At 31.9% G+C, this 70973-nt stretch overlaps 7 protein-coding genes, 1 long non-coding RNA gene and 1 pseudogene across 11 annotated transcripts; 5 read left to right on the top strand and 4 right to left on the bottom strand.

The window, feature by feature from the left end:
* Window positions 1-5239: 5239 nt before the first annotated feature.
* On the bottom strand, window positions 5240-7653 carry LOC100817574 (plasmodesmata-located protein 7). Its single transcript, XM_003544319.5, has 3 exons — window positions 6780-7653; window positions 5755-5868; window positions 5240-5620 (listed from the first exon to the last, which is right to left on the bottom strand). Exons 1-3 carry the CDS (start codon window positions 7492-7494, stop codon window positions 5613-5615), a joined length of 837 nt encoding a protein of 278 aa, XP_003544367.1. The 5' UTR covers window positions 7495-7653; the 3' UTR covers window positions 5240-5612.
* Window positions 7654-18611: 10958 nt separating this feature from the next.
* On the bottom strand, window positions 18612-20833 carry LOC100798559 (nudix hydrolase 18, mitochondrial). Its single transcript, XM_003544933.4, has 5 exons — window positions 20632-20833; window positions 20362-20473; window positions 20164-20247; window positions 19130-19258; window positions 18612-19013 (listed from the first exon to the last, which is right to left on the bottom strand). The coding sequence occupies exons 1-5, from the start codon at window positions 20727-20729 to the stop codon at window positions 18864-18866; spliced, it is 573 nt and encodes a 190-aa protein (XP_003544981.1). The 5' UTR covers window positions 20730-20833; the 3' UTR covers window positions 18612-18863.
* Window positions 20834-30239: 9406 nt separating this feature from the next.
* LOC121173403 (uncharacterized) lies at window positions 30240-31897 on the bottom strand. Its single transcript, XR_005888200.1, has 2 exons — window positions 31500-31897; window positions 30240-30512 (listed from the first exon to the last, which is right to left on the bottom strand). It is a non-coding gene; the product is annotated as an uncharacterized lncRNA (long non-coding RNA).
* Window positions 31898-32573: 676 nt separating this feature from the next.
* GS1-GAMMA (gamma glutamine synthetase) lies at window positions 32574-36722 on the top strand. The gene is made up of 12 exons (NM_001353640.1): window positions 32574-32893; window positions 33338-33377; window positions 33872-33975; window positions 34132-34180; window positions 34294-34400; window positions 34508-34595; window positions 34885-35013; window positions 35367-35441; window positions 35566-35619; window positions 35748-35785; window positions 35881-36040; window positions 36390-36722. The coding sequence occupies exons 1-12, from the start codon at window positions 32820-32822 to the stop codon at window positions 36540-36542; spliced, it is 1071 nt and encodes a 356-aa protein (NP_001340569.1). The 5' UTR covers window positions 32574-32819; the 3' UTR covers window positions 36543-36722.
* A 3322-nt stretch (window positions 36723-40044) lies between these two features.
* Window positions 40045-43770, top strand: LOC100817040 (glutamine synthetase N-1-like; annotated as a pseudogene).
* A 1169-nt stretch (window positions 43771-44939) lies between these two features.
* LOC121172667 (uncharacterized) lies at window positions 44940-45473 on the top strand. Its single transcript, XM_041009073.1, has one exon. It carries the CDS (start codon window positions 44940-44942, stop codon window positions 45471-45473), a length of 534 nt encoding a protein of 177 aa, XP_040865007.1.
* Window positions 45474-49005: 3532 nt separating this feature from the next.
* Window positions 49006-53811, top strand: LOC100816509 (zinc finger CCCH domain-containing protein 65). Its single transcript, XM_006596437.3, has 8 exons — window positions 49006-49135; window positions 49289-49447; window positions 49907-50634; window positions 51123-51176; window positions 51382-51510; window positions 52311-52361; window positions 52463-52603; window positions 52756-53811. The coding sequence occupies exons 2-8, from the start codon at window positions 49315-49317 to the stop codon at window positions 53623-53625; spliced, it is 2106 nt and encodes a 701-aa protein (XP_006596500.1). The 5' UTR covers window positions 49006-49135; window positions 49289-49314; the 3' UTR covers window positions 53626-53811.
* Window positions 53812-55657: 1846 nt separating this feature from the next.
* Window positions 55658-59500, bottom strand: LOC100815983 (fibrous sheath CABYR-binding protein). Of its 4 annotated transcripts, none has more exons than XM_006596434.4 (6): window positions 59262-59500; window positions 58459-58552; window positions 58037-58256; window positions 57346-57467; window positions 57055-57210; window positions 55658-56978 (listed from the first exon to the last, which is right to left on the bottom strand). In XM_006596434.4, exons 1-6 carry the CDS (start codon window positions 59348-59350, stop codon window positions 55827-55829), a joined length of 1833 nt encoding a protein of 610 aa, XP_006596497.1. In that variant the 5' UTR covers window positions 59351-59500; the 3' UTR covers window positions 55658-55826. The 4 variants fall into 4 exon arrangements, with proteins under 4 accessions (XP_006596497.1, XP_006596498.1, XP_014622652.1 ...); XM_006596435.4 differs by having other exon boundaries at window positions 57079-57210; XM_014767166.3 differs by having other exon boundaries at window positions 58058-58256.
* Window positions 59501-59629: 129 nt separating this feature from the next.
* Window positions 59630-66215, top strand: LOC100815445 (tRNA threonylcarbamoyladenosine dehydratase). The gene is made up of 11 exons (XM_006596436.4): window positions 59630-59757; window positions 60135-60181; window positions 60688-60781; window positions 61337-61484; window positions 62059-62271; window positions 62657-62791; window positions 63568-63702; window positions 63970-64185; window positions 64854-64978; window positions 65181-65238; window positions 65898-66215. Exons 1-11 carry the CDS (start codon window positions 59663-59665, stop codon window positions 66006-66008), a joined length of 1377 nt encoding a protein of 458 aa, XP_006596499.1. The 5' UTR covers window positions 59630-59662; the 3' UTR covers window positions 66009-66215.
* Window positions 66216-70973: the final 4758 nt, after the last annotated feature.

The following is a 70973-nucleotide window of genomic DNA, read 5'->3' as shown; positions in this document are numbered from 1 at the left end:
TAAAAAAAACTCTTATAGAAAAACTAAAAATAAGGGTAATTTCAAATTAATGGGAAATTGATGAGTGCACCTAGCAACAACCTCCTTAACCTGATCTGAAATGTTTCTTGAGAGAGAGTATAGGGATCTCAGCGGATCTAATCAGTCTCACTGCCGGACCCAAAAAACTAACCAGTATTTCACCATAAAATTAATAAGCAACATTAGTAAACAATGTGTTGTTGACTACAAGTCAAAAAACAGTCTAATTTATATGCTGGAAAAAAATGAAAAATTACATACATGGGCAAACAGTAATCCAAATTCCTTAGTTGGATTTTCTATACGGAGAGAATTTCCTTTTCACCTGCATTTGCCAAACCAGAGATATTTTAGTGTAGTCCTTTTAGACTCATGACTTATTGCATAACAATATTGTGGAAATTATAGAGTTTAGGTAAAGGAAGAAAAACAATGAGAGAATAAAAACTAAAAATTATAGGGTATTAATTTGCTTATAGTCCATTATCATAGGTGTTATCTTCACCGTAACACCTCTGCTTATAAGCCACCAACATAAAATTTACTTGATGAAGCCAATATTATAAAAAGTAACAAGGTTATTGTAGCATTGCCAAAACTAATTACATCTCTTAACTTGTTAAGTGAGGCAACTTTCATACCATATCCTAATAGATGATAATAGACTAAAGTTATATTTTAACACATCTTACAAAATGAAATTTGGTGAGTAATCTTTTGTTTACATTTTCAATTTCAACTTTCAAATTAGAATATTATATTTTTTTTATGCCTATACTATATTCGCTCGAATGATTTGTAGAGGAATCCTACCTTCTCTGATCCATTCGTGCAATTTCTTTTCTGTCGATGCGTCCTGCAATTTGTACTTGAACTCCTTTTGTACCCGCCTGTTCAGTTAATTCAATAGCTTTTTTCATTGCTTTACGAAACGAAACTCTATTACGAAACTCTATTATTTAATTGTCCGGCTATAAATTCTGCAATAATATTAGGATGTTTATAAGCATTTGCAACTTTTATCGATTCACACAATTCAGTTTTTATTCTTTGCATATTCGTTTGTAATTCTTCGATTTTTCTCACTGTGACTTATATTATTTTGTTTCTTCTATGTCAGGTTATTGACAACTGAGAAGAGTAGCTGCGTTCTTCCACGGCAAAAAAAAATGATTCTTATGGAATTGTTAGATTATGTTGTTTGTTTTGAACTCTCTAATTTACAAAATAGTATGTGAATGATTGAGTAATACCAATAAAGTGACATCAATCTAGATATAAAATTTTAGGTCTTAATATGGATTGAAGAATTTTTTTTTTCTTTCAACTATGAAATTAATATTAATATTTGAATTGAATTTTGTATGAAATGATTATCTTTAAATTAAGTAATTGTTTACCTTCAATACATTTTTTACATTATTGTGAGATTATATAATTGATTTTTTTAACAAGGAATTACATATCATTCATTTTTAATTTTGTAGTATTATTTATTCTATATTTTTTTGTGTGTTAATACCAGAATATTGTGTAAGATTTAAAATTGTTTAGTATTAAATTATTTTTATTATTTAATTATTAAATATTAAAAAAATTAATTATTAAATATTGGCTAACATTAAATTTATTTTGAATATTTAATTGTGTAAAAAATGACTAATATTTAATTATAACAATGTTAGAGGATGAGAAAAGAAAGTATCTTGAGTCAAATGAGCGCTGCCAATCATATGAACCTCAATACAAAACATACCAATAAAATATTTTCATAATTCAAAATAAATATAATAGTTTCATAGAATTCAATGACCAAATTTAATTCTTTACAAAATTTATTATAAGTATAAAAAAGTAATTTAAGTGACACATAAAATGGTTAAAATGCTTTTTTTTATTGATTCAACGAGTTTTATAATTTTAAAATATTTAAAATATAAAATAAATGTTTTTTTTTAAATTTATTTCTACGACAAGTAAATATTTTCATCAATTAAAATAGTTTTTAAAAAATATTTAAGTTGATTTTTAAAATTTTATAAGTTATCCATGCTGTAAAAATTATTATTATTTTATTTAAAATAAGTGACAAAGTAAAAATATAAATGAAGATGTTTATCTAATTAATGGTGAAAATTTTATATTTTCATTAATTTTAAAATTAGTTCTAATTTAATATTATGTATTTCATTAAAATATCATATAAGGCATAAGATCTTTGTTATCTTAACTTTAATCATAGATGTCGAGTTTGAATTTTAAACATGTAGTTTGTTAAATATTTAAAGATAATTTTTTATTGTTTATAGTGTGATCATATCCAATTCAAGGAGGACTATCTCTACGTGGCTGATATATGCAGGTTGGACAAACAAATATTAAAATTCACAATGGAAAATAATGAATATAATTAAATTAAATTTTATAAACTAAAAATGTTCAAATGAATATTTTTATATTATAACTTTATTTTCTTTATATTTAAGTTGATTGTTCAAAATTTATTTTTTAATATTTATATTTCACAAATTACTTATACAATGGTGAATATAGTTGTAGGTCTAATATTTTAAATATTATGTTTATAAAATTAAAATCTTTTTTAAATATGAATTAACAATGTAATTTCCTAAAACTAAATTGAAATCAATATATTATTATTTTATTTATCATCACCGTTTATCAGTGTTTATAAAACTGATTGACAGTATTTAGACTTCTTAAAACTAAAGAAATACTACAAAAAAACTTTAATAAAAAGCCTACTTGAGAAAATCAAATAGAAAAAAAATGTACTATTTGTAAAAAAAAATAAAAAAAAATAGTCACGTGTTTGCAGCTGAGAGTTGCTTATTTCTCGCATTCTTCCTCACCGTTCTTCAGTTCTTCTACTTACCTATAGGAGTTAGCAAGTTTCTTTTTTCGTTTTTATTTGTGTGATACATCAATGGGATGGGATTGAATCATTGACGTACCCCTTTTCTCTTCTTGGTGCAGGGAAAGGGTTGAATTTGGTTATATATATGTAACATGGTGATTGCACAATTTAGTGTTTGCTTTATTAACATTCATGTATATCATAAATTCTTTCACCAATTGAGCCCCATGGCCACTTCCGAAAGTAAATTTGCAAAATTAAGGAAATGACACCAATTGAGCTCCTCACGATTTTCGGCCATTCTTTTTGGGTGTATATAAAATCTTGTATTTTTAATTAAATAAGTTTTAATATAATTTCTTGAATAAAATAAAATATGGTGGTAAGGTTCCCGTGGTGTAACACATGATAGAGCAAGAAGGTACGTAGCAAAGCATGAGAGCCTGGAATCCAATGTTGGAATTAAGAATATGAAAGGCAGCATAATAGGCGCAAGAAGCACTTAACAGGAGCAAGAAGATTACGGAGGATTTGTTTGATAAGGATAATCTTGAATCGGCAAATTTACACAAGGGGGTTGCTTTTGAAAACTATTTACGGAGGAGGGTTTCTTTTAAAACAAATTACGGAGGACATCACTTCTGGACGTGGGTGCCGTCATTGACACTGGCGGAAAGCTTGAACCACCAGTGGCAATGGCGGAATAGGGGGTGCCACTATTAACATTTGCGGGACAGACTGAGGAAAGAGGGGTACCGCCAACAACAATGCGGGACACCTTCCGTAAATTTGCAGATTTCTGAACTCAGCCTCTGATTCCCAGGTTTTATAAGTCGCCCTTTCTTTCACATATATACATGAGCACTAGCATTATATATACTATATCTCTTCCCTCTCATCTTTCATTTATATACAGTGCAGTCTTGATTCAGAAAGCTATCATTTTCATTTCAAATGCACGTATTGGTCTTTAATAGGTATATATAACTATTGACATGATGTTAGAATTGAAATGATAAAAATTAAATTATTCCATTTGGGTTAGTCTATAAATATATAACTTTCATAATTAAGAACAACAATAATAATTAATTTTCAATAAAATATTATTATATATATTCAAAATATAATTTAATTAAATAAATTTGCAAAATTAAATTTTAATTATATAAGTGAAAAGGATATGCACATTATTACTCCAAATAATTCACGGTCTGAATTAATACTCCACTAATCGAAATCGAAATTTTACTTAAAAACCTGGAGCTTGGAGGCCACAAATTGATATGGAATGGAGGTTTTTTTTTATCTCTAAAAAATGTTAGCTAATATTTGTTAGGGATCATGAATATGAATACACACTGAACAAATATTTTTTTTAGCATGATTTATTTTATATCTAAAAGTTAATTAAGATTTGAATTTTGAATTTGATTGTGGAAAGGAGGTTGTCAATATGAATACGATAATATGCTAGCAGCTAAATATATATTTTTTATTCTGATTCATAGCAGCCAAAAAGTCAGAGTATTTATGAAACCTCCTCTTATAATAATACAATTATAGTAGAGGGTTAGTTGAATCTGTCCCGCAGAAGGGAGTGGTGGGACTGCCCACCTCTCTCCTAGTCAGTCCATCCCGCCATCCCGCCATTACTGTTGGCGATACTGATTCTATTGACTATGCATAATGTAAAAATGCATAAAGACCTTATTACTCAACACTAATTTCAATCTCACCAATTCTAGTATGGGATCTTCTCTTTGTAAAAAACAATCAATAATACGTGTAAAAATGAAGTTTATGAAATGAATCTGACTCTGTTCACATGATGATAATGGAAAAATACATAGAGACCTTATTGTCCAACACTAATTTCAATCTCACCAATCATCGTGTGGGGTCCTCTCTTTATAAAAAAACAATCAATAATACGTGTAAAAATGAAGTTTTATGAAATGAATATGACTCTGTTCATATGATAATAACGGAAAAATAAATAAAGATCTTATTGTCCAACACTAATTTCAATCTCATCCATCACCATCACCGTATGGCACCTATATATGCATGTGAAACTATTATTTGCTTGAAATGAATGAAGGTTTTGAACTATGGAACGAGATCCAGCACATTGAGTTGCTCGAGATGATTAACTTTTTGTTGTTTTTCAATTTCGATAAAATTTTACACATCCAATCTTAATAACACGTCAAATCATCCATCCAATGTTTTAATGTACCATTACTCTTGAACAAATTTTAGGTAAACGTCCAAAAAGTTAGTGGGCCCATATAACTGATATAAGGTTGATAACACAAATAAAAAATATGATACAACTTTAAAGAAACAAAAGAATAATATATTCATTTTTTCTTTACAAGAATGAGACATTTGACAACACAAGCTTAGTGAAGTGGGGTGGAAAGTAACTAGAATCTCTTAGCTCACTCCCCCTCTATCTTTCTTGTCTTCAAAATTTCAAATACAAATGTTCATTGTGCATTTTTTTTTTTTCCATATGGTATCCTCCTCAAGGTTCAAAGTTCTCTTTCGAATTGAATTTTAAATTTGAAACAGAAAAGGAAAATAAAAAAAGAAAAAGAAAAGCAAAAGAGGTACAAAAGCAAACCAATAAAGGTGATAGTAGGGCAACACGTGAAAACTGATCGACAAGTGCTGGTGCCACTTTGAGTCACAAACTTAATTTAATTTATTTACCTGCATGGGAAAGATACAATCAAAAAGAAAGAATCATGTTAAAATATTGCTGAATCATTTTCTTTTCTTTTCCCAATACAATAAATCAAATTAAAATAAGTGGAAATTAAACAAAGAGGAATGTATATACTTACCCTGTCGCCCACAAATCTTGCTCAAGAAAGCAAGGAAAATAATAATTATAGCTACTCCCGCTAATGATCCAATAACTATAGAAAATATCTTTACACCTCCATGACTCGATTTGTCTGCAACACACGAACCACAATTACAGTAAATTAAAACAAGTTATTGTACACGTCTTTCTATTTTGTAACAAAAAATATTTTTGATTGCAAGCTTTTTCTAGTGACCCACACTCAAAGCAAAAGCAACGAACCATAGTCTTGGTTTATACCTGAAGTCGATTTTAAGTAAATAAACAAAACTCACGATTTACTTGAACAAAAGAAAACACTTTTTTTTTTTAGTTTACCCACTCGTTTATTTCCTATACTTTCACAAATTTCATATTTTAACACTTGTACCTAAAAATATAAGTTTTAATCTTTCTATATACACTATTTAATCCATTTTAGTTTCCATCATCTGAAATTCTAATGACTAAAATAAATCAAAATATTATATACAACAACTAAAAATAGTTTAAAAAATGTATATGTGAGAATTAAAGCAAATAATTTATACTTTTTAGATATAGAAACTAAAACATAAAGATTGCAGATTTTCATGGGACGAAATAAAATAAGTAATTTAACAAGAAAAATTAATATATTCTTTTATTCATTTTGAATATTCTTTTGATTTTGAACAATATTCTTTCTCATTTCATCGGCTAAAATTTAGGAAAAATAATAAATTTAATAGACTTTACATCTTATCTGATAATTTCTCTCGATTTTATATTCTCGATGCATTTTAACTAATAAGAGTATATATATATATATATATATATATATATATATATATATATATGAAGGAATGCATTAAATAATTCCTTGCTAGCAGTCCTCTTAAACCTTTGATTCTTACAACTTCACAAAGAAAATTACAATTTTCATTTTTTTTACATCAATTTCAATCTACAAGCGAATTTAAAACTTGAAACCCATGAGAGGTAGTAAGAGAAGAGGAAGCATGCGACGATGCTGGGCCTTACCGTGGGCCTTGGACTCATCGTGGGCCCCACCCACTGAGTACCTCGCGTAGCACTTCCCGAGAAACATGTCCCCGTAATCCGCCGTGCCGCAATCGCTCTTCAGCCGCGAGATCGCCTCCGCCACGCAGTCCTGGCACTCGCCGTAGCTGAGATCGCCGGTGCACTGCGCCACGCCGTGAACCCCGCCAGACCCGCCGACGCGAAAGTTCCCCCCGGCGGCGGCGAGTCCGGCCAGCACGGCGTCGCGACTCCCCATGGCATCGGGGTTGTACCCTACCGACGGCCCGCACTTCTTCAGCACCACCGCCTTGTCCTGCGCGCCGAGGAACGTCGCGTTGTCGTACTTCACGAAGCAGCCGTCGAGCTGCACCGAGCCACCGCACGTGCCGCGGCAGATGTCGCCGGCGCGGGTGACGGCGCGCGCCACGCACGCGGCGCAGTCCGGCATGGCGAGGTCGCCGCGACACTGGTAGAGCCCGTACACCGCGTCCTGCTGAGTGGACCCCACCACAGTGAAGTTGTTATAAGCCGAGTACGTCGCTGAGTTCACCAGCGAGGTGAGTAGCGAGTTGATATTCCACTCGTAGGGCGAGTTGGGAGTGTACCGTTGCTGCGTGCACCCGCTGTAGAGGAACGTGCTCGTGCTCGAACACTCCGAAAACCCAACCATGAACAAAGTCACGCACAAAAAAACACACATGCTCCTTTTCGCCATTTTTATTTTTCGGAGATGTTGACGTACGTAGGGTTTTGAATGTTTAGGGCACGTACATATGCATGTGAAACTATTATTTGCTTGAAATGAATGAAGGTTTTGAACAATGGAACGAGATCCAGCACATTGAGTTGCTTTAAATAAGCAAAATCTACTAAGGAAAAAAAAGGCTCTCTTCTATTATTTTAGGGTCGGTGTGAACTCTTTTTTTTTTTTCTTTAGCTTAGTTGATTATCATGCTCGGTTGCTTTTCTTTTTGGCTGATATAATTCAAACAAAGTAGCAACTTTAGTTTCTGTCTTTTTTTAAAAAAATGAATTTAAAATTCTGGAAATGTTAAAAGTGATCTGAATTTATAAACCACTGAGAAATTTATTACTATATTGTAATTTTAAATGGTGGAGAAGAAGATAACTTAATCGAAGGAAGATTGTTAGATCTTTCCAAAGCGGCAAAAAAAATGCACGGTAAGGAATAATAATCTGATTAAAGTTGGAGAGAGCGACAGTCGACTAAGCAACTCTTTAATCTGTAATATACACTTGACATAGTGCAAAGTATAAGAATTTAGTTAGGGAGCAGAGCACTTATAGATTTCTCCTTAATTGAATTCAGTTGTTTGAAACCTCTTCGAATTTGAAATCACACGTTAACATCAATTCATATAGGTTCAAATGAATTTAGCATTGATTTGATTCAATTAATGATTTTCCTATAAATTTTGCAGATATATATATATATATATATATATATATATATATATATATATATATATATATATATATATATATATATATATTACTTTTTTGTGGCAGCTCCTGTGCAATCATTTTATGAACAGATCAGTTCTTTGCATTTTATTTCGGGAATGGACTGGTTACTTTAAAGTGATCACTTTCCACGTAATAAAACAAGCCCATTTGTTTTTGAGATGGCATGACTCGTTCGAAGTTAAAACTATATATCTTCATCTTCAAAGGATGTTTGAATTTATTTTTGTGGTTTCTGTAGCGCTAGCTGTAATATATATACTTGCTTCTAGTTATCATCTTCGTAAAACACACACACACACATATATATATATATATAGTCTTGCATGATGCATGTGTGGAAAGGTACATTGGCAAAAGCCCACGGACTTAATTGTGTAATATTTGAGTTATATATGTAATATGTTAATTATCTAACTTGGTGAAAAGTATACCAATGATTTTTGAATATATTATTATTCTATGCCTCTATGGATTAATTGCTAAGTAAAGCTCACGCTGATAAAAGGAAAGGAGACACACACAACACCATCTCACCTTTTTCGATTGAAGACACTAAAGGACAGCTGTGACATCGCACTACCGCCCTCAATCTCTCATCCTAACTACTTTAACAAAGCCTAGAATTAATATATAGTTTATCATTTACATGTATTATATATGTTGCATCGATCGGTTAATAATATATCGTCTTTGATTAATAGGCGTACAAGGATTTTTAGTAGCTAGCAGAGGGGTCACCCCCAAAGAGAATTGAATTCAACATCATCAAAGCTGATATTGTGGCATGTAAGTAGTTATACAAGTTTCCTCTGACACCATAGGATAGTGGCGAAAAATTCACAGTTTCTGATTAAATCACAAGAGAATTCTACGGATTTTCTAAATTTTTCATCACGTGTAATTTGCACCGTGTAAATTACACATTACAAGTGGTTTCCCCATGATATCAACTATTTATTCTTGCTATCTAGGAGCTAGCAGAAATATAAACTAATTGGTGCCCTACTTTAATTATACTATATCAAAGACAAATATATTATATAACGATGATGATCAGCTATTAATTAATCTGGTGTGATTTCAATGACAAACAAATTAATAAAAACCAGAATAATTTGAAGTTAATGCATGCAAGCTGTGGCTCATGCTTTAACGAAAGAACAAAACCTATATTGATATTAACTTTATTTTCTTAATTTTATTTTTTTATTGTCTAAACGTAGTATATATATGACTTTTTAGCCACCAGCAGGAGTGAGGAGCAAGGCGGGTGCATGCTACCCCCAATTCTAGCACACCGAAAGAGATGGGTTTCTAAATTAATGCATGTTAGTTTTATGGCTGTTGTTTCTTGCACCCTTTTCGGTGTGTTTTATTACCTGGATGCAGAAAGCAAACTTGGGTATGCCGGAATGTTTTTTTACCTTGGTGTAGTAAGCAACTTGCATTACCACACACATTTCATCTTTAGTAATATTTTTTATCTTTAAACATTTAGTATCAATATTATTAAATTTGTTTTTATAACATTTAAAAAAATTGTTTAATATAAATAAATATTACTACATATTAACGGCATAAGTTATAAACAATATCACAAAAATATATTAATAACATTTCTTTATATTTAAAAACATTTTTTTGAATGTCATCAAAAAATTTTAACAACATTTTTTATTAAATGTTAGAAAAAATGTTTTTAACAGCCTAATTTTATCTTGGTTTCTAATTCTAATATCTACGGGTTATATGTATAGTCATGTCCAGCATATGTTTAAAATTTCAATTCGCCAACTTTATCACTTGTTTGCCCAGCCCACAGTTATTGGTCTCATAAACTATATTCCAAAACCATATCGTTTTTGTTCAAGCAAAACCTTATTGGTTTATTGTGTATGTTCAAAGGAAGTTACTTATGTTGAAAAAAGAGAAAAAAATACTTTATAGTTGAAACCCCAAAAAAACAAGCAATACAATGACTTCCTTTTTATTGTACGTATTTTTCCCATGCAGGTAAATAAATTAAGTTTGAAACTCAAAGTGGCGCATTAGCACTTATCAATTCTCACCTGTTGCCCTCCTGATCTTCTGTATTGGTTTACTTTTGTGCCTCTTTTGCTTCCTTTCTTCTTTTCCTTTATTTTATTTTTTCCCTTGTTTCAAATTTAAAATTCAATTCGAAAGAAAGTTTTGAAGAACCTTGAGGAGGATACCAAAAAATAGTGTGCATTGATTGACACTAGTGTTTTTAAGTACCTTATTTTCACATTTTTTTTGCTATCATGAACAAATTACACAATTATATATGTGGGAACATCCTTCCTTAAAGGTTACTGAATTATGAGGGAGGGAGATAGGAGGTTCGGGTGGAACGGATCTGGAAGGGTGTCAAGCTTTTACTTCTCTAGGTTCGCAGATGATGCATATGAACAAGAACTATGGAAAATCTTCAAGCGATGGGGAAAGTGTGCAATCTATATATAGATAGAAAAAGAGACAAGAACGGTTATAGATATGGCTTTGCTAGGTTTGTGGGGATTCAAAACGATTTGGACTTTTCTAGGAAGCTGGATGCTATTAATGCTGGAAGCATGAAACTACATGTTAACATTCCACGATTTGCAATAGTTGGAGGGCTTGGAGCTGAGAAAAAAGAGAGAGAATATGCAGAAAAGGAGAAAGGAAACAAATTGAGAAAGAAAAATCTAAAGGAGGAGAGGTGGATCCTAGGAGATCATATGCAGAGGTGGTGAAGGAGAAACAACCAGCTAGTAACCACATGAACAATCTGACAAGGGGGTATGGAACGGAGGCAACTATACACATTGAAAAGAAGGAGTGGTTACATAATAGCTTGGTGGGGAACCTTGAAAGACCTAACTATGTTTGAAAAACTAAAGGATGCAAGACTGTCAAAGGAAGGAGGAAAAATTCGTTTGAACTATCTGGGTGACAACATGCTGCTTATTAAGGGACTAAAACATGAAAAGGCACAACAAATGATTGATACGGAGGAATAAGGTATAAGGTTTTATATCGTTGTTCCATTCCATTCAGCCATGGCAACCAAAGCTAACATCCAACAACAAGTTGGCCTGGGTAACTTGCTTAAGAGTTCCACTGGAGTTTTGGGGGGAGCAATGTTTTTCATCCATAGCCAGGTTGTTCGGGTCCCTGGTCTCTCTTGATGCAGAAACGGTAGGGATGAACAGATTAGACAGAGCTAGGATGTTGGTTAGGACACCAAAATCAAAGATATTAGCATACAAATATAATGCTAAGATTAATGATGAAATGTTTAAGGTTCGTTTTGATTAAGATATCTCGCATCCTACGTCTCAATGTATGTGTTGGGCCTGGAAACATAATGGATACACTTCTGAAAGGGAAAGTGTGTTTGGAGTTGACAATGCATGCTTCCTCTGATTATAGAAGGAAGAGGTTGGAGGTAGCTCAAATGGTTGCGTAGAGTCCTTTGTGTAAGACACAATAGGTAAAGGAGATGCCATTGGGCCACGTGCTAGGGTATATGTGATACGTACGGACATGGGACATGAGTATTTGAATGTTGTGAGCGGGAAGGGGGCTGAAACACAATATAATGAATCTGACAATAAGGGTGGCAACGTGGAAAATGTGGCAAGGGAAAAATATGAAAGGAACGTAACTAATGGGCTCATCATAAAGGCACAACAAATGGAGGAGAGTCTAAGGGGACAACTGAAGATGGGCTCTATTGCTAGTGAGGGCCAACATGATGGTGCATAAATGTTAGAAGGTTCAGTAAATGACCAAGGAGCAAGTGATGGTATGACGCAACTCCAGCAGCTCACTAATTCGCTTGAGACAGATGTGCCAATGGAGTAGCTCGAAGCAAGGTAGGAGACTTCACATGTGAAGCTAGCTCAAGCAAAATGATGGGACCAACAAAGTATAAGCAATCCTCTATGGGGGAAATTCTGAAAAAACAAAGGGGGAAAAATAAGGTGTGTCATCAAACTATTAGCAACTCTATTTCTGATTCAAATGTGAAGCATTGTAATTAATAAGAATTTTTGGGTTAAAAATGAAAAAGTGGAGGCAAAAAAAAATATGGGTACAAGGGGCGGATATGGGGGAGACTTTTGATAGGAATGAGAGTGTGATGGTAGAAGAAGTGGAAAATATGGAGTAAAGGGATACAAAGGAGATTGAAAAAATAGAGAAGATTCACCACGACGGGGAGCAAGAAGGTGGATTATGAAGATCTTAACTTACAATATTAGGGGGGTGGGGAGTAGTATCAAGTGGAAGGCTATCCGAAAGTTGGTGGTTAAGGAGGAAGTACAACTATTATGCATACAAGAAACAAAAAAGCAAGATGTGCCTAAAGAACTATGCTATTCTTTGTGGGGGAGTCATGATGTCCAATGGTCTTTTATTCCATCAGAAGGAGCATCAGGAGGTATTCTATGCTTATAGAATATTCATTGCTTTGAGTTGAAATCTTGCTTTAAAGGGGTTGGGATTGAGGGTGTTTGGAGAGAGAAGAGATGTGAAGCCATAGTGGTAAATGTATATGCTCCTTGTGATAGAGGTAGACGAATTAAGGGGTGAGAGGAGCTAAACGAGAAGAGAGAAAATATTGCAATAAGAGGTGGTGTTTGGTGGGAGATTTCAACTGTGTAAGAAGGTCAAGAGAAAGGGTGGGCGTAGGTGATATAGATTATGGAAGAAGTGAGAAGGATGAGCTTAATGCATTTATTGAGCATATGGAGTTGGAGGATGTACCACTAAGGGCGAAAAGTATAGTAGATAGTGTTGGTTCCAAAAGAATGGCTAGATGTCTGACAAGGTAGCTCTCAATACATTCTTTAAAGGAGTGTATGCAATCATTGCCCAATTTTTCTTAAGGATATCAACATTGATTGGGGACCCAAGCATTTTAGGGTCTTTCTTCGCAAATAGATATCTAACATATAGTTTCTTGCTGGCAAATAAGGTTATTGATGAAGTAAGGAGAGACAAGAAAAAAAGGTCTATTCTTTAAAGTAGATTATGAGAAGACATTTGACCCAGTTAATCAGGAGTTCTTATTTTACATGCTAAGAAGATTAGGCTTTTATGAAAAATGGGTTGGATGGATCAAGGCATGCTTGCATTCAAGCTCCATTTTAGTTTTATGAATGAAAGCCCTACTACGGAGTTCAAACTCCAAAAAGGGTTGAGACAATGGGATCCCTTAGCCGTTTTCTCATTAATATTGTAGCAGAGAGTTTAGGTGAGATGATGAGGCAAACAATTGAAAAAAGACTCTTTACCTCTTTCTTGGTGGGCAAGAAGAAGGTTGAGGTCAACTTACTATACTATGCGGATGATATTGTCTTTTTTGGGGATGCCACTTTGGCTAATGTGATAACCATTAAAAGCGTGTTGAGGTGTTTTGAATTAATTTTGGGCCTCTAGGTTAATTTTCATAAAAGTTTCTTTAGATCAGCTTTGGGGGTGGAGAGGAGGACTTTCGAGAGCTATGCCAACAAGTTGAATTGTAGACTTATTAAATTACCTTTTACTTATCTTGGGATCCCTATTGGTGTCAATCCCAGGAAGTCGGAGACTTGAAAGCCATCGTGGATAAAATCTCAAAAAGATTGCATTCTTGGAAGCACAAAACTTTATCCTTGGCCTCAAGGGCATGTTTGATTAACTCGGTGATCTCTTCACTTCATCTTTTCTTTATGTCTTTTTTTTTAAATGCCTAGATGAGTGATAGAAATTATAGAGAGTTTGCAAATAAATGTTCTTTGTGGCAAAGGGGATAACAAAAGGAGAATATCTTGAATTAATTGGAGGAAAGTGTGTAGTAAGAAAAATAAAGAAGGTCTTGGCAATAAAAGTTTATCTTATTTCAATGAGGCACTCCTAGGAAAATAGAGATGGAATTTGTTTATCCAACAAGACACCTTGTAGGCTAAGGTGCTTGAGTCAACGGGGGGGGGGGTCTTTTAGATGTCGATGCATCGAAAAAGGCCTCTATATGGTGGAGGGATCTTTATATAGTTTGTGGAGGGCAAGAGGATCAAGGTGGTTCGACTCTATGGTGAGGTGGAAGCTTGGTAATGGTGGGAGAGCACGATTTTGGCTAGGGGAACAAAAACTTGCTTTTATGTACCCTAGACTCTATATGCTCACTACACAACAAAGAGAGATTATAAGAGATATGGGGACTTGGAGTGGACAGATTTGGAATTGAAATTTGGGTTGGCGAAGACAGTGCTTTATGTGGGAGGAAGAACTGAGGATGGAATTAATGAGTCTTCTAAACCAAGTGTCACTCAAAAGAAATGATGAAGATTCATGGAGTTGGCTAGCTAGGTGGTATATATTCTATTAACTCTGCTTACTTGGCTATCTATGAGAGGGAAAGATATCTGTGAACCGTGTCCTATTTTCTCAAGCATTTGGGACTCGCAAGTTCCCCAAAAAAATTCATCTCTTTATTTGGAGGGCCATGCATGACCGTTTACTATCAAGGAAAAATCTTGCATTCGTGGGGTGGCTCTAAAAACCACTCTTTTTGTCCTTTATGTGAAAATCATGAGGAGAAAACAAATGTCCTTTTGTGTTGTCTTTCCAGCTATGAAGTGTGGAGTTGCTGCTTAAGTTGGTTCAATGAATGTTGTGTTCTTCTAGACTCTTTCTCTATGCATTATTTACAACAGAGGGGTGCTTGTTCAGGAAAGACTGCAACTGATGTGATGATGGTAGTTATATATGGAGACATCGTAACAATTTTGTCTTCAGACAAGAAGAGTTTGATTGCCAACAAGTGGTGCAGGAGGTAAAATTTTACACTTGGCTAGGGGGATACACAGCTTCCTGCCTGAAAGCAGTTCTGAAAGGATAACACTGCATGGAAGCTTCTAATATGCTTGTTGTTGTTTGGGGTAGGGGTGTTGGCTTTGGTTATTCAATATTTTGCTCTCATGTAGGCATAACAATGCATAACCAGGGGTTCTATTTGTAATATTCTAACTTTGGTACCATTGGTACCTTTAATATATGAGTTTGCTTCGCCCCACCCCAAAAAAGCCTTATTTTTATGCTTTTTTGAATTTAGTCCTTATTCAATTGTTTTTAAGTTTTGAGTCCCTTATTATTTTTCCCTTAACAACTTTAGTCCTCCGCGTTTATATACTGTTGTTAAGTGATTATGTGTGAAAAGAATATATAAAAAAAAACACTTTTTAATTACTCATGAAATTATTTATCTTCTTAATTCTTACACATTTTTTATGTTTAATGACGGAACTAAGATTCACACATGAATTTATAACCTGATACAAATTATCACCATTTTTTAGTCCCTACATTTAAGAAATATTTGTTTTAGTCTTTGTATACACACTTTATAATCTGTTTTAGTTTCGACAATCTAAATTTATAAGACCTAAAACAAATAAAAAAATATGCATAGAAACTAATAAGTGTTAAAAAATACGTACATAGAAATTAAAACACAATTTCAAAAAATATGAATGTAAAGATTGTACATTTAAGTAATTAAATTTTTCTTAAAACTTTGATTCTTACGATTTAGTAAAGAATTTTTTTTTTTTTTACATTCAATCCAATATGTGAACATCCCTTCTCTTGCGAGTTAAAAACTTGAAACCCATGAATGGTAGTAAAACTATAATCCAAAACCATACTTTTTTTTTTTGTTTAAACGAAATCTTTTGGTTGAGATATATAAGAGTGCAAATAAGACATTGTTAGACTTTATCTTATATAAGACTAATTGATTTTATTCTAAGGAAATCAACTAATAATGTTTTTTTCGACCACCAGCACAATTGATTTTTTTATTTTCTATTTATTTGAATATAGTTTATGTGTTTTATTTAATATAACATAACGTATATACTCTAAATTAATAATGTTTTATATCCTTAAATATTGATTAATGTTTACCTAAAATAATTTACTGTCTATTGAAAATATAATTTAACCTTAAAATTATTTTAGTCTATAAAATTTTAAATACTATTTGTTAGTTTTTTTAATAAAAATTTATTCATTTTAGTTTTTTTTATCATTTTATATTAAAAATATCTAAAACAAATTTATTTTATATAAAAGAGACTAACTAGATTTTTTTAAAAAAATATAAGAAATAAAATGGTCAATTTCAACCTTGAGCCCCAATAAAATTACCCTTGACTCCTATCCGTAAAGGGCAATTATCCAACTATCCTTTCCCACCTCTCCTATCTTCATTTGTGTCTCCCTCTTTTCTTTTCTTCATTCACTCCCCCTCTCCTCTTTTCTCTTTCCTCCTCTTTCCTCTCTACACTCATACGCTGCCAAATATTTTTGTTTTGTTTTTGTAGTTAAAACCAATTTTGTTGTGTAATTTTGTACAACGGAATCACGATCCTATTTTTTAAGATTTTGTTGCTTAATGAAATTTTGATTCTGTTGTGTAAAATATCTTGTTACACAATGGAATCTTGAGTTCGTTGTGTAACGAAACCTGTTGCACAATAAAATCACAATTTTGTTGTGTAATATTTTGGACAAACATTGAATGTTATCCCATTATCTATATGGATGTGAACCTCAATATGTAGTTGATATTCCTATAAAATTGTATGCAATACATGTTATTTTTGTAGACATTTTAAAATTCAACAAAAAAATGTACAATGAGATTATGATTTTTTAACCAATCAACAATACTGAAAAAATGAAATTGGTTTTTTCTTCTTAGTATATGATCTGAACGAGTCGCACATACACCCTGGTACACGTTCCTTGGCGCTGAGGGCATCCCCGAAGAGCTGGGGATTTTGTGACGTTTCGGATTGGCTGTCTTGTGTTTCTAATAAGTTGTTTCATAGTTGGCATAGTAAGTTGTAATATATATATAATGAGCTGGTTTAGATCTATCCTAACCGTGAATTACTTAGATTCTATATTACTTATATTCTATTAATAGATATACAATGTATAACAGAATTATACTTTTGTTGTATATTTTTTAAGAAAAATCACTAAATGAAAGTATGATTCTGTTACACATTACACAACGAAATCACACTTTAGTTGCACTATCATCGTTTAACCCTCTTGTACAATGGAATCATGATTCTATTATGCATTTTTTCCTCACATTAAGATGCACTTCGAAATCGTGATAGTGCTGCATAACACATGATGCAAAAATTGAGAACAATTGAATCACAATTCTATTGTGCAAACGAAATCATAATGCTTTTTGGGAATAGATAATTTTAAAATTTTGAGAGATTATAGTAGCCAATAACAAAATCCATTGGAGTCAATAACAACTCCAATATTACCTCCTTAGCTCTACTTTGGGCAGTGTGTCTCTTGCGTTCAAAGCCCAATATAGTGCGTGGACCAGTTTTCAGATTTGAGAGGCTGCTCTCGACTGTTGCTTTCTGCACCATTTTCAGAAAGTTTTTTTTTATCATTAGGATTGATCCTTCCAAAAGCCAAAATCTGTAATCTTTTTGGAATGTACTTTTATATTTCAGAAGCCAAAAAACAGGTGCACAAAACAATAGCCATTTTCAGGTTTGGGAACTTTCTGTGAAGCCCACACTATATTGGGTCCATCTTTAATAAAATTTCTCTCGTCGAAGACCAAAATAAATAAATAAAGTTTCTTTTGTTGACCAAAATTTTGAAATAAAATTCCTCTTCAACTTTTCAATTCTCGAATTCGCCCAAGGAATTCAAGTGTTGATGAAAAGGACTCAGTCAGCCAATTCCACACGTATTCCTCTATTCATCAGAGTATTTTGTTCATACCTCAATGTGCTTGAAGTACCAAAAAATACTACTTTCAATCTTAGTTTCAAGTTGATTGTACAAAAGAATATGCATAAAAAATCCAAGCAAAAAAATATAAAAAAGGAAGAAGTTTATCTTCACTTTGCTCTTGGTTAAAAGGTGTAATTGATAATTAATTAGAACAAAAAAAAGTCACATTTATAGGAGGCATCAATGCAGAACAAACTATTTTTCAAATGGTAAACGTTAGAACCCATTGGATCAGCGTGTAGATTTCTAGGATTCAAGTGCTTCAGTTTTATTCATGCTAGACAAAATGTCCTTTTTCCGTGAAAGGGCATTGAACATCAATTTTTTAGACAGGTTAACCATATTTTTTTGGTGGGCAGAGGCAGACACGTCAAGCATATGATACAGTAACTAGTTGCAACATTTCACAGTCTCTACTTAAAAAAAAACCTTATATCTACTTGACATATATAGGCACATACAGCCATTGATAGTGCAATAATTTAGTATGGATTCATATTATTCATACTTCTATTTTCTACAATATTTTTAATGTTTTATTGAACTGTTGCATAAAAACAAATCCAAATGTTTTATTGAACAATGGATTTTCAGAAGCCTCACTCTATACAGATATGAAGTACTATATCTTAATGGGGGCAATTGACAACTTCTATGTAATTTACCATCACTAATAATATTCTAATTCCATCACTTGTTTGGATCGTACTATTCCTGAGTTCATTCGGACCAAGAAAAGCTAATTAAAAGGGGGTAGAGCCCTGTTTACAAGTCAGAATTGCCATCTCCTATGCAATGTATAGAACCTACTATTTCTATTTGTGTCACACGACCAAGTTTCCGATTTACTAGTCTCTCTAGAGCTTCCTTCATCCACCAGTGTTGGCAAACTTCCCTTGCTTCAGAAACGCTCATCTACACCCACAAAAAATGAAAATTTCAAACACTATCTTATTGATCATTTGGAAGAAGGAACAAAAAGAAATATTCAAACACTATGCTCAATTATTCCATGGTTTTTAGTTACCTACCCATATTCTTTGACGAACATTCTGTTCTGGCCAGAACTCCAATTGCTCTTGAACAAGTAGAGGGAACATGTAGCCTTCATAAAATGTATCATGGGTCTTGCTCTTGAAACTCCACTTACCCAATTTACCCTGCACACACCAAATTTGATAGATAGAATCAGCATTTCATTTCAACTTAAACATGTTTTAGTGGCCAATGGTTTATAATTTGAATAAACAATATAAAAACTACTAATCATAATTTCTAATTGCTTGTTGAATTTCATACAAATTATTATGTCTGGTTCGATTTTTATAAGAAATAAATTTTACTAAAACTAATTTCTTATAAAATGGACAAGATGATATCTTTAAAATCATAGGTTAAATTACTCCTTTATTTCCTATAGTTTTAGGATTCTTACCTAGTTTCTAGTTTACATTTTAATTCTCTTCATTTAGTTTAAAAATGTTCATTTTAATTCTTATATTAATTTTCTTTTAGTCCCTATAGTTAGAAAGAGATATTTTTAGTCATATAATTTATATTTTAACTATCTTTTAGTAGTTACTACAAAAAATATATAAAAATAATTAACTACAAATTAGTTATAAATTATCAATTATTTTTTATTACGAATTATTTTACGATAAATTAGTTATGAATTACTTATTAATATTTTTATAGTTAATTGTAATGGATAATATTACTCATATTTTGATGGTAAGAACTAAAAGAAAATTAAAATATAAAATATAGGGACTAAAAAGATCAATTTTAAACGATAGAGACTAAAAGAGAATTAAAATATAAGGACTAAAAAAACCACTTTCAAAACTATAGGGATTAAAAGAAAATTAAAAGATAAATTATATGAATTAAAAAAATCACTTTCAAATTATAAGGACAAAAAAGATAAGAATAAACTATAGAAACCGAGTGATTTAACCAAAATCATATTAAAAATATTTTTTATTTAAAGAAAATTTCTTATTAGTTAATAATATAAAAAAAATCACATAAAAAGTTCTTATTATTAACGAAGTAGGCTCACCTCAACAGTGCCTCGTACCCCTGCTTCCTCCATGGTTTCTCGCAAAGCTGCCTCCTTTTTGGATTCGTCCAATTCCCACCCTCCCTATTGTTTGGTCAAAACGATAACACAAAAGGGTGAATAAAAATGTAAATAAACCAAAATAATATAACATTTGGGTGTTGAATTTCATTGACTAATGTTTTGGTGTGCGGCTACCTTAGGAAATAGCATCCCTTTTCCTTTCTGAGAACTAATAACCAAAACTTCTAATTCTTCTTGTGCCTCCAAGGAAGTTTGATCACCAATTTTATATCTGTATGGTATGCATCTACACATGTGTCCACCAAATTGAAAGAAATAAAATGTTCAGTCACAATTGAAATCAAACTCAATAGAGAAACAAATTTTAAGGAACCAAACATGGTTTTAAAAATTGAGAAAAATAAAAGAAAATGATAGGAATAGGATTAGGAGTAAGAGACAAACCCCACAACTTGGCGACGACCCTTTCTATAGCGTTGCAACTCCCTGCCTGTACGAGAAACCAATGCAACAACGTTATCTTGAGAAACCAAAGCCACCATGTTTTGTGAAATTCGAAAGAGGGAGAGAGAAGAAGAAAACGTTAGAAATTGAGAGAGGAAGACAACATGCCGTCAAAGCAAGTTGTGTTGTGTTTTTATTAGTGGATAGGATAACAAAGAGAGGGTCCTATTTATAATGGAATGGTAACTTTAGAGGCTAGAGAATGCCAAAGACAATACCATTGGCTTTTTCGACAAAGTGGAAATTACTTTTATTTTATTTGAAATAATAAAGGATGTGCCAAATTGAAAAAATAAACGTACGTTTATCTTTAAATTAAATTAAAGAATTGTACCGAAAGTTATATTAAAGTTATTCACACTTTTTTTTAAAATTCAAATAAATTTATTTTATTTTAAACTTTATACATTTAAGTTAAATTTAAATTCCTAGTAACTTATTATTATCTATAACAACAATAATAGAGGAGAGATCCTTATGTGGTGTACACATTTTTTTAAGGATTTTTTAATCATTTAACTGCAATTGAAAATTATTCTACTATTTTATTTCATTCTCTCACATTAATTACATTAATAAAAAAAATTAAGCCAATTATATATACAATAAAATCTCACAAAAAATATACAATAAATTTATTTCAAAAATAAAAAATGTAGACGCGTAGTCGCAATTTCCGCTATTCATATATTAAGACAAAATGAATATACCTTTTTTGATTTATTATTTTAACCTTAATGTTTTTAAATCTTTTGGTTAAATAATTATTTTCGTCCCTGAATGTATAAAGTCCTACAAATTTATTCTTGAAAGATGAAAATTTTAATTTTAATTTTTGAAAGTAAAAAAAATACAATAAATTTATTGTTAACTTTCGTTCATTACCAATAAATTTTTGAAAGTAAAGAAAATACAATAAATTTTAATTTATCGTTAACTTTCTTAAATTTCATTTCATTTAAGATAAAATTTAATTTAATCTTTATTTAAAAACAAAAAATAGTCTAATATTTTCTCAAAAAAAAATTATATAAATTTTATTAAAAATGATAATAAAAAATTAAAAATAGTAAAACTTAAAAGTATAAAATGGATAAAATTAGTATTAATTATTCTCTCTTTTATCTTTTATAACTATTTACCTTCATCTTAATAAAAAAAGTATCTTATCGGTTCAGATTTATTTTTTTATATGGAGACAAAAAAAAAATTTATTCAAGTAAAATAATTACTTTGTGGGAACAATTACCCCTATTACACTATACGTAGATCCACCACTGATTATGGTACCCCTTGCACCAATATATTGTCTTGGCTGATTTGAAAGAAAAAAAAACTGTCATAGTCAGCCTATTCTTATTTGCTTAATCATATATGTCGGTGTTTTGCAGATGGAGAGAATGCCATTGTCCAAATATTTCATGATTCATTTATAAATTATATTATCATAACTAAGTTGAAGTCACTGGTCTACTTTGCTCGTGAAATTGAACATTATAGTAATTAGCAAGATAGCAACAACAGTCCCTTTTTCTAGCTATAATACCAATACAGAAATAAATCAACGGCAGTGCTATATTGTACGAAGACCATTTGCACAAACATGATACGAAGTGTATGTATCAAAATATTATTGGCTAAATATGAAATTAAAAAATAAAAATAAAATATCTGAACAGGAATCAAGGGCGTTTACATTGTTAAAAGAGATTTCGTACTCATACGAATTCGTAAACAATAGCATTTTCCATAAATCAAATAATTCTGACATTTATGTCAAGGTACAAAATTTCGTTCATGCCATTATTTGAAGGTAACACAAATTTCTAACTTCCACGCAAAGGATACTTTCATAAGTAGTCATCATATTGCATCCCTTCTTCATCCCTATATAATCGCTTAGTGGTTGGTTTCTTGTCTGCAACCTTTAGTTACGGTTTTTGGTTAAGTGCTGATGTGATTGTCTCAGTGAACTCAACTTAGTATCATCTATTTTGTTTTAGTGATTTTTGAAACGAGAAAACGAATTGAAAGGGCATGGCAGGGGACATGACAATGACTTCAAGGCTAATTGCATTTAAAAAGACTGGTAGGTCAGTGCCATCTCCACAATCAAACAATTTCACGACATAATGTTTATTAAAAGACTAGACTTAAAAGAAATGAGTCCGTGAGGACCATAAATTGTTTGAAAATGGAATTTGGGCCCTATAATTTGTATGATGTGTCCTCCAAGAAATTGGTGAGGCCTAAGCTAATTTCCTCATTTTGGCGTTTGAATATTTGTTGTGCTCTCAATGACATCCACTACTAATGAACTTTAGAGACAAAGTCTTTCGAGGATTAGTTGGCCAACTTCTACAACCTTGGACTATATGAGGTTGTTCTCCTATTCCCTTTTTTGAATGCTCAGGGACTGTTTTTCTGTGCTTGTGTTTAGGACTTGTAGGAGGGGTTGCACTAGCTATCTGGATTTAGTAACCAAAAGAAATTATTAAGTGGGATCAAGGCTATCATGGTTCTCACTAATTTTTACATGATTAATGATACATAATTAATAGTTATTTCTCATGAATTTAAAACTTGAATACATGTAAAATAGATATTGGTCGAGACCATATATATGTATTGATGCAAAACTATCAATTTCTTAGTCCTGCGCAGATATTCTTGCCTCTCATGCTTCTTGTCTTTCTAATTTCTGCTGGTGGAATCACTCACCCTTTTTGTTGCAGCGGAAATGAATAGGAATAAAATATGTTTACCTAACTATAGATTCACATAGCTTCCTTGATCAGCTTGAGTTTTGATTCTTTAAAAAATCAATTTCTTAGTCATTAGCCCATTATTCTATTATAACAATTGACAAATAGAAATTACTCGTCATTATTTTTTCTGTCTCTCAATAAAAATATGACATGTGGTTGAAAAAACTTCTGTTTTCAAAAGTAACATTCTCTATCTTAATTATATTTTTTTACTGACGTATTATTTTCCTATTACGTGACAAGAATGGAAACACATAAAAAAGATAGGTGATTAATGTGCAACATTGAGATGATGACATTATTTTATGGGACCGCAGAAGTAGATATATCATAGAGCATGGGTGCTTCAATTCGGTCCTTTCACCAACGAGCTTGCATAAAATTAGAATTTTAGGTGCTAGGAGTAAAATGTTTCAAACATGGGGTCTATAAGCTGAACTAGTTCCATACTCTAGTTGGTTTTGGAAGCATATACATGTCATCAGCAAAATATTGTTACAATGACCTATATCTGTAAACTTAGACTCCATCCTATTGATACATACACATAAAGGTAGCAACACACTTTCTATATATGTTCATCCATAACAAGAAAGGGCGTTAGAATTCAACCTAATGTAGAAGCTAAGCAGTTATCATAGCTAATCAAACCTTTTTATTCTGCTCCACTTTATAGCAATTCATATGTAAGCTTAAACTTTCCTTTTTTCGTTCGTTTGACTCTTGGAAAGATTATCCACATAAAACCATAACGGTCATTTATTATTGTTAGAACTAGAATAGTAGAATCTATCTGCAGATTATGCCCAAAAGTATAGAGGATTGAGTCAGTGGACTTTCTGTTTGAGTGACACTAATTCTCTAATACACTCACTCAAGTCCAACTGGCTTAACTTAGTTGGTTTTTTTTTTTTTTGGCACAAATTTAATGCCATTCAAGCTAGCTTTGCCCTCTTACCACATACCAAGAAACCTTCATGTTGCCAGAACTGACTCTTACAGTCCTTTGGTATGGTCCTCATAACACCTTGTCCAAATGTGATGAGAGAACACACATTCAAACAATAAGTGTTGTGCAGTTTCCACCAACTCATTGCAAAGAAGACAAATGAGATTGGCTTCCTCGGGAACAATCTTCCTTTTGAGCAAATTATCCATGGATTGAATTCTATTGTGAGCAACCTTCCAAATGAAGCCTTTAACTCTTGAAGGTATGGGAAGTTTCCTGTTTAAAGAAGCTAGCATCATCCGAATTCCCCTCCACATTTAAGTCCTCATATACTTCTCTCACCACATACAGCCCTCCCTTATTCAAAGACCACCACACCCACCCATCCATCCTTACCTTCTTTTTTATTTTGGAATGAAATTTGGTTTCGGAAATCCATTACACTTAGGAAAGGTATTAGTACCTTCTGACTTTAAAATTATTTACTTTACCCCTCAAAATGAAATCAAGATAATACATCATAATTATTTTATCAAGATATTTTTGTTTTCTTATCTATGATTATTATCAAAAGAAAGGATGATAAATAGAATTAGAGAGTTCAGAAAGTACTTCCCCTCCAGTAAATTACTCACTATCTTTCTTCACCTAAAATCTAAACCAAGCATCCTACTTATTTAAATACCAAGCTTATTCATTATACCACCAAAACTTGATAAAATAAAATAAAAAGGAAAACAAATGTTTCTTTTTTTTTTTTACTTGACCTCATCCTAGTCTAGAGCCAACAGATCCTTGTGAAAGCTGGACTGTAACATGTTGTTTTAGCTTCAGTTCTTCTGTTAACCGATCTAGGAAAGCTGGACTGTAACATATTTTTACTTCCGTTGTGTACTTTAGGGGTGAAAAAAAATTACATAACAAAATTATAATTCTGTTGTGTAATTCTTTCCCCTCTCCCCAAATAACAAAATGGAATTAAGATTTCCTTATATAATTTTTTTCACTCCCAAGACATACACAAGGAAATTATTTTGTTGAGCAATTTTTTTCACTCCCAAAAATACATAACTGAACTTATGATTCTATTGTATTTTCATCAAAAGGACATTTTTGAAATAATGCTAAAAGACATCTACATGAATAGTGCCATTAGCAGTTTTGGTAATGCCAATAGCGACTCCCAACAATAAGCTGAAATGTCTTGTAAAATTTGTTAGTCTAAATATTATGGGGATTCTATTTGTACTCTCCCTTTTGCATGCCCACTATTTTTTTTGTGTACAAAAATACCTTTTTTTAGCTCGATCACAATGAGTAAATGAAAAAAGATTTACCTCTTCTCCAAGGCTCTGACAATTAGGTACATTTTTTTTAAACTAACTCATAAGATAATGACTATTCGATGCTTGATAGTATGAATCAAGCATATTCATTTGGTGATCAAAGAATGTGTGATCGTGAAGAAGCACGGTATGCTCGTGAATAGTTGAGGAACTACTTTAGGGTATATGGAAGTATGTGTTTTGGGGGTAAGGAGTTGAATACGAGACCTTCTTATGGGTAATGCAGAGAGTTGTATTTTCAAGCACTCATGAGGTATTTGTATAGGAGTGGTGACGTGAGAGTTTTGAGTTATTTCAATCCCTGCTTGATTCGAGAATGGCTATTGAGAGAAATAACGTTAGAACATCACGTGGAACGCATCGAGAATCACACAAATAGGCACTAAATTGAGTTATACATACAAACTATTTTTCATTGTATTCTATTTTAGCTGTATTATTTTATATTTGACATATTATGTACTATATCTAACTATGTTGACTTATTTTAATTTGTCTAATATTTATTCGTTAATTTTTATTTATCAAGTTATTCAACTTATTAAGTTATTTAAAATAAATAAATATGGATGAAATTAACTAACTTAAAAGTATTTTATTTATTAAATTATTCAACTCATAAAATTTTTTAAATTTAATAAAAAAAAACACGTAATAGCCAAATTTTTATTTTTATTTATTCTTAAAACATTTTACTCTTTTCTGTTCTTTCTTTTCCTTGCATTTTTTTCTTCTTTTGCTAAAAATCCGTGATCTGCCCCTAGTAGAAACTAATTTCTGTAATGACGTTATTAGTTGTGGGTCAGACTTTTTAAAATTTATATGTTTTGGAAATTACTTTTGAAAAGAGTAATTTTTTTTTTTGTCATAAAAACGAAAAAGAAAGAGCAGGAAGTTGGAAAAGCAAAATGAAAGTGTGAATAGCAACTCTCTTGGGACACAAAGCATTCATATTGGTGGCCCTAAAACATCACGGATCATGGCAGCTGACAGGCCTTGTAACATAGTGATATATATCTCGTTATATATTCCCTTTATCAAAGGTAAAAAGATATTTGCCCTGCATTGCATGCCCCCATAAATTAAAAGGAAAGTATCATATCAGGTGGAAAAAGTTGACCGTACACATTTCTCCGTAAATATCAATCTAGGAGAATTTATAATGTGAGGTTAAGATGAACTTAACTCCAAAACAAGAAAAAAAAAATTAAAATCAATCCAGGATCTGGACATGGACAGTAGGAACATTTTGAACAAGAATAAGTTCCATATTTTTACAACACTAGTACATTAGGAATGTGTTTGGATGGGTGAATTTAAAATTATGAGAAATTTTAAATTCTAAGAATTTTAAATATTTCAATTAAAATTCTTTTATTTTCAAAATTTTGTGTTTGGATAAAAAATTTAAAATTATGAGGGTGAAAAAAAATGAATGAAAAAAAAAAAAGAAAAGATATGATTGGTGTGCTAGTTATACGTGTTCCTCTACACTCATACCCGATCGATGTTTTACGAGCGTGTTCTTTGAAAAAGATTGTAAGAAAAGAATTTCAATTTCTCACCTTTTAGAAGAAAATTGAAATTCCAAATTTTTAGTTGTTTAAAATTCTGTTTTAAAATTTCAAAATTTTAAATTCTTCTCAAAAAAACATTCAAACAATGAATTTTAAATTATAGAAATTCAAATTCTCAGATAAATTATTTTTCTCAGTTAAAATTCCCTGTCCAAACACACTAGGGGAAAACAGATAGTGCTTGTAAACGGTTCAATGAAGAAGAAAGATTCTGTGAATTATGAAATAGTAACCATCAAGTTACATCCATTGTAATAACTGTAGATAAAGACTAGGAACTAAAGCCTGCCATTATTGGCATGCACTAGCTCGATGCCACACACTATGGGCCTCTAATGGAAGAGCTAGAGATGCTACTAGGAAACATGTGTTATGTGTTCAATTTTTGCTCTCTTCATTGCCTCTAATTTTGGCATTGGCAAGGCTGAAAAGTGCAAAGTTGTTTGTTGCTTTCAATAAATTCTTCGAGATAAGTGCAAGAGATATATATGTTGAACATTGCTATTCGACTCATCCTAGCACCATGTATGTACCTAAATCATGAAATCAAGCTTGGTTTCTTTTTCGTCCACCAAAAAAGTTGGTTTGGATGTTTATTATAAGTAGTTAAAAAAATTAATGAGTAGACAAGTGAAATTGAACAATGCCCATGCTCTAGTTCCATGCTGCTTCTATGTACATGTTCTTGGATTTATACTGTGTGTGTTGACTTAAAAACCAAGAGCTAGCTGATGGAAACAAACACTTAAAAAATTATACATTTACAAGTATGAGAATCAACCAAATCCCACAATTGGCTACGCTTTTCTTCTGTACAAAATGAGAAACTAATTAGTATGAAGGGTCATTTTGGAGAGAAAAATGTAAGAAGCCATATATATATATATAGACATTTGCTTACTATTTGGATACTCCGGAACTATTTTCATTTTAGATTAAATTACATTTTTTAGTGCATGTACTTTTGATTGAAATCGGTATTAATCTCTGTATCTTAATATTGTTAAAATGGTTTTTGAACTTTTGAAAAAATGATTTTCATTCCTCATGGCAAATAAAATTATTATTTTTTGTAATGTTTAAGGACTAAAATATTAAAATTAAAGTTTGAGAAGTAAAACCAAGGTTCATAAAAAATATAAAAACTAAAAATATATTTTATCCGTGATTTTATAATGAAAATGGTCAAGATATATAGTCTACTTCACTTATGGTTTGAAGAAGAAAGTGGTCAGAAAGAAAGGAAAAAGAATGAAAATGAGATGATTCTGTTGTTTGGAAGAAAAGAATTTTTTTTTTTTTTTTACAAAATAACAGAATCATCTCATTTTGAAGGCAGAAAATGACATCATTGAATCCGAGTCTGACTGCCAAAGGGTGTTCTATTTGTTGCAAAACAAGAAGGAGGACCTGACTGAATTTCCACAGTACTATTCTTCAACAGTGTAATAATTTACTTGGTGTTTTACCAAGCTTTCATCTGAGTTTTATTAGGAGACAACGAATTTAGTTGTTATGTGTTTTTTTAGGACATCTAGATTTTGTGCTGGTCGTGATTTTTTCGTCTTGCTCTCTTTTGTATTGCTCAACAAATTCTGATGGAAATAAAATAAGTCTACTGATATAAAAAAAAAAAAACATTTATTCTTTTTATCCATATATAGGTTCGAGATAGATAAAACTATTGAAGATGACAAATTAGCTTACTCAATTTATATTTACAAATAATAATAAAATTATTTACATATTTAAGATTTCTCACTTCTCCTTCACTTCCTTTTAATTTATTTAGGGGACAAATAAGTTGGCAATAAATATGAGCTTAATAATTTATTCTTCATATGATATAACTTTTCATTTTATCCTTTACAAAAAAAAATGTTACGTTTTATTTCTTACATGAAAAAGTTTTTTTTTACAGCATATAAAAAAAGTTTATAAAATCAGTTCCTACCGTTTGTTAAAGTTAGTATAATGTTGGATTTTAACGAATTGCTCTTTAGGTAAGGATCAAAATGTGGAGTTCTTTTTTTATATAAAGACCAAAATAAAGTATACAGATTATAATGTTAGATTTTAATGAATTGTTTTTTATGTAAGGATCAAATTATAGAGTTATTATTTTTATATAAAGACCAAAATGAATTATACAATATTTTTTTTATGCATAGGAACTAAAACCAACAACAATATCAAATAGACGAATCATTTTTTCAATTTAACTCAATCAACTCAGTAAACACTAATATTGTGATCTTGAACTGAAAGTTGGCTAACACGATTGGCCGAAAATCCACAATTCTGTCAGCCTCCAACATCTTTTTGAAAGATTGAGTCTGATAGGAATAAGAAAGCCTTACCTAGCTACAGATTTAGATGCTTCTAACCTCCTTTTGGGGAGTTTTGGTTCCTTCTTCTACACTGTACAATGGTTTTATCTTTTTGATTAAATAATATTTGAGTTTAGTTGGGTGTTTAGTTTGAAAGGTGTGAACTTAGTTGGGATTTTTCATCTTTGTTCCTTTGCTTTCCTTTTTCAAAAAAAAAAAAAAAGCACTTTGTTGTGATTTTGTCAAAGGATAGGGATTGCTTCATAAACATTTTTTTTATATAAGAAATAATCTGTAGAGGTTTTTAAGTAGAAATTAAAGTAAAAAAAAGTAAGGACTAAAACATTAATTTAACTAAATAAAAAACATGGAAAGAATATATTGAAAAATGAATACGATCCTTTATTATGATAGGATGTAAATGAGGTATAAGATTATAGGATTGCTTATTGGATGGAGCAAAATATCTGAAATTTAGAGGGCAGAATCGGGTAGCCACATAAAATAAGTTTTTTTCAAGCTAGTTTTCTTTCAAAATGACCTTTGGGAACATGAGGTTGATAAAAAGTACTAAATCATATATGGAAATTGCGTCTATGTAAGATTGAAAATGGAATATGTTTGTTAGTCACTTATGTACATATCCTTTTTATATATTTAAATAAATAGTGCAGGATAAGTGATACTGCATTTATTTCTTCTGCTGGAGCTTCGTCATCAATTGTTTTGGGGCCCAGGGGATTTGTTATTAAGTAGCTCTTTTACATTAGTTGCTCATGACACTTGAATTTTTCTTCTTCTCCCCATCTAAGTATATGCTCTGTTAGCAGTATGACGTGTCTCAAAATAAGCTATGCACATCATAAATTTATGCAGTTTAGTGAATTTTGAGCAAAGTTAACAAAAGATTATTTTCCACACGCATTTTATTATTAATTGAAATTTATATGAAACTTACTTGGTTAGGTTACATAATTTTTGTGAATCTGACATTTTTTTAGTCAATAACAAAAAATGTAATATTTGAGAAAGCGTTGATGATACTTGTTTTTCTTTCAAAATCTTAAATAGAATAAAGCGAATAATCAATTTATTCTTTTAAAAAATGGGAATCAAATGTTTTAGTTCCACAATAAAAGAATTGTCCTTAATTGATACTTTACTCCTTCGTTCTCTCTCTCTCTCTTATTTTTTTATGATCATCGTTCACTTTAGTTCTTATGTTAATTAGCATTAGTTAATCGTGACAGAAGTGTTATAAATAACAGATGGAATGTGCATTTGGCACAATAATTTAATTCTTCAAAGTAAAGGTGTTGGTGGTTTGGTTTGGGTCTGATTTGAGGTAAAAATAATCATTTGATCTGATCATTAAGTAAATGTATAGTTTAGTTTGGATCAATTTAAAAATAATATCAAATTCAAATTAAATCAATTCAATCTTGTGCTATTTAAATCGGATTAGTTAACTAAATACATTTTCAAGTTTTCCTTCTCCATATCATTTTTAATTTCCATTTACCACCATGAAAAATTACACATTGGATAAACAAATTAAAACATGTAATTAAAAATGAGGTATCAGAGAAGGGGCATGCAATGCCAGTATGCTATATGTTCTTCTACAGAGAGGGCACGACTAAATTAGAAACCATATAAATGAGAATTTCAGAAGTATCAATGGATAATAAAGCATAGCATAGTAAACCCTAAATGAAAGGAAACATTACACACCATATAGAAAGAATATAGGAACCACAAGCATCATGTTCAGACTTCAGAATAATATACCAAACTAATCAAAATATTATGAACTCTTTAGAGAAAAAAAGTCAAACCTTTTCAAAACCTGACTCATATAAGGATGACTTAAGATATGGATATAAGGCCAACAAGGACTTCAATTTGGAGGGTCCAACCTTCTCCTTTGAGTTGATTGCATGTAGTATGTATGTATATGTCTGATTTTGTTCGAGATGAAGTGAAGTGACAAAGGGATAATAGAAATCCAGATGGAAAATAAATAACAAAAATTGGTTCTGTTAAACACGATCCTTAAAAACCTCATCATTTCTCATATCTTAATCATCTAAGGACTCAAATCGTTTGTGTGAAATGTGCGTCATCTTCATATTACAATCATTCAAGGAGTCGATTATTATGCCAAATATGCATCCTTTGTGGCACTCAATATGCCACTTCAAACTTTATATTGAGAGAGCAATTTAAATTTTAAATTTTTATGATATTATTTAGATAAAGATAAGGATATATTGTTATCATTTAGATTTAGAGTGCTATTACTTGTTTGATTTTAAGATTAGGATTCAAAGTGTATAAAAGGAAATGAAATCCTGATTCCATATCTTTATTAATAAATATTCAAACAATAGAGTGTCATTTTTTATGATTTAAGGTTTATGCATATAAGAAACTAGCGTAATAAGAAAATAATATAAATGAATAAAAAAAATTGGAAAAGAATATAAAGTCATAGAAAGTTTATCTCCCAACACATCAAATATGATTCCCCCAACCTCTCACTATATATAGACACATTGTTTAGTAATATTTAATTATTCGTTAGGGTTACGAAATAATAGTCTATTATTAATTAGAGTGTTTATTGGAGGGAGAAAAATAGAAAGATTTCGTAATTACTGAATTTGAAAAGCCAAAATCGTATGTATAACCATAATTTTTTTAAAATATATGAAATGACCTTTGGTGTTTAAATAACATGTTAATTACAAGTCCATGGAAAACATGCTTGCAAGAGCTAGCTTAAATAATACGCAATAAATAAATAATCACTATTTTGAATTATAAAACAGATTATTGTTATCCCAATCCAAAAAAAATAAAATATTGCTATCCCGAAATCAGCTATAAAAATTCTCTCAAATTATCGTTAAAATAAACTGAAGAGCATTATCTGTTTAACATCCTATAAAGGATTAAATGTACCACTTTCTCTCAAGGGAAAATCTTTTATCTTTTAAAAAGTTATCTTAAATATCTTAATTTTATTTTCGTAATTCAGAGATAACACTATAAAACCTACGCAACAACCTTACATCGAAGCAGAGGAACAAAGAAAGGAAAAGAGAAAAAAATTTCTCAGAAGAGTCTCCGCTGAAAGTTTTGGTTTCTTGAAGATGTCGTTGCTCTCCGATCTTATCAACCTTAACCTCTCCGACATCACCGATAAAGTGATCGCCGAGTACATATGGTTAGTGTCTCTATCTCCCTTCGTTTTTCCTCTGTTTTCTCTGCACGCGAAAACAAGCATTGCAATGTTGCATGCTTCTATCAGTTCCAATGTGCATGGGTATATGTAATATGTGTGATGGAACGATTCTTTTAATGGGTGTGTTTTATTTTTGTTCATCTTCCGTTTGATCGATCACAGCGCTCTCTTATCTTATAGTCTCTGTACTACTCTGTTTCCCCTGTTTTTCTGTTTTATGGTTTTTAGCTTGCGTGTGGTTGTTTGTTTTTCATTCAGTGCAGAGTCCAATGTGCATTTTGATTTTTGATTCCACGCTGGCTTTAACTACTTGCTCTGCTTCATGTCTAATTCAACTATATGCTTACTTATTTGCTAACTTAGTTTTCAATTGTTTTCTCCACACTTAATCAACACTTACTACTTTTTATTTTCATTTTATGATAGGGTAGGTGGATCTGGCATGGATATGAGGAGCAAAGCAAGGGTAATTTACTTCACCTTTTTGTAACCAAAAGTAAAAGATGAAATTTGCATTTATTTTGGAATTTTTAAACAGTTTTATTGTTTAAAAATTATTGAAAAAATCTGTTTAGTTTCAAGAAACTTTTCAATGGAGTAATCGAGCCAACTTCATTCAGATAAGGTCTCCATAGAACTCTCTTTTTTTTAAAAAAAAGAAAAAGAAAAGAAAAGAAAAAGATATCTTTCTATGAAATGATTCTCGCGTAAAACACGCAAATAACTTATTTTCCTCAAATTTCGTTTTATATTTTCCCAAACTTTTTAATTAATATTAGTGCTTTGTGCGTTTTACATTAAGTTCTATACAACAGGAAAATTTTCAAGTTATTTTAAACTGTAGAACTTAAACTATTTGCAAATTCTAGAAGAGTACGAGAAAAGTACGTATTTATTTCAGCTTTATTTATTTGGCTGGTAACTAATGCAAATTATAACATGATTTTGGATATATTATAGACACTCTCAGGACCGGTTAAAGACCCTTCGAAGCTTCCCAAGTGGAACTATGATGGTTCCAGCACTGGTCAAGCTCCTGGGCAAGATAGTGAAGTGATCTTATAGTAAGTCACTTTTCTCTAATCCCATGTCATCATTTCTAAGTATACTATTTCAAATCTAGTTTCATTTTCTGGTAATTTTGTACTGTTACATATCTAGGATTGGCTATTTTCCAAAGTTTTCTTATTAATGTTGTGTATCTTAATCAAATACAACAGTCCACAAGCAATTTTCAAGGATCCATTCAGGAGGGGTAGCAATATCCTGGTATGTTTCTTCTTGTCTCCTATTTTATTTGTAATTGGTACATCTTTCTTCAGTTAAACTTGTTTCCATGGTGTAAATTACATTTCATATGTTTCAATTGCAATTGATTTCAGGTTATGTGTGATGCTTACACTCCTGCTGGGGAACCCATTCCTACAAACAAGAGAAATAATGCTGCAAAGATATTCGGCCATCCTGATGTTGCTGCTGAAGAACCCTGGTATAGTTTCTATAGTTGCTTGCTTGCAATTTCTAATGACCTTTTTCTTATACTATGATTTTCTTCCTTTTTCCTCAACTAAAAGTTACTGCATGATTTTCAAACAGGTATGGCCTAGAGCAAGAATACACCTTGTTGCAAAAAGATGTCCAATGGCCTCTAGGATGGCCTCTTGGTGGTTTTCCTGGGCCACAAGTGATTTTTTTTCCTTCAATCTTTTCATATTTCTTCTATTTTTAAATTATTAAGCTTTAATTAATAAATTATAGCTGTATACATTTTATTGAATAATATATATATATATATATATATATATATATATATATATATATATATATATATATATATATATATATATATAATGAAAGGTTATTAACTTTTCCAACGAATTTAATCATATTAAACTTTTTTATGGCTGACTTGTCAATGTTGTGACTTATTATGCAATTCATTTTTTTGTTTATTTTTTTCCCATGCTCAACAGGGACCATATTATTGTGGTACTGGTGCTAACAAGGCTTTCGGGCGTGATATTGTTGACTCACATTACAAAGCATGTATTTATGCGGGCATTAACATCAGTGGAATCAATGGAGAAGTGATGCCTGGTCAGGTAACTTGAAAAGTCAAAATCTTCATATTTATCATTCTTCACCCTTATAGTTCATATCCATCTTTTCAATTTTATATATATATATATATATATATAAATCAACAACAATTGACCCATGTGATAAAAGATTTATATCTTTTAATTAAATGGTTTAAGTTTGAATCATAACTAAATCTTACATATAAAATCAACGATGTACTTATCTTGTTTATCTTGTAATTTGTTTACCGTCCCAACGAAAATTAGTTATGGTTATTGACGGAAATGATTTTATAACAATATCATGAGTAAAAAATAAAAATTTCTTATTATTTTTAACTCTTGTGATTCAAGTCATTCTTCATTATGTGTAGTGGGAATTCCAAGTTGGTCCATCAATTGGCATCTCTGCTGCTGACGAATTGTGGGTTGCTCGTTATATTTTGGAGGTACTTAGCACATGATTAGCTCCTTTCACGTTCTTCCTCACCGTTTGTTTTTCTTTTGAGAGAAAGACTAGTTTTTTTTTTTTTTTGGTAACATTTCAGTTAATATCTCTGTTTGTGTCAATAGAGGATCACCGAGATTGCAGGAGTGGTGCTTTCCTTTGACCCTAAACCAATTCAGGTGAATAATCTCATACTCATCCAGTTCCAATTTTTCTCTCTTAACTTTTGTTCTGTGTGGCATGCAAAAATTGAGGCCACGTTGATGAAATTGACTAGTGTCATTTTGGTTATGTTCTTACAAAACAGGGTGATTGGAATGGTGCTGGTGCTCACACAAATTACAGGTAATTGTGGTTACTTAAACAATGGGTTAGTTAGAAATTAACATAATATCGCTTTGTTTTGATGCTTGACAAGTGGATAATACATAATGTTGCAGTACCAAGTCCATGAGAAACGATGGTGGCTATGAAGTCATCAAAAAAGCAATTGCTAAGTTGGAAAAGAGACACAAGGAGCACATTGCAGCTTACGGAGAAGGCAACGAACGTCGTTTGACTGGACGACACGAGACAGCTGACATGAACACCTTTGTATGGGTAAGCAACAAAACAATATTAAGGAACCAAACTTTTAATTTATGTTATTAAGCTAATGAAATAAAGTTTTATTTTATAGTAATTTGTTGAATAGATGTTAGGAAGTCTCACATCGTCTACCTTAGTTCTTGGGATGCAGTTTATATATCTGTTGGACAATTTCACTTAATGTTAATTGGTTTTAAGTTGAAAGCTAACATGGTATAAGAGCTTATAGTTCTCTCCACCATGTCGGGACAGTATAAAAACTTTTATTGTAAAAATACATATCTATTAAACTATTAGATTATTATTTTTGAGACAATTTGGTTAGTTTATATATTGATTGTGGAGTGGGATGTGCATGCAGGGTGTTGCAAACCGTGGTGCTTCTATTAGAGTAGGGAGGGACACTGAGAAGGCAGGGAAGGGGTATTTTGAGGATAGGAGGCCTGCCTCTAATATGGACCCTTATGTGGTCACTTCCATGATTGCTGAGACAACCATTCTTTGGAAACCATAAGCAGCCTCAAAAATAATCACACATGCCTTGTTTTTTCATGTTTTGTGTGCACTCTTGTTGTGACTACCTCGCCTTTTCTTAGGCATTGTTTGTTGGTAGTACTGAAGTGAAGAATTGTCGTGTCATTCCATTAATGTACGTTTTCAAAGGAATTGTTTGTGTGCACTCTTGTTGTGATTACCTCGCCTGTTGTTAGGTATTGTTTGTTTTGTCCTCACAGCTAATAACTAGTTCTCACACTTCAATGCTTGGCATTGTTTTATAATTGAAAATATCTAAACCAGCATACAAAAAAAATATCTAAACGACCTAATAAAAAAAACGTCCTAACGACCCAATTTTGGGTAGAGGGAATGATGAGATAAGAGGAAAGAGAAAAGTAAAGTGATACAACTAAATAAAAAAAAAGGAAAAGGGAGATAAAAAAAAAAGGTGAAAATAAAATAAAAGAGAAAATGAGAATATATAATAATCGTTTTTAGTTACGATAGCTTATACTTCTCTCCTTTGAATTTTTTAAAATTTTGAAATTACACATTCATTTTCCTTAGAAATTAACATACGCTTTACACTATTTTAATATGGTCAAATTCTATGTATAAATTGACAATTAGTTTTCTACATTCGTCTTCATGCCTATGAACTTTTATGATTTATTTATATTAGAAGTGAAATAAGGACAGAAGTAAAAAAAATGTGTTATTTGAATGAATAGAAATTAAAAGAAAAAAAGTGGATAAAATTTATATCTCTTTTTGCTAGTAAATCTAACTTGAATTTTTAGTAGCCTTACGGTGAATAGTATGGGGAGGGATAGTTGGGGTCCTCAGAGATGCTACAGAAAATTGGATATTTGGGTTCTCAAAGATATCTTGGGCAAGGTGATCCAACCGTGCTGAATATTTTAGCCATCATTGTGTTGTGTTGGAATCATGGCTATGGACATATTGTTTTCATATATATATATATAGATATAGATATAGATAGATATAGACTGGACATATTGTTTGAGTCCTACTGTCAACAAAGACGACTCTACGGTGGACCATTTTTTTTTTTTTATAAAACTTGACCATATTATGGAAACACCCTTTTAGAATACACTAATTTTTTTTTTTACACTTTTAGAAAGGCAAAAAAAATTTAGTGTATTCCAATAAAGTCTTTCCAAAATTATGATAATATACTTTCGAAAAGGTAATTTCAGAAGCCACTAGTTTTTTCTACACTTAAAAAAAAACATTTCTGAAAGTGTAAAAACATGCTTCTGAAAAATAATTCTGGAAAGGTTTTTCTAGAAGAATAGGAAAAAAAAAAAAGTTCCGAACAAGCATTTCTAGAATCGGTCGTGTTCTACACCTTTCTTTTGTGTTTGACTTCGTTTGCCCCTTCTTCCTTGCGTTAGAGTTGCCAATGGTGGTGTTGGGTGGAGGTTGGGCACAATGGCGTTTGGTGGGTGGCTACAGAAGTAGTTTTATCTGTTTGGGTGTTTTTGGAGGTGCAAGAAGTAAAAAGGGTGATGCAGGAAGTAAAAGACGGTAAACATAGGTCCGTACGTGTGAATCCAACACACTGGTCCAATTTCTGTTTCGGTCTTTTATAATTCCAATATGAAAAATAATTTTTCAAAACTCGTAATAAACATGAGAATAATAGTGGGCATTTATTTTGTTTTTAATTTGTGATTTTTATTTTCTGTTTTTATTTTTTGATTGAAAAGATGCTATCTCATTTTCAATTTATGTCATATTCTAAAAAAATTGTACAGAAAATACAGATTTTTTCCCTCTATTTAATATGCAATTTTTTTTTAAAACAACAATATATTAAAATAAAATACCAATTTTATAATTAAAAAGAAAAAAAAAGAACAAAACATTTACATATTTACATTATTCAAAATGAACTTTTATTTCATATAAGAATTAGAAAGACACGCTATGTTTCGTAGCTGTCTTCCTCTTGACACATAATCCTGTAACTCTCAACCAAAGTCATACCCTTCTTTCCTCTCAAATGAAATCTTTCTCCAAAACTCTACCTTCAACATCAAGTCATTAATTACACTGTTATTGAGACCGCGGGTAGCAGTTCGTATACTGCTGCAAAAGCAAGAAAAGTTTTCATTTCCAGATTTTGTAAGTTGATTGTATTTTTTTCTTATTAACAAATTGCTAATTTTTATTGGTTGAGTTTCATTTGTGATAACTATATTTTTGGTGATAAGTGATAACTATAGTTTGGATAAATGTTGTTTTCTAGCCTTGCTCCCTGTTTATGGTTGTTTAATTTGTCATATATGCAACAAACTATTACACTCATGCAAGCAGAGATTAGCAGCTTGTCTGGGTTAAATTAATGATTAATAATTCTTGGATCAATTGATTATTTTTGCTGTGTTAACTGTGAAGAGCTGTGCGACACCTTTTTTTTTTTAAAGAGGGAAACAACAATTGGACCAGTGTGTTGGACTCAAGGGAATTTCTTTGTGCACCCAGGGTTTTTCTTGTATATTGAACACTTTTTTTTCTTCCAAAATTACCCCTACTAATAAACGGATTCGTAATCTATAAGACTTACGAATTCTAATATGTGACTTTTAGGTTATTAATATGATGTTTTAACCAACTAAGTTAATAAGCCAATTATATTATAAAATAATTAATATTGTTATATATAATACTAAAATTTCTAATGTATATTTAATGCACATGTAAATTTGCATAATACATTTTGTAATAATTAATTTGTTTGCATATATATATTTTTATAAAACCTATCTTTATGTAAACAAATTAATTATTAAACTAAAATTAATTGTCATAAAATTTATTTTGTAAATTTACATGTTATTAAATATATATTAAAAATTCCAGTGTTATATATAGCGATATTAATTATTTTATAATATAATTTACCTATTAGTTTAGTTTATTAGAGCGTTATGCTAATAATGTCATTTTCAATTTTTGTCATGTAAACATTGCACGTTATTATCCTTGTTATATTATTTGGGTGTTACACTTTCTGCATTATTTCTTCGCATCTTCATTAAGAAAATAATTTGCTTATTAAAAGGAAACAATCTTGTCTAAGGTAAAAAAATATATTTTCATAAAACTTCGACCTTTGTTTAAAAAAATAATAAATCTGGTTTTAAACAATAAAGATTCTTGCGTGTTAAATAATAAAATTTAAATAAAAATGTGTAAACATGTTTTTTTTTTAGAAAAATACTTTATATTTATGAACAAGTTCTACTGAAATCAAACATAAAATTTTCTCATTCCCTGAGAATAAACATGTGTAAACATTTCTCAAAAGCCATGCATGATTCCTGGTATAGCTGAAATATTTGTAAATTTTGTTTTAGTAATCCAGGGATCCCGCTATAAAACCCACACAACAACCTTGTATCGAATTATTAGTGGAAGAAAGAAAGGAAGAGAAAGAGAAAATCTCAGTCTGAAGTGTCTCCGCTAAAAGTTTTGATTTCTTGAAGATGTCGTTACTCTCCGATCTAATCAACATTAACCTCTCCGACACCACCAAGAAGGTGATCGTGGAGTACATATGGTTAGTGTCTCCCTTTCATTTTTTCACCACACACTCACATCCTCTATTTCCCATGCACGTATAAACATGCATTGCAATATGGCATGCCTCTATCTGTTCCTATGTTTTTTTTTTTCTTTTTATTGTTTTCTTTTCCTTTTATTTTACATGAAAGTGAAAGTGTTTGCCTCCTTATTACATTCTATTATGTTTGTTTTCTCAGTGAATGTACTTGAATAATATTGTTGTGGTTTTATTTGTATGTTTTTTTACCATAAATTTAACAATGTTTCCTACTTTTCTCTACTAGAATGCAAGTCAGTTCTATGTTCATATATGTGAAAAAGGCCTTTATGAGTAAATGCAATTATGAATGCGATTTTTAATTTGTTCCTATAATGTTTTTGAAAAATATTAGTTTTTACATGGATTAAATGGTTGGCCATTATTTGTAATAAGAGGCATTCTTTGCTTGTTTGTTTGCATTCTGATCTCACATGTTGCTGTTAGACACAACTTTAGTCCAGAATAGTTTTATGTTTTTAGCTTGTGTGACGTGGTTTGCTTTTCACTTACAGTCAAGGTTTTAAAAAATCGTCCGTGACTGTGATTTTGACAGCAAAATCATGGTTTTTGCAGTGTTCGCTGAAGAACCCTGGCATCTATTGTTGCTTCCTTGTAGTTTCTTATGACCTTTTGCGATTTTCTTCGTTTTCCTCAAGTAAAAATGTCACTGTATGATCTCCAAATAGGTATGGGATTGAGCCGGAATACACCTTGTTGCAGAAAGATGTGCAATGGCCTCTTGGATGGTCTATTGGTGGTTTTCCTGGGCCCCAGGTGAAAATTGGTTATCTTCAATCCTTTAAATGGAACATTTGGTGTCTAATGTAAATCACCCTAGTGTTTAACATTTTTGGTATGACATTCATTAATTAATTCAGAGGGCGAGCCCTGGTGCAGCGGTAAAGTTGTGCCTTGGTGACTTGTTGGTCATGGGTTCGAATCCGGAAACAGCCTCTTTGCATATGCAAGGGTAAGACTGCGTACAACATCCCTTCCCCATACCTTCGCATAACGAAGAGTCTCTGGGCATATTCATTAATTAATTCAGTTCACTTACAAATTATTGTATTGTCAATCAATCATGTATACATTTTATTGACGACATAATTTCTTTTACGAAAGGTTACTAACTTTTTGAACCAATTTGAACTTGTTAATTAGTCTTTTTTGTGGCTGACTCGTCAGTCTTGTGACTTACTACGCTAATTCACTTTGTTATGTTTAGTTATTGACTTATTGTTACATGTATTGCATATTTGCATTTTTTTCCCTTGCTCAACAGGGTCCATACTATTGTGGTATTGGTGCTAACAAGGCTTTTGGACGTGACATTGTTGACTCTCATTTCAAAGCCTGTCTTTATGCAGACATCAACATTACTGGAATTAATGCAGAAGTGATGCCTGGTCAGGTAAGTTGAAAAATAATTTTCATATTCACCATTCTTTAGCCTTATGGTATCAAGCCAATGTTAAGTTTTAGACTAGCCCAGTCCTAAAACTTGATGCTGATCTATTATCGTGTTCTGCCATTACTCAATATGGTTTCAGTTTAATTCTGAGTTCTTACTCCTTTTATTTCAATCCATTCTTGATGATGTGTAGTGGGAATTCCGTGTTGGTCCATCGCTGGCATCTCTGCGTGTGACGACTTGTGGGTTGCTCGCTACATTTTGGAGGTTGTTAGCACACGACTACTCTCATCATCAAATTCTTTCTTTTGTAAATATTGCAGCGAATATCTCTGTTTGTGCTAATATCTCTGTTTGTGCTAATATCTCTGTGGTGGTGCTTTCCTTTTATCCTCAACCGATTAAGGTGGATAATTCCATACTCATTCAGTTTCATTTTTTTTTCTCCACACTTTTGTTCCTGATTGGCAAGCAAAAATCGAGGGTGCATTTGATTCTACATATACACAATCAAAACATATGGTTGAAATTAAATTAATCTTGAACAATTATGAATTTGGTGTAATGATAATGACTCGTGTCATTTTGGTGAGTTCTTACAAATCAGGGTGATTGGAATTGTGCTAGTGCTCACACGAATTACAGGTAATTGTGGTCGCTTAAAGAATGAGTTAGTTAGTAATTAACATAACATAATGTCACTTTTCTTTGATGCTTGACATAATGTTGCAGTACCAAGTCGATGAGAAATGATGGTGGCTATGAAGTCATTAGAAAAGCAACTGCCAAGTTGGAAAAAAGGCATAAGGAGCACATTGCTGCTTATGGAGAAGGCAATGAACGTCGTTTGACAGGTCAACATGAGACAGCTGATATTAACACCTTCATAAGGGTAAGCAAGAAAATAGGCGTAGGATATTGTTTGGTTCAAATTTGATGAGGGTTGTAGTGTTTGGTTCAAATATGAGTAGAGGTAGAAATAGGTTAGGCGAGGTTAAAACCTGATCTACATTATAATTACTAAGACATATTTACCTGTTAATCTATTATAAGTCTTTTTTTAAACCTTATTCTAGTCCATTTAAAAGTCAGGCCTGACCTGAAAACTTGTTTACCAGCCAGTTCTATATAAAGACCTATAAACAAACCTATAGGCCTAACTAGGCCAATAATCCTAAAGAGGCCAATAAGCCTAAATGGACCTATATATAATTTTATATATTATTAATTTATTATATAAATAGGTCAGTCTATCAGGTCTAACTTTTTAGTTAATTTTTTTTTAAAAAAAGTCTAAACCTAACCTTTATAATAAACAGGTCAGACTAGGCCGCAAGCCCCTAACGAGTCGGTCAATCTATTTCCATCCCTAGATATGAGTGAAGATTATGAGTTGAAGGTGGGTTGCACATGGTGGCATTGAGGTGGTGTAGGTGGCATGCCTAGGGGTTGCACTAATGTTGTTGATGGTGCAAGGGTCCTCGGTTTGCACGCTAAAAGAAGTGTTTGGTTTTGGGGTTGTATAAGTTTATGGAGGTGCGCATTGGTGATATGTTTGTTAAGTGTTCATGGAGGACAAATAGATGTCGATGAAGTGAGAGAATGAGAAAGAAGAGATCAATGGCAGAGCAAAAGAATTTTTTTTAATTTATTAATTATTGATAGTCATGTCATTATTTACTTATCACATTGATGACTATCTCATTTGACCAAACATATCATATAGACAACTAACGTATCGAACTAATTGATACATTAACTGTTAACGGATGTGACCAACGGCAAGGACATAAACCAAAATTTTTGAAATATCAAAGAGTAAAAACAAAAATAAAATGAAATATTAGAGATGAAAAACAAAATCGAATATATATGAGACATTACTAACATATTTTAGCATAGGCTAATGAATACATTTTATTCCATAGTACCTAATTTATTAACGAGTGTTAAATTAAAAGGAGCCATAAAATGAAAACATTGATTGATATGGTTGGGATTAGTTGGTTAGTTTACATTATTGATATTGGTGTGCGTGCAGGGTGTTGCAAACCGTGGTGCTTCTATTAGGGTAGGGAGGGATGCTGAGAAAGCAGGTAAGGGGTATTTGAGGAGGATAGGAGGCCTGCGTCTCACATGGACCCTTATGTGGTTACTTCCATGATTGCTGAGACAACCATTCTTTGGAAATCATGAGCAGCCTCAAAAACAATCACACATGCCTATCGTAGAGCATTGATGTTTTTACTTTAACATAGGCAAAAGGGTGAATTATGTTTCTTTTGTGTTGAGAAAATATATTCCAAGCAGTAACTTAGAGAGGTGCATTATATTAAGATTTTAAAAGATTATTTTATAATAAAAATTTGTATTTAGTAAAAAATTTAGATAATATAAAAAATCATATGTTATCTAATATCATGATTTTTTTTAAGAGAATGTGATATTTAATTGAGACTTTTTATAACCTAAAAAAAAGTTTTTTATATTGAAATTTTTTCTATTGAGACTTTACTTTTTACACATAATTCTTTTTCCTTAAGGTGGTACAAATATTGGTATAATAGTTAATAAAATTTTTCCCCCTTTTTATCCTACGTGTCTTCTCTCCAATCATGTAGAAGATCATTTTACGTTTCTTTTTGCCTAGAATCAATTTGTTGGACGAATTCATCTGTTCATCACCAAAAAAATAATATAAAAAATGTATAAAGATTTTTGGATATTTGATTTTTTTTGTGCTCGGCTAAAATTCATATAAACAATCTTTTATTTTCTCCGAAATCAACCGTATTAATACTCCCAAATTAATTAATGGGGACACGATAGAAATTCGATCTCAGCAGAAGTTCTCATACGCAAACTTCTACATAAATCATAGTTACTTTTTCAAATTACTTCTTCATACATACTAGTAACACCGGTTGATTACAAGCATCTCAGTTTCAGTGGTTGAAGAGTCTCTTAAGTATATAACTAGAAGTGTAGCCACGTTTTTATATGAAAATGACTGGTTTTATAAAACTATAAGAACACAAGAATAAAAAGCACCCTCTAATAGACAAGTCATAACAAATACAATTTTTCTAACTAGAACAAACAAACGAACGAACAGATTCTAGTAGTAGGGCCCAATCCACGCGTCCAAATTAAATGATCCTATTAATTTCTGACATCACCACGAGGTCGTTTAAGGCCCAACCCACACACACACCACAGTGCAAGAAAGTCACATATACCTTTCTTAACACATGACGAAGTGCTCAATTCAACCACAACAACATAGAATAACGAATTAAATAAACCTACCACTAGCTACTTTGCTCTATTGCATTGCGTGGAACTTCATTTTCCCACACATTCTCATGGCCTCCAAGTTCTCTTTTCTAACCCTTCTTATGGAGAGAAGAAAACCTTCTAAAGATAACAACAACAACAATAATGACTTAGCATTTGTGAAGGCAGCTGCATGGGCATGGTACCAACACAACTCAGGCTCTAAGGGGAAAACTATTAGCGAGTTTGATGCTACAATAACTCGCCGTGTGCCAAGGCCTTCACGTTACAAGTTAGAAGCAATGAGAATAATGGCTCAAGAAGCTCCAAGTGAAGGGTCACCCACGATTCGCGCCAAGAAATTGTCACTTCTTGATGAATATGAAGTACAAAGCATTTCAAGGCAACTTAGTGGTCTTGTTGCGGAGGATTCTAAATCTAATAATGATAATAAGCACAACAAACTTTTCAAGGGTGCCGACAATTCTACAAATAGAAGGACTACGAAAAAGAAGAAGGTTAGAAAAGGGTTTTGGCTAGGGCATGGTGCTGTTTGTGGTAGAGAAGAAGATGTGGTTGATCCCGGTGCTTTGAGGGTTGGTCGTAGGTTACCGGCAAAGTAAGTACCTGCGGTTAACAACGTTAAGGGTTTGGTATGTTTTTATACTTGTTTGTTGTTGTCATTGTATTGTTGATATGAAATTATTGGTAGATCGAGTTTCGTTTAAAAAAATCTTATTTTTTCATTGAAATAAATGAAAGAGAGTGTAAGTACGGGGGAGATAATAACTTGACAATGAATTCAAATATTTGTTTTATACGTATTTTTTGTTTGTTTGATGATTTTTTATATATATATACTAGACTGTTATATATGTATGAATATAAAAAAGTAACAACTCAAATTTATTATGATGGTCCATAGGATATCATGGTTGGCTCCTATATGTATATTTCACTGTATTACGCGTAGCACCACATGTTTGCTACAATTTGATTCTTAAATTACTAAGGATATCCTCTTGATACCATATGCATGAATTAAAATGTCAGGCCTTTGTGGTTTAGATTTAGAGATCCCATTATTTATTGTCTCACTATCTTTCTCCGGCTAGAACCAAAAAAGAAGGTTTATATGCTTCCGGTGAGAATTCAGATTCCCAGCCTCAACAGAAACATTGTCATTGAAGCAAATTAAATGTGGCTCGCCTGGCCTTTTAATTAATATCCGTGAAAATTAGCATAAAAAAAAAATAACAATCTTTTCAAATTTAGGATTCCATTATTTTAAAATTTATCCAAATCGACCTGCATGATTGTGTTTTAATCACAAATCCAATTCCAGTCAACAATACATGCGTGAAATTTAACCTAACCTCTTAAGTAGGCAAAACAATTCACAAAAATTAAAATATAAACATACAAACAGATCATCGAATCTAATTAGCTTCAAACTCAATAAATAGGAAAATTGTAAACATAATTCTACTGTAATTTTCCAGGGTGAACATACAAGAAATTACATTGTAGAGATCTTGGACAACATGTATATTTCTCACAACATTAATATTCTGTAATTTCTATAAGAGAGTCCAAAAAACTTACACGGATTTCCATATAATAAATTTCAGAAATTTCCACTTTGATGTTTCTCTCTTCTGATACTTTCTTAGTCTCTATTTTGGTGACATGTAATTCTGTCAGCATTTTCCCGCATTTTATAGTTAGTGGGAAACAAAGAGAGCATGCAAGCTTGGGCTCGATCAATCAATTGAAGTGATCGAAGATAACCTTGAAGGAATTAATAAAGACTTGGGTGCAGGAAAAGACCAATATAGAGAAGAATTTAAGCGAGAATTATAAAATAGCAACATGTATAAATTATGTGAAAATAGTATTTCATTAATAATGATGTGTGTTAATTAATTACAGCTAATTGTGTTACTAAAAGACTACTCACGTAGTAGATAATAATTTATATATGAATTATTAAGCGGGACATAAATGTGTTGCAGCCTAATTAACTGTTACTGTTTTTCTAGCAAAATTTTGTCTCCAGCATGTACATCACAGGGACAGGCACTGATTATTTTCTTCCTGTCTCAATAACTGTGTATTTATGATTATCAACCTAGAAACCCAATAATATATAACAAGAATCATGAGATAGTTATTAAATAAGAATAAAAATTAATAAAAAATTATAGTTTTTCTTAAATTTTAACACACAATAGAGAGAATATATTTAAAAAAATATTAAAAAATATATTGCTAACATTGTTCATATATATATATATATAATATGATTATTGTGAGAATACTTTTCATATGAGAATATAAAAATAATTAATAATAATCAATAGATGATGATTAAAAATAATAAAAAGTTATAATTAAAACATTTAAAAATTTAAATTTAAATTAAATATAATTATTAAATCTATAAAAAATTCACTAAACAAATCATATCTTAAAATATAACACCACATTCTCACAATAAACACCACAAGGATAGCCCCCATGGCAACAAATTAATCTCCCTTTGACTTGCACTGGTGGCTGATGACAATGCTGCTGCTATGAAGAAGATCGATGATGATGGACATGCATGCTGTTTGTGAATGGCTTTGTCCACATTGTGTTGCAACGAATTAATGGAGACGGGAAAAAAATTATATTCTATTAATGGACATGCATGCTGTTTGAACGACCAAGGGATCTTAAGTCTCCACAGTTGGAGAATCAGAGATCACTTTCCTGCTCCCACTTTCAGTTTATTTTAAATCTCCTTAATATTTGAATTGGAAGAAATTATATTCTATTATAGTTTTAGAATTTTTTAATTAATGTTATAATCATTTTAACATAGATTTATTTTTCTCTTACTATCTCTTGACTTAACTAATTTAATGAACATTTTCTTTTATCTAATCAAATTTAATTTTCTCTTGCTTTTGTTTAAATAAATAATTAAAGGACATAAACAAAAACTTAATTCAAGAATTTGTTTCAAATTTTTTACATAATATTTAAAATCTTAAAAATTTATAGATAAATCATTATTATTTTCTTATATTAAGAAAAAAGAAACAAAATCAATATAACTATCTTCTCTGTGAAATCCTAATGTATAGAATCATTTTTTTTTACTCATCATATATTATTTATTTAATATCTTCTTATTTAACTAAATTATCATTCATTTTTTATATATTATTTTAAACCATGCTTTATTCATAAAAATATGTATTTAAAATTATGTTTAATGACTCTATCAAGATGGAAATGACATACCCGTCACTTATAGGATGGAATGTGATGGAAAATCGGGATAAAGATGATCACTTATAGAATGAAATATGTTGAAAAGTTAGAATAAGGACGAGGATAAGAACTTTTAAAAATCTTAATTAATTAACAAAACTATTTCATACTTATAAGAAAATAAAAATCTATTATTAACATTCCTTCTAAATTAGTATCTTAATTAATCAAAAAGTAAAATTAGATAAATGGAAGGAAACACCACAGCCTTGTTGGTCTCAAAATATCCCTCCGCGCGGCGGTTGCTTCCTCACTCCCATTCTTACAAATTGTTGGTTAAAGTCCAATACTTAGATATAATACATATCTTTTATAAACTTCATCTTTATGCATTGATAGTATACATTTTCGTTCAATTACAATTCATCGTTTGATTTATTTTAAGATAATTACTTTAAAAATTAATAAACTTATTATATATAATAAATTGTGATGAAAAGATTACATAAAAAATTTAATACCGTTAATGTATAATCCATTTTCTCATATTTTATTACTATTAGTCTTGAATTTATTATATGATATATCATTTTATAGCATATTATTATTTAATTTATTGTATTATATGTTATTATTTAAATATTTTATTATATTTTCATATTGTTATACTTTAATTTATTAAATTACATGTTATGTTATTTTCTAAATGTTGTTATGATTGTTATCAGATTTGGTTTGTACCGGCCGGATTCACACATTGGTTTGGGAATTGGGCACCCAATCATGTAACTTAGCCCCACTCAGCACGGTTTGGCTTTGAACGGGTGATCCAGCGGGTCACATTGACCCGATTGGGTCGGGTTTTATTTATTAAAAAAAAGAAGTTAAAAACGGCGACGTTCAGCTCTTGGGTGAAATTAAAAATTTCCCAAAACGCATGGGCACCGCAAAAACCCTTCTTCACTCTCTTGTTCTGCGTGGGTTTTCTCAAGTCGTTCCCAAAACGCATTGGTGAAGAAAGGTAAAAGAATGCCTTGTCGAATTCCATAATGTTTTTGAGTTGTGTTCCCTTCCCTTTCCATAGCGCCCAAATTTCTTACATTACCCAAACGACAAGGAAACCAAGGATTGTGATTCTCTCCAAAATGACACCCACATGTATTGCGTTTCACAGGTGAATCATTCTTCTCCAAATTCACAATGGATTTCCCTCCATACTGTCGATCCCAATTGCGTAGCAACACTTACCGTGCCCTCGTTCACCTCCTCTCTCACATTTCTGCTTACAACGCTTCAATTCTTGAAGCTTCAACTCAACCCGTCAACATTCCCGGTATGTGTTTCAACATCAAAACCCTACCTTTTTTGTTTCTACTCTTTTTTTTTTATCATTACTATGCGCTTCTATGAACTTGTAGTGTTGTTAAATAATTTCAAAAGGGTACTTTTTTTTAATTTTTTAAGTTCACATTTGGATTAGTAATTCAAGTTTGAAGGTTTTTAAGATTAAGTTGTGATTATGGATCAATCTATTGGTAGTTTCAATTCAATTGTGCTCTTGTGATATTTTTTTTTAATGTTGTTTCAATTCAGTGTTGAATGAATTTTTGGTAAATTGAAATCAAAAGGGCACCTTTTTTTCTTCTTTAAAGTTTCCACTTGGGGTTAGGAATAAGAGTTTAAGATCAGGTTTTTGGTTATGGTTCAATTTGCTGTTAGTTTCTATTTAATGTGTTCTTCTCATATTTATTTACCATTCTCTTAAAAAATGCTATTTTTTCCCTGTTTCAAGATAATGGCAGTGGTAGAATGGATCAAGAAAACCAGGAAAAGGAGCCTAAGTGCTCCGAAGTTGTTGATTCTGATTTTTTGGATCCCAAGGATCCTATATGCCAGAAGGATATACCGGAGGTCCAGGAAACCATTGAGGGGGTTGAAGACAAGGATATGGATTTTACTTCTAACAAGATGGTCCTAGATGATATAGAACATATGATGGGAATAGAGGACTTGTCTACCCTAGCAAATGGTTTTGATAAGGAGCAAAAGCTAATGAATGAGTTTGAGCAGGTTATGAAAGGAACTGAGGATCTTATTTGTGATAGTGAATTAATCCCCTTGAACTTGGAATTGGATAAGACACGTAGTGATGGTGGTGAAGTTGAGTTGATGGATTACCAATCAGAAGTGGAGGAAGGAGAAATTTCTGGAGACTTGGGAATAGATGGCAATTTATTTGATGTGGCTTCTGCAGATGCTTTAATATTACGACAGATGGAAGTAGATGAGGTTCAGAAGCCTGAAAATGTAACTGGAAACATGATATATCCTTCTAAGATTGAGAATCAAGAAAAGGAAAAAGGCTATGACTCTAAATCCTCTTTGGTAAATGCATTTCAAGATTACAATAATAATGGACAAGTGGAGCCTAGAACTAGTGGCAAGAAAGGGATTGTATGTGGAGTTGAAGTAGCAATTTCTAAAGAAACTATTGAATGTCAGAAGGAAGATAAAACAAAGGTATTCTTCTAAAGTTATTGTTAATTTTTTTTTCCGTTAACTTGTGATCACGTTAAGCTTCATTTTGTTTTTGTTACTTTCAATTTTCTTAGTATGTACCACCAATGATGAATTAAAGATATTGATCCAATGATGATCCTTTTGTTATATTTAGCTCAGTAAGTTCAAAATATTTTTGGCTAGCATTGCAATGTTTTCCACAGTTCCCCCCCTCCCTTTCCCCTAACCAATAAAAAGAAAGTGTGATCACATTATTGTACTTGTGTGTCTATATCCAAAGTATTTATATTTCAGTTCCCAATTATTTTTCCTATTTGAGCTTTTTTTGGGCAAAATTAACTAAAAATCAGAAATATGATAAGAATTACATGTTCAACCATAGCTTTGGACACCTTATGTGGAGTTCCATATTGTGGACCGACTGTGTAATGATTTTAAGACTAGTTACATTGATTCTCCTTTTGCTAAGTTTTGATCATCTGCTGCAGTTGGATAATGCCAGTAAAAAGAATAAGCGTGGTGGGAACAAAGGAAAAAAGAAGGTATTCTTCTGATAGTGCTTTGATTTTCTTTCTTGATGTTCTGTTAACTTTTGATATGGATTTTGAAGCTTGTTAAGTCAACCTCTTTTGAAATCATTTCAACATCAATTAAATGATATTCTGTTATTTGTGAAGAATAATTTATAAATCTGTATGTTTTCAGCGTGTGACTGATTTCTTTATTTGATAAAACTTTGTTATGTAGAAAGCAGATAGAAAGAAGAGAGCAGAAAAGAACAAACAACTAGGTGTTAAAAGATTGCAGTTACAGCATGTGCAGAAACCAAAAGTTGTCTCACATTGTCGTCATTATCTCAATGGAAGGTGCCATGAGGTAGCTTTTACCCAATTATATTAAACTATGAAATATTTTTCTCTTTATACATATATCTAACACATCATCTTTATTCTTGTTGATTTTAATTGTTGTGATTATTTTACATTGAGCTATTGCATGATAATATGACAATTTGTTATTCTGGTGTTGATAATTCATTTAACTGATTTAAGAGGTAATTGATATATTCACTTATTCTAACTTAGATTTGCATGAAGTTAATTTATAATATATATGGGGTAATGTAATAGATTACTCTTCTGGATGATCACTCTGATTTATTTTTCTTTGTTTTCCTTTATAGTTTATATCACTCACTGTATTTCTTTCTGCTAGAGCTGTCCTTTGTCAGTTATAGCTGTCAATATCAGATAGTTATAATTTATAACTAACCATTATCTTAGATGATTGCTGACATTATATATAGGGTTGTAAGTCAGAGTCATGTACATTTTCATCAAATCCATTCAATTTCACTTTTCTAAAATTATCTGCAAATCTAATAGGTAAAATGCAATGTGTCTGTTATGCAAGAAGATTTCCGTATTTAAAAGTTAGATTAAAAAACTTTTGCTGGTTCTTCATTTTAAATATTTATATTGTGACATTTCAATTTGCCTGAGCCCTTGATAATCTGTTAGGTATGGTTATGTTAAAGTAGCCCATCCAGGTTATTATTGTAAGAGTGGTGTGTTTTTGCAATTTCTGCATTATAGTATATTTGATATCCATATGGGAAAATTATCAAATCATTCTTACTTCCTTTTCACTTGCTTATTCCTAAACAAACTTGGCAGGGTGACAAGTGTCAGTTTTCACATGATGTAGTGCCTCTAACAAAATCCAAGGTATTGGTCTTTCTAAAAAATTACTCCCTATTATATTTTTACCACAAGTTATAACAAGAACCGGGAGAAATTACAAGACCTTATTGATTTTGAAATTGCAGCCGTGTACTCACTTTGCTCGTCACTCTTGCATGAAAGGGGATGATTGCCCATTTGATCACCAGCTCTCAAAATATCCTTGTACCAATTTTGTGTCCAAAGGCTCTTGTTATAGAGGTGATGCTTGCTTGTTTTCTCACCAGGTAAAACATCCTATGTGACTTGATTTCACTCGTAAATGACTGTGCTAATGAACTTAATATAAACTTGATATCAATCTTAATTTTTATTTGCATGCATCTGAACTGTATAACTATATTGTTACATAGATTAAAATGGGAACTTTCTGATTCAGGTATCAACGAAAGAAGACATCCCTACAGCTTCAAATATGTGCAGACCAGAGTTGTCTCCACTTCTGTCTGGAAATGCAAATTCCAGCACACCACTTAACAACAATCATGGCTCTACTCCTGTCCAGCAAAACCACTTAACTAATTCTGCAGGAATTCATTTTTGCACCAGTGTTGAACATAAAGTGACAAACACTGTACAGAAACAGCCTACACCACCTAAAGGAATTAGTTTCATCAATCTTGCTAAATTATCACCCAGCCTTAGTTCTCTGAAACAAAGCACAGTAACAACCAAGGGAAGTCCTGTACAAATTGGGACCCGTGAAGATCAAAGTTCATTTCACAAAACTCAAAACAAGGTGGACATTCCTAAGAAATTGCCAGCTGTGACACCTAAGGGAATAAACTTTCTTTCTTTTGGCAAAGGCTCTGTCTGCAGTTTTAAAAGTGTGAATAGGGAAAACGGTATCAAGTTGCCTCAGTTATTCAATTTTGGTTTGCCTGAGCAGGAAAAATCCTCTCTAAACAAAGATGATTACAACAAAGCTAGTGACACCACAAAACAAAATGCACCACAGACTGATATATTCTTAACTGAGATTTTAGGAAAAAATCAATCTGTGGCAGAAGAAATGAAATTAAAACTTCCAGAGAAAACCTCCGTAGATTTTTTTATGAGGGATCACAGCCATAGTAAATCAGTTCAAGAGGGGAAGAAGTCATCTGATAATTCTCAAAGTTCAAAGGGCCAAAAGGCACTCTTATCAACTCTAGCATTTGCAGCTGAGCATGAATCTAGCATTAAGATGAAATACCCTACTGGTGGTTTGCCGATGTCATCAGAGGACTCAGAGAGAATGTTTTGTTGAAGATTCAAAACAAGGAACTTCCCAATTTTGTAGATGATAAACAGGCGGTTTAGTTATGTGTTGTTCTGTAATCTTTCAGCAATCTTACTCTGGAACCATTCTTTTTTTTATTGGAACATGATTGAATGTATTACAGTCCATGGAGTATCAATGGCTAATGTATATAATAGCACTCATTTACACTTATATTCTAAATTTCATTATATCTTCTCCCAATGCCTTGTACTTTTTTTTAATAAGAAAATATATTGACGCTTAATCATACATCATGATTCTCACCCTTTCTGCATATTTACATAAATATTTGATGTTGGGGCATTATGACAAGGATACTTGCTAATAGTTTTCAAAGGTTTGAAAATTCCCAAGCTGCTTCTTTTTCCACTGTTTCAACCGAAATATGTTTCAACGTAGATTTGTCTAAACTGTTACTAGTACCAGTTGGTAACTATAGTGAAGTTAAAAAAAAGATAGTAATCGATAAATACACACAAGATACACGTTATGAGCTTGTCTATAAGAAACTGCAAACACTTGAAGGTTGACTCAACTGTGCATATAGTCAAAATGCACCTACTATACCAAAATAACTATTGTATCTGCCAAAACATAGTATTCAGCTCAACCTGATCATGATTAAGGCGCTTTATTATTTTTTTTATATACTTGAAACAATATATGGCGTGTACTTGAAATTAAATGTTAGACTGCAATTGAATCTAAAACCAATGATATGTGTGAAGAAATAGTCCTATTGGTACAATCAAGAAATAATCCTCCTTCCACCGGGTTGTCCCATTTTAGAATAAAATGGTATCTCCAAATTGCAACTTCATATCCAAGTAAAGATCAAATCTCAAACCTTGAATAAGAGATACAAGTGTCGAAATACTTTTGTCAACAATTTTTTTTTCAAATTTGATAGGCATTGATAAATAATCAAATAACAGAAGTTTATCAATATGGTGTGATGTGTGAATAACCTATTACCTATAATATTGTTTTGGTACTATAACCTCTTGTTGTTCTATGTTCTATCCAAGAATAATTTTCCTTATAATAAGAGACAATTCTTATATCTTCTTATCAAAATCATTAGAAATGTCTATAATGACGACCTAACAACAAAAATACAAGTATGACTACTTTATCTAAACACATTTTTCTGAGTTATTTTAGTAAAAAAAAATTGTCTCATAATAAAATGTAATAATTATGTTAAAAATTTGTATTGAGTAACTAGTAATTTGAAACTCTAGTAAATGTGATATATTGTTACCATATGTTATAATTAACTGATAATTAGAAATTGTATTTAATTAAAAGTTTACATATTAATGTTTAATAATGTCATTTATAGAAAAAATAATAAATATTTAATGATATAACTATTTTTAATAACCGGGAATAATATTATTAGACTCCCATCAAACGGGAAAAGGTACAACCCCTAGCATCTGCCGAGACAAGCATGGCTAGAAGAGGGGGAATCGAATTAACAATCGTCATAAAAGAATCAAATTCATGACCCAAATTTATCAAATAATTGACAATCCTATTTGCTTCCCTGTGAACATGAGTAATGGTTGCTCTCCATTATGTGTTCCACACACAGCATATTAGATAGCTCTCTCTGATCATAGGCTTTAGCAACTGAGTTAATCTGAACCACAGCCAACGAATCCATTTCAAAAATGACATTCCGAATATTCATACTTCTTGCCAGTTTAATTCCATGCTTTAGACCCCACAGTTCTGCCCAAATGGAATTACACATACCAATATTCGAATGAAAGCATGGCAAAATCCCTGTGAATAAATCTAGCCTCTGCTGTAGCAATCCAAGGGAAAGAGTAGATTGCCTAGTAAATACCAGTTTATTTCTGTCTAACCATAGATGATAGGCTGCTGTCATATAACATTTTCAAAACTAATATAGTGGTGAGTAAAACACTATTAACGTAACATTGCACTATTTTCCACTTGATAAATTATTACAAGCAGATAGTATACTTGCAAAACCATTATGAAATTGTTAAAATTTCATCCATTAATTTTGTAATCAAAGGTTATAATTCTACACTTAACTGGGTCTAAATCCTTAAATTGCTTAAAGGAACATAAACTAAACATGCATGAACTAAACCATACATGAATTGAACATAACAGAGTAATTACAACTACCAATTTTCAAACAGAAATTAAAAAGGAAAGGATGCTTTAAATTGGTCATATGCATCATTGTCTGTTTCAAGTTGCTGTCCAAGGATTTTTTCTTTGGCCTCAATCTCTGCAAGATCAAAAACCAGGTCCTTAGTCTGATGAGCCCATAAGATGCTATCATTCTTCAATGTCTCCCTTTGTTTCTCGCCTTCCTTAATAGCCAACTGAAAGGTCTCCCTCTCTTCCTTCAGTTTGGATAACCGTTCTTCAAGTTGTTCAATATAAGAAGATATTTCATTGACCCTGTTGTTGGCATTTGAAATGGTCGATGTGATTTGCTCCTGTGTATGTTTAACTTCTTGCAGTTTCAGAAGGATATCTTCTTTAGCTCGGTTCAACTCGACTTTCTTTATTCCAGCCATATCACACTGTTTGCGGTGAGTAACAGCATTGTTGAAGAAGAGTCTGAAGGCCTTTATGAATGCTTGCTGTTCAAGAGAAAGAAACTTCTCATTCTTCTGCAACTCTTCAAGAATAAGTAGGACCTTTGACATTTGTTCATAGTCAGTAACAAAATCACCTAAGCTAAAGATCTGCATTAAGTCTTTTAGCTCTTTTGACAGAACATCTGCAGGGGAGCCTTGAACTTTTGGTTGTTCTGACTGAGTGATAGATTGTGGAGTCTTAGAACAAATGGAAACCTTCCCTGTCAGGATATTTTCAATAGCACTCAAAGGGTCATCTTCGATCATTTTGTTAATGGCTTCTAGATCGAGTGGGGTGTTCCCAGTAGAGACTTCATCAACCTTTGGGTCAACTTGATCTGGAGATTCTTGACCCTTACTAGAAGCAACCTGTTCTTGAGCATTGGCTGGAGCAGGGTTCACCTTCTCGACCTCTTCGACAAGGCTTTTACTCAATACTGGCTCAGCAGTATTTGTATTTTCAATATGAGGAGCATCAGCGCTGGGTGAAGTAGCTGCAGGAGGATCTTGATGAGGGGGTGATGCAGTAGTAGAGCTTGAAATTGCAGCAGATGGAGGCTCTGAAGGAGCAGTTTTCTTTGGAGACTTGCTTATTTGACCAGAAGACCTCTTTCGAGGTAGTCTTTTTCTTTTGTAGATTACTAAGGCGTCAATATCTGAAGAGACTTCTTTGCCATCTGCTTGTGAATTTTCTGCAGTACGTCCCTGTTATGATCAAAAGGAACGTTAAAGTGATTAACAAGTAGAGGTACTTGACAAGTAGTGATGTAAGTAATTTTACCTTCAGTAATGTAATTAATTTTACCTTCAATAATTCCTCGGATGAAGATACTTCGGGAACATTGTTGGCAGTTTTATCTGCTACATGCTTTATTCTTTTAGATCTTCGGGGTGTTGATGTGGGATTGGATTTCTCGTTGATTACGAACTTGGTAGGCTGTGAGGAAGAAGAAATTCAACAAAAGACAATGCAGTGGGTTTAATGTAATTCAAAGATGTCAAAGGTAATGTAGTGAGTTTTATGTAATTCAAAGATGTCAAAGACAATGCAGTGTATTTGGATGGGAGTTACCTTTGTTTTTCGTGGCCTTCCACGTTTCGAAGATGTCAAAACTTCATCTGTGGAAGGTGAAACTATGGATTCCTGGTGTTCTTGTTCTTTAGGAGGATCCATCGTTTCAGTTACTTTTGAAACTAGAAAGAAAATCACTTAAGTAAAATATATGATAAAAATGTTGAAATGAGATGCATGAATTATATTGGACGTGCCAAAGGGAGAAAGTTTCAGCATTTGGATATTTTATGAAGAATGCCATAAAATTATTTAGCTAGTGATTGGGAAAAGTTATTCAATTCTTCTTTGGTTCCTGTAAACACCCAAAGCTCCACTTGGTGGGTCAGGAGACATACCAGTTTTGATGAAGGGAGTATTAGGTAGTGCAAGAAACTTAGGAAAAGGTTTTTCGAACTTCTTGTATTTAAGCCATGGCTTTGAAACCAAGGTCACGAATAAGGTTTTGCAGAAAAACACCACAGAAGGGTATTCCCTATCATTTAAGTTACAAAAGAAGTGGAAGTTCCAAGAAAAAAAAATTATACCTGTAATTGTGTAAATGAAAAAGCTAGATATTATATATCTACACACAAAATATGTATATATGAACAAACATCACTATCAGTGCCTGTGGTATGCAACTGCAACTCAGTATGATTTAATGTACAAGAGTACAAACACATCTTCATTTTCTAAACCAAATTTTTACCAGATCTTGTCCTTATTTTACCACTGTCATCACAAAAATCTCGTGGAAGCGCAGATGGTGATTCATGTCTAGGCACATCTTGTGAAAATTCAGGCAGTTGGCATGCTGTGTCTTGAGGTTGTTCTGGATTAGCCTTGGGAGAGTTGTTGGTACCAGTAACTGGCTTTGCATTCTTATCTTCAGTTGATCCAGCAGCATTAGCTTTCAGTTTTTCCATTACCTGCCCAAAATAATCATTCCATAAGATAAGCTCATTTTGGGCAGGGTGGGGTTAAGGGAGGTCGTGAAACAAACACAAAGGGAAAAAACCATAAAACAAGGCACTCCCCAAAAAAACCATGACAAGACCATCTAAATATAAGCCAAGAGTTTTGAGTTTAAATACGCAAGCATAACCCAAACAAGATCATAAATATCATTACCTCGTTATGCTCCGGAGAAGCTAGGTGTGCACGTATAGACTCCAACATAACCACATTACAAGCCTGGCAAACAGGCTCCCGGAATTCATTATACCTGTAAGTACATGCAGAAAGGAACAGTCAAAATCATATCAGGTATAATATTATGCAAATAAGATGGGCCTCAGACAAAACAGTAGACTTCCTCATAAGCACTAATAGAAGAGAATAATAAGGTGAAATAAATTGAGCTTCTTGCATAAGTTAAAATCAACTTATGCACTTAACTTTTATAGAAGCTCTTATCATTTAACTTCTCCAAAAGCTAAAATGAATAACATGATTTTAGCTTATGAAAAAAGCTCACTACATTTTACCTTCTTATTTTCTACTCCTAGGAGTGCTTACGAAGAAGTTTATGCAAACCACATAGTAGACAAAATGAAACACATCTTGAGAAAAGACGGTTTTAAATTGAGGCATGTCTTAACAAGCACAAGAGTAGCTATAATCAAATGTACACACTGTTGCAGACTCAAACATAGTTGCCAACACACACATTACCAGAAAAATCAACCAAATCCATAAAAGGGCACAACTCAATGCATAAGCAGAAGGTGTTTAAGGACTATAGCGTAATAATTCTCATACGAAGAACAAAAAAGGTAAAAATAAAATAAAATCATGACGGGCGTGTTTGCAACTAGAGCAGTAAAAGGAAACAAATAAACACTTCCATAAACAAAATTGTGAACAGCGAAAAAAACAAGAGAGAATTGAAGTCAAGAGATAGATGCATGAAAGAAGTGCACCAAAGTACCAACCTCACAAGGGGAAAAACTATGCACTTGTCTTTCCTCTGAGGACTCAAGCTAGCACGAGACAATGTCTTTTTCTTAATCGGAGGATCCATGTTCCTGTTTTTTGGAAGAAGAAGAAGAAGAAGAATGTGCCGTGAGGGAAAACGATTGAGAAAAAAGGAACAAACTTTAAGCTGAGCCCTCGTTCGACACACCCAGAAAATTGTTAAACCCTTGATTTTTTACTATTGTTGTTCAAATTGTGTCTACTACTCTAGTTTACCTCGAAAAAAGAGATCAGGGTCCGAACTGAATCCGGGTCGTTTTAAAACCGACCCGACCCGGTTAATGTGACCCAGAAAAGAAAAAACCTTTGAAAACAGTTGTGTCATTGTGTTGTGTGTTTTTGGCAAAGAAAGAGAAAAATGGAGAGAGGTAAATATTTGGCATTGGTGGGAGGAGGGGCTCTTTTGGGCTCTGTCTCTACCTTCTTTCTTCTTAGGCTTCTTCAATCTCAAAAGTATGTAACTTCTTCTTCTTTACCCTTTTATTCTCCTCTTGTTTTACCTTCTTGAACTGAACTACTTTTTTTGTTTTTTTTGTCTTATGTATATATATAATATATACAATATACAATGACTCTGAACTAGTACTTTGCATGTTGGAACCCCCCAAAAGAAGGGATGGTGCTAAAATAATGTTTATTGATTAAAAATTGAATCTTTGCGTTAATTCAGTCTCATAGAGCGTGATGGGTTGGTTGGATCAAGTTGTTCAACTTTTGGGTCACTGAGCAATGGGATATTTTCATTTAGGCGGTGTTCGGTGAATTTTTCTTTTTGTTTTTTTTTTTTTTGTACTTTGGATGGTACTGAATGCTTGTTGTGATGTTTGCAGAAGAGGTGTATCGCAGTGCAGTAAGAATGTTACTGCTGACTTCAATGGTAAGTGGTCTGGAAATATATGGAATTTAACTGGGAAGTTAATAGATGTAACCAATTTGTCTCCATATCTATGTGTTCCTGCTTCTGATGGCTAATGAAAGTCTTTGTTTATAACAATTGTACATTCACTCACGTACTCATCAGTCATCAATATTGGTGTGTTGAAGTTGCAACTAGTCACCACCTGTCAATGCTTAATTTCTAGTCCCATGTTTCGTAAATAAAGAACTTTTTTTAAAATTACCTTTTTATGTTTAAACAAACTAGCCCAGAGGTTGAATGCAGAGTGTAAACTACCTGTTACAAGCTTATAGCTCACATCCTACCCTTTTAGCGCAGAATCATGCACATATGTTAAAGATGACTATCAATGTGTCATCAATTATAAACAAGTTTTGATATGAGACTAATGCTCCTGTCTTCCTAAATTCTACTTTCACATCATGAAATCAATAAGACTGCTGCTCTCTGTGTCCTTATTAGTGTTGAACTTTGTGTCTCATCAGGTGTTGAGGGATGCACTATTGCTGGAAAGAAAAATGATAGGGTGATTAATGAAGATCTTCTGAAAGATGAGATTGTTTCAGAACAGCTGACTAGGTACTGCAAGTTGTTGCCAATAGATTTAGCATTTTATCTGAAGTGATTTCTGAATCTGAACATAACTCTGTTTTACATGGGTGAGTTAATGGGTAAAAATGCTCTATTATTTCAATTAGACTATAAGCTCTTTCAACTGTCTTGGACAGTTTTAGTGTTCATGCATCAATTACCAAAATATTTGTCCTTTATGCTTGGCGCTAATTTTTACAGTTTGTGTCTTGATGTTTAATTTAGGTTGGACATGGCATGTAAGATTTTTCCTTGTGTAGCATTACATGTCCACACTTTGCATGTTTTTCCACAACTCCTGCCATCCATGTACACCCAGTGTAGATAATGACTTGTTTGCCTTGAGGACCCTTTTATATTTGGCACTACCAATCTCCCACAATGCTTAAATACCTTTTTTAGATTTGCTCTTGTTACATTTTTTTCACTGAAGACATTATCTACATTGGGTGTACATGGATGGAACCTTCTTGATATATCTATCTTTTGTTGGACTTCTATTAATCAAACTGTTTTTGGGTGGAACGTTAATGCTGTGACTAGGAACGTTCAATTTTTTGGCTTTGAGTCTCAGCAGAAAGTGACTGCATCATATGTAGTGGTCATTGGTCTTGGAGGTGTTGGTAGTCATGCTGCTTCTATGCTCTTGAGATCAGGGATTGGCAAGCTTCTTCTTGTAGACTTTGACCAGGTCTTTTCTCAGACTGATTCTCTCGTTGATAATGTTTAATTGCCATGGCAGAAGATTTTGTTGCCACCAATGAACACTACATTGTGAAATGCAAATGTTGTCTCTTAATGTAATTTGGAGCTTCTTTTCTTCATTTTGGCACGAAACTCTGTATTTTATATTGCTTAAATAGTATGGGATCATAATAGATGTGTGCTGGAACACATTACTAAATTAAAATGCAAATTTATCAACTATTATAGTTTAAGTAAGAAACTGGTGTTTTGATAGGTAAAAGCTTTATGTTACTTGGTTCTTTTTCTTTTTAGTTATCATGAATATAATTTTAGTAATTATTCTAATCGCATTAAATGTCAATTTATACAAGCCTTTATTGTTAATTACTGTAGTGCATGGCTCAAGAACCTCAAGCTAAAATCTTGTTAACGATATTATTAAGCTGCATTTGGTAAAACAAAGTAATAAAAGATAAAGTAGTTATATCTTTCAGTGTCATATTTGCCCAGCTCTAGAATTTATATGGGCCTTCGCCTTCCATACAATATCTGTACTTATTTATTTGTTAAATGAGAAGGTTTCTGTTTCATCACTAAATCGACATGCTGTTGCGACAAGAGCAGATGTTGGCATCTCAAAAGCTCAGTGCCTTAAGGAGCATTTCTTATCTATCTTTCCAGAGTGCCAAATAGATGCCAAAGTGATGTTATATGATTCATCCACTGAAGAAGAAATTCTCTCAGGCCACCCTGACTTTGTTTTGGATTGTATTGATAACATTGATACAAAGGTATCCTCTAAAAATTACTCCTCAGTTGACTATATATTGTTATAAGTTCATTCTGCAGTTCTATCATATCACATAGACATACCTCACTCCCCTGTTGTGATATTTTCTGATCAGGCACTAATGGTTCTTTTATATTCATAGTCGTTTACTTTTCTTTCTTTCAATTATTTAGCTTCTAAGTTGCAAAAATGCAAAACTTTTGGATTCTTATATGAATGTGGTTTGCTGGATAGTTTTATTTTGGTATATATGCCATAGCTGGCCTTGGGAAAACTTGATAAAAACTGTTCTCTGCTCCTTACCATTAATAATCATTCCATTCATATTCAAATATCTGGTTGTCATAAGCTTAAGCTTTCAATGTATGGTTTGCCATATGTAATAGGTGGCGCTTCTTGCTGCATGTGTACGTAGGGGTTTGAAGGTTCTATCTGCAACAGGGGCTGGTGCCAGAGCTGATCCAACTAGAATACGCATTGCCGATCTAAGAGAATCAACTAATGATCCATTATCTCGAGCTGTAATTTTCCTTTGCATGCCTTTATTTATTGTACTCTGTAGAGCTTAAACCACATTAATTATTATGTCAGTTTAACACTAATTCTCAGTCCCTCCTGTAGATGTACATCCTAATATCCTAATTATCTCAATAGCACACTAATATATTGCTTTTCCACAGCATGTGATAATTACAATTTACAGACTTAAGTGCAAACGCTTATAGAAAGGTGCACTTGTGTGCACCAAAATTGACTATTATACTTTTTAATGACCAGTTTCTAGGTAAGGACCTGTTTCCTTTTACTATCTGACTATAGAGCAACTGTTTCCAAAATGTTGTTAAAGCTTCATCTGTCCTGACGATCTTCTACTTTAATAGCCAGCATGCATTATCTGGATAGCCATCACTTTCATCTGTTATTTCAAGTTTACGATTGTTGATCAGCTTTATGCATGTTCAACTTATATTATGTTGCTGGATTTTTTTTTTCTTCCTTTTAGAAACTTTTGTATAGGTTCAATCTTTGGCATTGATCATTGTTTAAAGAATTATTGCCAGTGAAAAAAAAGGCTCAATTACACTTTTGATCACTTTAATTTTGACTCTGATTTTTGTCCACTACTTTGTTTTCAAGCCGATTAAATTGCATTATTTTTAAAGTTAAGTAAATTGCTCCAGTCTTTGATTTTCTTCTGCTTATTGGCGAATCATCTTTCAACTATGATTTTCTTTGTTCTCAATTTCTTATTATTAATATTAGCTACATAACTCATACTGCAATCATAGCAATGCAGGTAAGACACCGTTTGAGGAAAGATTATGGTATTGAAGGTGGTATCCCAGTTGTGTTTTCTTTAGAAAAACCCAAAGCTAAGCTGCTTCCATTTAAGGGTCCAAGTGGAGAAGAGGAAAACCCTTCAGATTACCAGGTGAGCTCATTGGTTTCATTAGTTTAATCACCCACCAATTATACCACTACCTATTTTGTTATCATTCAGTAATAAGCGGTATAGCTAATAGAAATCTTTTCTATTTTTTCTTATCATTTATCTATAAAATATAAAATATATATTAGTTTGATTATCATAAACATTAGGCCTACAATTTCTTTCTTTCTTGTCAAACCATTGATCATTCATTATCTTGACATTTAGTGGTGCTGGCTACACATTCTGACTTCTTGGTCCTCTTGCCAGATAGTACCAGGTTTTAGGGTCCGTATCATCCCTGTGCTAGGCACCATCCCTGCAATATTTGGACAATTCATGGCCTCCTATGTTGTGACGGAGTTAGCAGGAGTGCATGTTCAAACTGAACCTGTAGTCAATTTTAACATGGACCATTACCATATTCTGCATCAACGCCTTATCGAGCATGAGGAGTCATTGTATGGAACATACATGGAAGTGCAGGTATCAAGTTTTACCCATATGATTTTTGTTTCCTTACAAATTGTTCAGTAAATGTGATATCTTTACCTCTTTTTAAAAAATTAGGATCAGTTGCATTATGCCATCTCTATTCATTAAATTGCACATTACCCCATAATTTATACAATCAAGTGAATTCCTTCTAATTTAATGTCACTTTTTGCTATGTTAATCCACTTTTCTGATTTAATGATTAACTAAAAAATTAGTAGTAATATTTTGGCAGAAAAGTAGTATAGATCAATTTCGCCCTTTCAATCTTCAAAAAGTCATTATAGGAGACACAAAATTACTGCATACTTGCTTATCCTAATTGGGAGAATTATGAAGAACACTTATTTTAAGAAGCACAGATATGTATATTATATCAATATCAATATCAATATCATACTGTCCAATACTTGATCAATGTTACTTTTATTGTATTTGCAATGAGAAAAAAAAAACAAAAAAACTTTATTCTTCAATGTAAGAGGTCTTATGCTGATATAGCCAAGGAAGCTCCAAGGTAGCGCTGTATATAAAGTGCAGATTGAATTTTATATGAATCCTTTTCGTAGTGTTCACATATATATAGTTATCATTTGACAAATTAAAAATAATGAGATTGAATCTTCTTCTATGTATCATTTTGTTTTTCTGTTTTATAGGTAGATGTTGAAGAAGTGATGTATATTGTTAAAGAATTATGGCATGGAAGAAGTGCTAGAGAGCAGCATGTAAAAGATGTTGGGCGAGGAATGTGGCGATCAGTTAATGAATTAATGCTTGTAAGGTATGGGGTGGCATTTTTACTTTATTTTCAGATTAGCTATTTGTCACTTTCAAGCTACTTCATTTGGTAATTTGACTACTTTCATGTACTATTTTTTCTAAAATTATACTTGCCTATATTAGCATGTGCCAACACAACAATCTATTTCTCTTTCCATTTGAATTTTTCACTTAATTGTTCTGCACATTTACATTTTATTCAGGTGGGACCGCACAAAACCAGCATCTATTTCAAATTTGATTCTTCTGAAATTCAAAGAGGTAATTAGTGACTCCATCATATTGAGCAAAAGCTTTATTTTATTTTAAGAATCCCATTCATGGTATGGTACTGTCTATGGGCATCTGTGTACATTATTGAATAGAAAACCCACTAGAGTATCATGGCACGAGATGCATAAAAACGAAACATCCGAATAATATTACTTTCCTTTTCTTATCAGCATCAGATTTTTGCTTGTTCCTTTTGCCTGCAATATGACAGATGAGAGTTCACTTTTACAACTATATGTTTCCAATTATTTCAATTGCACCAGATTGAAGGGTTTCTCTTGTAGTCATGTTAAACTTCCTACTCTTTAGGAATTTTATTAATAAGTAATCAAATTCAGCAATATGTGGCATAACATTGTCACTGTTATAACATTGCAATTAGTGTCAACTTGTCAAAGGTTACTATACCAAAAACAAAATGGTAGCTGAAGGGTTTGTCATTTTCTTGAATCATGTGTTTTCTATCACATGCACATTTAACTATGATATGGTCATTGAATGATTGTCATTCTTTCCTCTCATTCACTAGCATCACGGTGAATATAATTCTTTATAGATTATGTTTAACTTTTTTGTAATTAACTGCCACAAACTATTTAAGTAAAGAATTTTAAGTTATAAGCTAATGTAATTCTTTGTGTACTCAGGTGGATGAGCATGAATCCCGAACGTTGGATGATATAAAGAAAAATGAACCAGAATTTTACAGTAGAGTGATTGCTGTGTTAAAACGAGCTGAACTTGACTTTGGTTTGTGACTTATTCCTTGGTTCAGAGTTGTATAACAGTCTACTCTTCTTTTTAGATTGAATTTTAGGGAGACAAAATCATGATCTACAATACGTTTCAGGACCAACAAATGATTAAGTTTAGAGAATATATTCCTCACAGTAACTGTTGTTTAAAAAAAATTGGATTCTTGAGTCTCTCTTCCTTTCTGGATCTTATTATATTTTTCTTATTTGTATTAAAGTGCATGTAACAAAATACTCTTGTAAAATTAATATGGTTTATTTTGTTTGGTGAGAGGGCGAGCCCTGGTGCAGCGGTAAAGTTGTGCCTTGGTGACTTGTTGGTCATGGGTTCGAATCCGGAAACAGTCTCTTTGCATATGCAAAGGTAAGGCTGCGTACAATATCCCTCCCCCATACCTTCACATAGCGAAGAAGCATAGATTGAAACAAGATAAGATCAAAAAAGTCACTGTGGAGGAAGAAGAAAAAGGTCTTAATTGAACAAGATGGAATATAAAATACTATTAATATATATAATTTAAGTTGTATTTAATTGTAGGAGTAGCTTTTAATCAGGATTAATATATCTGTATTTTAACATACCATGTTTATAATTTTTTAACATTATGCTTTTATGGTACGAATAAAGATCAAACTAGATACAGCAGTTTGCCAACCCACATAATCCTTTGAAGACATGATATATCTTATGATATATCTTATGAGAGTGAAAGAATTAAATTTTGATTGAATTAAACCTAAGTGGTGTAATTATACATAAAAGATTAAGATTTAATGTCAAAAAATTATATTTTTAAAAACTTTTATAATTTTTTAAATAATTACATGATATTAAATTTTAATTGTTCATATTTAATTATATGATTTAAATTTAATCTTTTCACTCAAATATAAAATATTTTTTTTCTATGCCATAATGCATCCTTTATTGAAATTCATCTTGTGTCATCAGAGGTTTGAGGAACATGAATAGCCGGCAGATCAAGTTTGAATGATTCGGCCACATTCATACTGTGGGGCTAAATGAAAGCACTTCATTTACAGCACTTATATTTTAGGCATAATAATTAATCTCTTGATAAGACTTGTGACATGCTTGAAATTGAAATGACATAACTTTCCCATCTTTAAATATTTTACAATATAAAATTAAGTAGGTTCGAGTCGTTAGATTATAAAACTATTATCCTCAACTACGCCAGGTTTTCATAGCAAAATTGAATTTGAAGATGATTTATTTATTTTGCTTCACCAAAGAAACAATTAAAAAGATAAGAGGTGCTGGAATCCTGGCTGGGCCTAGTCTACTATGCAATTATTATGGGAGTCCAAGACAACTACAAGGCGAAACAAGTGTTTACTCTAAAGTATTTAAGATATTAATCTATATTAAAGTTTATTTATTATTAACTTACATTATTAGATGATGAATTTTATTATTAATCTATTTAATCTGTGTGTGTGTATTACTGAATATTAGTGATGAGGTCACATTTAACTATAAACCTTTTTTTACTGACTATTTTGCATACGATCAATTTACTTCTTTTAAAAGACAATTTAAGCAATTTTACAATATACAATCACGTTTATTTCTTATTTGAATCTTAAAATTTCAAAAACTTCAGATTAGAATGAATTAAAAATATTGTATTAATTTTGAAAATATTTTTAAGCTCAAGTGAGTATTATTGAAGGTCTTGATTTATTTTAAAATTACATATCTTGCAAGAAGTACAAACAAAAAGAATTCATACTCTATTATATGTATTAAATTGCATCAATAGATTATATTCTTTTTCAAAATAATATTTACAATATTTGTAACTGTTATTATTGATAAAAGTAGTTTTCAAAATTAAAATTACTCAAATCATATTTGAGAATACTAGATTATCCAATATAAAAGATAATTATGTAAAAAAAAAAAGTTAATTATATTGAAAGATAAATTGAATGAATTTTCCATTTTGTATATTAAGAACAAAATGCTAGAAATACTTTATTAACTAATTTTAATTAATAATTTTGTATTTAATAAGAAAATAAGATAAAAATTAACAAGTTGCATGCCAAATTAAACTTTAAACATAAATTTCACCTGTACACTTCCTTAACACATAACCTTGCTTCTTTGATTTGTTTCTTATGAGATAAGGTGATGACTTAAATTTTCAGCTAGGGATGAAAAAGTATACCTAAATCTTATGAATATTCACAAAAATATCTGCAAATAAAAATTATAATTACTTGTTTGTTGGAAATGAGTATGAGATAGGTATTATAGTAATTATATATTGAGAACATTAAAACATTATATTATAATTATATGATATATATTCTACAATTTAATAATTTAATACCTAATACCTAGTAATTTATTAACTCTGCCGCAATCAATTGTGAGATTATTGTTTAAGAATAGATGATCGAGTGGTATGTTCTTGATAAATTAGTTATCCATACTTAATAAATTATTCATTGGATTATTGTTTTCCTTGAATGTTTCTATTTCTTTATGTTTGATGCACATAACACGTAAAAATATGATTCTATAAGGCATGCAATTCATATCTATTGAATTAGTGATTTATGACCCACCTTATAGAGTAACTAGAAGTTCTTAACCTACCTTAAAACAAAGTCCAATCCTTAGTCTTGTATGCATGTTTTAGAATTCTACTTGGAAATTGAGACAGAATGATGAAATTGGATTCTTGTAATTGGCATGTTTATATATATGTGTCATGTTGAATGCCTTACTTTGAGTTGTTGGTTGAGACATTTTAGTATGTTATGTTTTTACGTGTTTAGTTTATGATTGATAATTGTTATGCATAAGTATATTTTGTAATTAAGTCATATAGAAATTATCATATTTTTTTTTATTGTTTTTTTTTTTGTGCAAATCATTAAGATTTTGGTATTCTTTGAGTTTTTTTGTCTAGTAAGTACTTAAACTGATAAATCTATATTGTTTTTGTGGTATATTTTTTGTAGAAACACAGAAGGCATGGAAGCAAGTTGAAGGCCTGGAGGCTTTCACTCAGCGCGCCACACTCGCTCAACACGATGTGGGCAGCCCTCGCTTAGCATGAAGAAGCCACTTGGGGAAGCCAAATGTTACGTGAAGGTGTTCTTAGCTCGTAGTCACTTACTCCTCGCTTAGCGTGAGGTCGCGAAAAAAGCAAAACTAAGCTGCGTTTTAAGTGAGGAAAAAGGAGGGAAGCAATTCATTCAGTCTTCCCCACATTGAAAAGAGGCTAGGGCATGTCCAAGGAGAGGAGAATCATCCATTAGGAGTCATTCCTTCCTTTCATCTCCATTCTTCTTCACTCTCTTCACCAACTCCATCCTTTTTGTAATTATAAATCTCTATTGACAATGAGAGTTTAAAGCATCCATTGTTGGAACTTTAGAAACAAAACATTCTTGATGTAATGATTCTTACTATTTATTTAATGTTATTTCAGTTTCATTGTCTCTTTTATGTGTTTATTTTCATGCTTGTGGCTTGATCATCCATATTCATGCTATGTTTTAGGATTTATGCATTGGAAACTGTTTATCTCTTAAGAACTAGAAAAGAACATCTAAATAATTCATTTCTAGGGATAGAATAATGTTATTTAGCCCATTTCATACATATTTGTTTATAATGCAATTTAGCTAGTTTATCTCTTAAGGGATTAAGAGAGAAATTAGATAAATTAGGTTCTTTCATGTGAGGAATCATGGCTAGGGTATACGAGTAGATGTAGGTAATTATTAAAATAATATTGAATAGAGAAAAATCATTAACATTACATCAAGGATAGTTTTGGCAGACTAAGCCCTAACATATCCATAATTCTACATCAACCATTGCATCACAGCTCCGAGTGTTTGTTTTTCTCGTATTTCACATGCCAGTTAATTAGTTTAATTTTATGTGAATTTACTTTTAATGTTACATGTTACAAATATTTAACTCAATTTATTAATTGCTTGAAAATTGAATATATACAAGTCTGGGTACAATCAAAGTTCCTTTGGACTTGACACTTGGATTTCCATTTTACTTTACTACTTTGACGAATTAACGCAATTGTCAATGAGTTAACAATGATGCAATTGATGGCATGACATTTCGAGTTCTATGTGATTTCTAGTGAATCTTGTTTATAATCTGTTATGTTTTCATTCTTCTTTGGACAATTGTTATAAATCATGAATACTGTAATTCTATGGTTGTGATTGTGGTTGGATTGTATTTTTACCTAAATTTAGACATGTTTATTGAACTTTGGAAGTTGGAAGCATTCCAGTTCTCATTTTAGAGAATTTACCATGAACTCTATAAGATGAGAATGGAAAATATTGTTGTATTTGTGGTCTTTGTACTCAAGGTACAATTTTGAGAAAAATCCTACTTGTTTATACATGTAAGGAGTGAATCCGGGTCAGTTTCTATCCTACACAAGAGAGGTTTCTATTTTCTTTTTAATAATTTTCCTCACCTGGACTAGTTAAATGAATTCTCACAGCTTTCAACTTATGTTCTATTTTATTTTTTTATAAATTGTGATTTTCATTTTAGTATCTCAATTATCTATGTTCACCTATTATCTAATGTGATCATTGCTTTTAGTCATTTCTATAAGGTTTTACAATTCAACCCTATCACTATGGTCATCAAACTGATGCGCCCCACAAAAACATATATATATATATATATATATATATATTCAATCAAAGTAACAATTTCTACCACATATTTATTCACTCTAGCTGGAACATAAATAAAATGACCAATGGTGCTATAAACGGAAGCACCCATTTTGCTACTTGGTTCACAGTGATACTTCTTGTACGCCACAAAACTTAAGATTTAACAAGAGGAAGAAAAAGAAAAACTTAAAATTATAGGTAAAGAATACAAAAATAAAAGGGATAAAACTCACCTGAACAAGAATTGAAAGAAATTGT

This window comes from Glycine max, chromosome 14 (assembly GCF_000004515.6).
Source record: "Glycine max cultivar Williams 82 chromosome 14, Glycine_max_v4.0, whole genome shotgun sequence".
In the NCBI taxonomy this organism is placed as follows: Eukaryota; Viridiplantae; Streptophyta; class Magnoliopsida; order Fabales; family Fabaceae; genus Glycine; species Glycine max.
Note: the sequence above shows the minus strand (reverse complement) of the source record. Positions and strands in the feature narration are given on the sequence as shown.

What these genes read in the sequence shown, in the direction of transcription:
- LOC100817574 (XM_003544319.5), bottom strand. Translation starts at nt 7,494, where the DNA reads ATGGCGAAAAGGAGCATGTGTGTTTTTTTGTGCGTGACTTTGTTCATG. An exon ending in CGATGAGTCCAAGGCCCACG is followed by an intron (nt 5,869 to 6,779) that starts GTAAGGCCCAGC and finishes CGTGTGTTGCAG; the next exon opens with ACAAATCGAGTCATGGAGGT.
- LOC100798559 (XM_003544933.4), bottom strand. Translation starts at nt 20,729, where the DNA reads ATGGTGGCTTTGGTTTCTCAAGATAACGTTGTTGCATTGGTTTCTCGT. An exon ending in GGGTACGAGGCACTGTTGAG is followed by an intron (nt 19,259 to 20,163) that starts GTGAGCCTACTT and finishes TGGTGTGTGCAG; the next exon opens with GGTAAATTGGGTAAGTGGAG. An exon ending in ATGTTCGTCAAAGAATATGG is followed by an intron (nt 19,014 to 19,129) that starts GTAGGTAACTAA and finishes TTGTGGGTGTAG; the next exon opens with ATGAGCGTTTCTGAAGCAAG.
- GS1-GAMMA (NM_001353640.1), top strand. Translation starts at nt 32,820, where the DNA reads ATGTCGTTGCTCTCCGATCTTATCAACCTTAACCTCTCCGACATCACC. An exon ending in TTGCTCGTTATATTTTGGAG is followed by an intron (nt 35,442 to 35,565) that starts GTACTTAGCACA and finishes TTGTGTCAATAG; the next exon opens with AGGATCACCGAGATTGCAGG. An exon ending in TTGACCCTAAACCAATTCAG is followed by an intron (nt 35,620 to 35,747) that starts GTGAATAATCTC and finishes CTTACAAAACAG; the next exon opens with GGTGATTGGAATGGTGCTGG.
- LOC121172667 (XM_041009073.1), top strand. Translation starts at nt 44,940, where the DNA reads ATGGCCTCCAAGTTCTCTTTTCTAACCCTTCTTATGGAGAGAAGAAAA.
- LOC100816509 (XM_006596437.3), top strand. Translation starts at nt 49,315, where the DNA reads ATGGATTTCCCTCCATACTGTCGATCCCAATTGCGTAGCAACACTTAC. An exon ending in TCAACCCGTCAACATTCCCG is followed by an intron (nt 49,448 to 49,906) that starts GTATGTGTTTCA and finishes CCCTGTTTCAAG; the next exon opens with ATAATGGCAGTGGTAGAATG. An exon ending in CTTGCTTGTTTTCTCACCAG is followed by an intron (nt 52,604 to 52,755) that starts GTAAAACATCCT and finishes TTTCTGATTCAG; the next exon opens with GTATCAACGAAAGAAGACAT.
- LOC100815983 (XM_006596434.4), bottom strand. Translation starts at nt 59,350, where the DNA reads ATGGATCCTCCGATTAAGAAAAAGACATTGTCTCGTGCTAGCTTGAGT. An exon ending in CTTCTCCGGAGCATAACGAG is followed by an intron (nt 58,257 to 58,458) that starts GTAATGATATTT and finishes TATTTTGGGCAG; the next exon opens with GTAATGGAAAAACTGAAAGC. An exon ending in GAAGGCCACGAAAAACAAAG is followed by an intron (nt 57,211 to 57,345) that starts GTAACTCCCATC and finishes TCTTCCTCACAG; the next exon opens with CCTACCAAGTTCGTAATCAA.
- LOC100815445 (XM_006596436.4), top strand. Translation starts at nt 59,663, where the DNA reads ATGGAGAGAGGTAAATATTTGGCATTGGTGGGAGGAGGGGCTCTTTTG. An exon ending in GAACATACATGGAAGTGCAG is followed by an intron (nt 64,186 to 64,853) that starts GTATCAAGTTTT and finishes TCTGTTTTATAG; the next exon opens with GTAGATGTTGAAGAAGTGAT. An exon ending in TTCTTCTGAAATTCAAAGAG is followed by an intron (nt 65,239 to 65,897) that starts GTAATTAGTGAC and finishes TTGTGTACTCAG; the next exon opens with GTGGATGAGCATGAATCCCG.